The 71688-nt window shown below is 46.1% G+C and overlaps 3 protein-coding genes and 1 pseudogene across 6 annotated transcripts in view; all 4 read right to left on the reverse strand.

Annotated features, from left to right (window-relative positions):
* Positions 1-4738, reverse strand: part of LOC123165600 (phosphatidylinositol 4-phosphate 5-kinase 9) — a 5246-nt gene extending 508 nt beyond the window's left edge. The window contains exons 1-8 of one of the 3 annotated variants that reach the window (XM_044583274.1): positions 4406-4738; positions 2445-3794; positions 1800-1967; positions 1331-1496; positions 883-993; positions 552-739; positions 314-474; positions 33-207 (exon numbers count right to left, since the gene is read on the reverse strand). In XM_044583274.1, the coding sequence (XP_044439209.1) occupies positions 33-207; positions 314-474; positions 552-739; positions 883-993; positions 1331-1496; positions 1800-1967; positions 2445-3760 (2285 nt within the window). In that variant the 5' untranslated portion in view covers positions 3761-3794; positions 4406-4738. Of the gene's footprint in view, positions 1-32; positions 208-313; positions 475-551; positions 740-882; positions 994-1330; positions 1497-1799; positions 1968-2444; positions 3795-4397 lie in introns of all 3 variants that reach the window. The other 2 variants (XM_044583272.1, XM_044583273.1) reach the window with 2 other exon arrangements.
* Positions 4739-28120: 23382 nt separating this feature from the next.
* On the reverse strand, positions 28121-38461 carry LOC123171534 (protein BTR1-like; annotated as a pseudogene).
* Positions 38462-40799: 2338 nt separating this feature from the next.
* LOC123165603 (uncharacterized) lies at positions 40800-47012 on the reverse strand. Its single transcript, XM_044583281.1, has 19 exons — positions 45731-47012; positions 45283-45354; positions 44988-45192; positions 44818-44902; positions 44644-44720; positions 44406-44574; positions 44222-44303; positions 44070-44129; positions 43855-43907; positions 43599-43765; positions 43163-43373; positions 42784-42841; positions 42609-42665; positions 42286-42528; positions 42103-42167; positions 41966-42022; positions 41783-41876; positions 41480-41620; positions 40800-41356 (listed from the first exon to the last, which is right to left on the reverse strand). The coding sequence occupies exons 1-19, from the start codon at positions 46961-46963 to the stop codon at positions 41159-41161; spliced, it is 3327 nt and encodes a 1108-aa protein (XP_044439216.1). The 5' UTR covers positions 46964-47012; the 3' UTR covers positions 40800-41158.
* A 1044-nt stretch (positions 47013-48056) lies between these two features.
* Positions 48057-53374, reverse strand: LOC123165604 (serine/arginine-rich splicing factor SR45a). Of its 2 annotated transcripts, none has more exons than XM_044583282.1 (7): positions 53137-53374; positions 52790-52849; positions 52384-52641; positions 52063-52174; positions 51767-51916; positions 49712-49766; positions 48057-48523 (listed from the first exon to the last, which is right to left on the reverse strand). In XM_044583282.1, the coding sequence occupies exons 2-7, from the start codon at positions 52810-52812 to the stop codon at positions 48390-48392; spliced, it is 732 nt and encodes a 243-aa protein (XP_044439217.1). In that variant the 5' UTR covers positions 52813-52849; positions 53137-53374; the 3' UTR covers positions 48057-48389. The 2 variants fall into 2 exon arrangements, with proteins under 2 accessions (XP_044439217.1, XP_044439218.1); XM_044583283.1 differs by having other exon boundaries at positions 52790-52843; positions 53137-53348.
* Between the last annotated feature and the right edge of the window lie 18314 nt (positions 53375-71688).

Here is a 71688-nt window from a genome sequence, read left to right on the forward strand (position 1 = left end):
TGTGAACTGACCAACAGTAACAGAATATCAACCTTGCTGTGCCTGGAAGCAGGAGATCCACTTCCTCGTAACAAGCGGACGACGATCGCAGGCGGCTCCCTCTTATGTGAGGGCCGACAGCGACTTTACCTTCTTGGTTGCTGCCTCGCTGCACCAAAACCAGCCCTTCGCGGTAGTCGTTATAGGCAGAATCATCCTCCATGGCATCTGCAATACCCCGTCGTCACATGAGCAAGCAAAAAATTGGTATTCCAAATGGGTGAATCGGACAACTTATTCAGAGGAATGGAGATACAGTTTCATGCTTAATTACCTTGTTCCGAAAGAACGGCTAGTTTATTATCTTGCAAAATGGTTTCAGGCAACGACCCTCCTCTTACAAGGCTTTGACGAGCCCGGTAATGGAAGCCAAGAAGCAAGCTGTAGTCCATTATGCCCTGATTCTTCAGAAACTCGCTGTCGATCTCAATCTGCCTACACATAATAAGAAGAGAACATGGAAAACTGGTCATGAGGATAAGCTGCTTTTTTTTCAGAGAGAACGTGCTTACTTGAGCAAAGCATCCCGCCAAGAAGGCTCGAGATAGAATGAGTAGTTCAGATCCAAGTCTTTCAGCGTCGTGTTCTCGTCGATTTTAACCTTGTCGGTAGATCTGCCTAAGGATGAACCTTTCAAATCGAATCTTTGATGGATTCTAAGTTCTGTGCAGAACATGTTGCCCATCACTACAAATCTAAACTGCAGATACAAACAAACAATAAAACCAACAGTTAAATATCAACTAGTAAAATAGAATTATCAGATATGACAACTAAATCCTTTTTTATGGCAATATCTGTAACCTTTTTAATTGAGCAACAACAGTCGTTTACTGGCATTACCTTTTGCCCGCTGGAAGGTTTCACCCGGTGGAGGCCAAAAAATTTAGTCACGAGTGTGTTATCATAAGTATGGACATGGCGGTAATAGTCTCGAAGCATACGCAAAAGGACCTACAAGCAAATATCATGTCAGGAAAATCCAAGTTGCACAAATGATTCAGTATGAATCATAAGTGAACTAGGAAACTAGCTCAGAAATATATCTTCCTTATGACAACATTTTCTTTTTCGTGTTAGGCCAGATGAGCAATCACCAGATAATTGGAAACATCAGATTCTTATCAAGTGCTGGGATTTCCCGCGGTCATAAAACAAATAGACCTGGATCCAATCGTCTGGTCTATGTCAGTTTACCAGACTATACCACCAAGTTACCAACATATATTGTCAATTAGCATGAATAGTTGCACTGGTTATCATAAAATCATCGAGTAGAAACAGCAGAAACCTGCACTTCAGATTTCCGAAGAGTCTTGATCATGAAGCGGTCATCTTGCGATAAGAAAAACATACTTCCACTCTTTCCAGGAGAAGACAACTCCCTAAGTGCATCACTTCCAGAAATGGAAATCATGTAATCTGCTGTATCAAGCTTGAACATCTCCCTCAAATTTCTGTATAGTAATCAAACACAAACCAGAAATTAGTCCTGTTATTATGCTCTAAAATAGAAAACAGTATTGAGTATTTCTTCTCAGAAAAAACAAACAGTACCTGAAGCTGAAGTAGTAGACAGGAAACAGATTCAGAGTTTATAATTAAGCAATCAATAGTACTATCATAGAAGAAAAGATTCAGAGTTTATAAGCTGTTGAACTTTCCAAGTTACTCCTGGATATAAATATACTTGGATTCTTCCTTGTCATTCTACATGTATACTCCACTTAAAGTAAAACTGGGACAGAAGCACAACAAACCTGAAGACCACTGGACAGTAATCCTTCCACTTAAAATCGACAGCACGGTGTGCGGGAGTAAGCCGTGTTCCTTTTGTGGGGAAGTTCATCCAGAAGCTAGCCTTGGGGCCGAAATCGGAGGCTTGCACCTCACGCCTCTGAATCGGAGTAATCTTTCCGACCGTGTACCTGAGTGAGTAGGATAATCACATATATAACGACCTTTTACTGATCACGAGAAACTAAATCAGTAAGGTATTCAATGTTGGGTGTCGGTAAAAGGAAAAAAGGAACAATTTGCTGCCAGTTTCTATCTATAGCATAATGATGGTGCCTTTTAACTTGAGGGCACGAAAAGCAGCCATCTTTCCATGACTCGGAAAATTCAGAGCTACTTTGGTCAATGAAAGTAGATGAACAAGTTTGGTGCTCTTATATATGGGCATGGTATGTTGGCAACTTGCTATATGTATGTATGTCACAATCCTCTGTTCCGCATATATATGTGGGTTAAAGGCAGTGGACAATATATGCACTGATATCATAACATTCCATATATATAAGTACAATGGGACAACTAGTAGAACTAACAATGCAGAGAAGGAATTAAGCTGTTGAAAATTCAGATTAGGCAGATGCCTTTGAAATATATATGTGCATTATTACCTGATTCCAAGCTGTAGGCAGAGCATCAGGTCATAGCTCCTGTGTCCTTTGATTATCATCTCCCCGGGCCTTTTGACATCCTTTGCCGCCCTGCTCTGTCGACGGCTCAGTTTCTTGGATGAATCTTCCAGGCAGCTCTTGTTCAGCACGACCTCGCTGATGAGAACGCCCTGCGCATACTCCCTTTCGAGTATCGGCAGGCTAGAACAACCAGCCATGTTTTGGTCAGACCCTTGTTGTGTTTGTGGTTCAGAACCTGCACCACTTGGCTCATGAGCGCCGATGATCTTGTCGATGGCCACTCCGATGCTCCAGCGCCTCTGCAGAGACGGCTTCTTTACCGGAGGCCGCTCGAAGCTCAGGTTTCTCCAGGACTTCTTAAGATCTGCTGGTGCAGCAGCAGGCTCTTGATTCGTGTCAAAGGAAGAAGAGGAGGTGCGCTGCTGCTGAAGGACATTTGTTGAGATGTCATCGGGCAGCACGCCCCTGTTCCTCAGATCGTCGATGTAGAGCTGGTGAGCAGCAGGAACCCTGCAACTCTTAGGATAGAATGTGCCCTTTCCATCCTTGAATCCTCTGGTCCACGTCCCGAGGTAGCACCCGCCGTCCTCCCAGGTGTAGAGCCCGTAGCCGTGCATGGCGCCGTCGAGCCAGTTCCCCTGAAAAGAGTCCCCGGTGGCGCTCCATGTGAGCACCCCTTTGCCGAACATGGTGCCGTTCCTCATGGTGCCGACGTAGCTGTTGCCGTCGGCCCAGGTGTACCTGCCATGGCCCTCCATCTGGCCCTGCACCCAGGAGCCCTCGAATGTGTCCCCGTTGGGGTAGGTCTGGCGCCCGTGGCCGTGCTTGCGGTCCAGCTTCCACTGCCCCTTGTAGGATGATGATGATGAAGAGGAGGTGGTGCTGGTGCAGGGGCCGGCGACGTAGGTCCCCTCGCCGTCCATGAACCCGGCGGAGTAGTCGCCCTCGTAGACGGCGCCGGAGGGCCAGAGGGTTCTGCCGTGGCCGTGCCTCGCGCCTCTCTTCCAGCCGCCCTCGTACACGCAGCAGCTGCCGCCGGCCCAGACGTAGCGGCCCGTGCCCTCGGGCACCTGCCGCGAATGTGATGATGATGATGATAGCGTGCCGGAGTAGACGTCGCCATTGGGTAGCGTCATCTCTCCTCTGACGCTGAGGCCTGCTGCTGCTGCTGCTGCTGCTGCTGCTGTTGAGTTTGCTCTGAAGAAGCTGGGAGCAGGAGCAGCGTTGGGGTGGTAGTTTTGGTCTGCTGTTGCTGCCTGAAGAAGGTGGTTGCTGGAAGCAGCAGGGGCTGCCATGCTCTCATACGATACGTACTAGTGGTGCCCTTTGCTGTACATAAATGAAGATGAAAGACACATTCCATTCCATGAGAGTTATATACACGACATGAAACAGGAGGAGCGGCAGAGGATACATGACAAGACAAGAGAAGAAGGACAGAGCAGCCGAGCAGCCTGTCAGGGTGATGTGGATAAAAAATCAACAAGCAAGCAAGCAAGCTAGGTAGAGTGAGCATTTTTTATTTTATTTTTTGAGCTGAAGAGTTTTGATTATTAGTAGTAGCGTGTCTGTGGTAATTAAAAAAGAAAACCCAATAATAACACAGAGTGAGCAGAGCAGAGCAGAAGGAAGGTAGCACAAGATGAAGATGAAAGAAAGAAACAGTTCCAGAGCAGCAGCTGGTGGTTATGATTTGCAGCCATCCTAAATCAAGAGCTGAGAGGTAGAGTGTGATTAGTTGTCCTAATGTGCACAATTTGGATTAGATTATACAGTATTGGATTGGAGAAGGAAACACAGAAGAAATGCAAGGGATCTCTCTCTCTCTCTCTCAAGAGAGAAGGAGAAACGCCATCCCATCCATCCCATCCAACTAGAAGGGAAGGGAAGGGACATGAGGAACTGAAGAAGGGGAATGAAGAGGAAACGTACCTACCTACCATACATACAGCCAGCCACGGGAGGAAGAAGGAAGAGCGACAGACGGGGAATGTGACGGCAGCCGGCGTGGGAACGGCAGCCTTCTTCCTTCCTTCCTTGCTTGCTTGCTTCTGTGCTATGCTCTGCTCTTCTCTTCTCTTATATATGCTGTGAAGAAGAAGAAGAATAGAAGAAGAAGAAGAAGAAGAAGAAGAAGAAATAAAAGGACAAGCAGCTCAGCTCAGATGAGGTCGACGGCCAACGAGCGTGACAAGACTAATAATTCCCTACCTCCAACAAAATCTTTTCTTGTTATCAATTTAATTTACTTACTTATATATTATTACACTACCTTTGTTTGTTTCAACTACTAAAACACTTATTCTTTTCAAGGAAGGGAGGGAGGGAGGGAGGGAGCATTATTAAAGCAGCAACCGCTCGATGGATCCATCTGCACATGCACATGCCAAAAAACAAAAAATAATAAAGCAGGGCAGAGGGGCTCACTTCCACGTGGCGCCCATGTGACCACCTGCCAGGCCAGGGCCACCCTCTTGTCTTTCTTCAACCCCGTGTGGATGTGTGTCCTGGCTATACACCTCTGCACATTTCTTTTCTTTCACACGCTCACCAAGAGCGTCCACAGCCGCGGACAATTACAATCCATGCAAATAAAATTCTACATACATGCATCACGCTAGCCACTACGCTTTATTGTCGGAGATGTCCATGACCTTCATGCCGGGCGCTGGGTAGATGGGCGCGTAGGAGGGCTCCAACTCCTCCTTATCAATATACACGAGCATCCGTCAATAGCCGTGCTGTGCTCCGCCCCCGCCTCTTGCAGGTGATGGGGTTGGCCTCTGCCTCCGACCGGAGGGAATCGATGATTGCCTATATATTGCTCCACCTGTAGATCCACGTCCTCCCCGTCATGCTCCTCCTTCTCCGAATCCACTGTGTTCAGAGTCTCGCGGCGGTCCGGGCTTCACGCCCATGTATCCACCTTTTGCATTTGCATGCATCCAACCCACGCTCGAGTAGAATAGAATATATTCCGCCTGTCTCTCTGTCTATTCCTAACTAGTTGTATAACAGATCAGGGGAGAAAAAAGATCAAGGAAGCTTTGGACGACCGATCCATGACACTGCGTACGTATGACCTCAACTGCGACTAAAATATCTTATTAGGGCAGCAGTTTGAGAAAAATAGGTAGTAAGTCCCATGTGCCATCCACTAAAGGAAAAAGAAAACACCTAGCCGCTTTACCCGGCTAACGCAGCTGCTATCCTCGATCCAAAATCCTCTTCCCTTACCCATGTGTGTGATCTTGTTTAAATGTGTTGATCATTTGTTTTGTGAATCCATGATTTTGTCTCTGATTTTGTTTATCTTATTAGTAGGGGCTCCAGAAGTATCTTGAATAAAGAAAATTAAAAAAAAACATGTCCTCCTTTTGTCTTGTAATGGAAAAAAGAAGAAAGAATGGATGTGAATGTGCCTCTACAAAATTCACTTACAAGCTACTCATACCTGAATGTAATTGCACATTGTTTAGTGCCACCTAATTCATGCTTATTTCTATCCATTTCTGAAAATTAATATCATTCTTTTTATTCCATTGTACAATAAATTATGATATACTCCCTCCGTTTCTAAATATTTGTCTTTCTAGAGATTTCAACAAGTGACTACATATATACGGAGCAAAATGAGTGAATCTACACTCTAAAATATGTCTATATACATCCGTATGTGGTAGTCCATTTGAAATCTCTAAAAATACAAATATTTAGGAACGGAGGGAGTATATGTGTTGAAATGCTAAAATGTGGTATATATGTGCTGAAAAAAATGTTGAATTATACATGCTGAAATATTGTGTTTATGCGGAAATGCTGAAAAATACACGGTGACCGAGATGGGAGGTACTACCCGAACCCGGCCGGGTACGTGTATGAGAATAGTTTGAAACCCAAGGTGCGGGTACAGGTATAAGTTTGAGCGAAAAATATTGAGACATTACAGGTTTAGGCGAAAAATATTGAGACGGTACGGGTTTGGGCGACCATTAATTACCCACACCCGAACCTGGCGAGTGCCATGTATCTCCCCTTTCCTTTGGTCTGATGCAACTACTACGATACAACACATGCCCTACTTTACTTTTAGTTTCTTTCTTTACCGGCTGGGTGGCATGCCATGTCAACCAACTTTGTAACAGGAAAAGAAAAACAATCAATCATTCATACTGCATATTGGGAGTGTACACACACATATAATATCTAACTTATTTGGCTTTTGTGAACCCTTTTCTTCTTAATTATCCAAAGATTTAGGTAACATATAGATGGATCGATGGATAGTGGTCTATCTTTTTCACGCGCTTGGCCGAAAGATGCATCATGCAAGGATCCACTGAGTGTCTACTGCAACTAGTTTTGCCGGCTCCGACAAGGGAGGACAGATGATAGCGGCGCGCCTTCAGCCCGATTCAGTGCTTGTAGTTGTAGTCGTGCTAGATGGTCTACGGATCTGAATGCAATTTTTATTATTTTTAGTGTTCGTTGTAGTACCATGATTGAATATGAATAAATTAGAAGTTTTCCCAAAAAGCATCCATACACGTACTACACACCCACGCTAGCTAGCTTAATCCCTACAGTCTTGCTAAGTCTTGGTTGATTAAGACTTCGTTAAGTCTCAATCGATGCTATATCCGTGAGATCTTACATTGAGATTCGTGCAAAAAATTCTTTTCAGATTTATTTTCTCTCTTACATGTTATGTCATTTGACTTCTTGGTTAAATCTGAGTGCCACAAATCCCTAAGAGCATCTCTAGCTGCCTCATTTGTAAAAATAACACATCTACCACACACACCAAGATTTAAAACATGCATGCACATACGTTTGCTAAAAATACAATTTAATTATAATTCATTAATGGATCGATCGCAGCAAATCAAGCAAAGTTCACGCCGGACCGGCCAAGCTGCTCCTGGCTGCCACCTGTACATGGTAGTACGTAACTAGCAAATTCACATGTAGAGCTAGAATAGAATATATTCGCTGCCTACCTCCATTGCTGCGATCTGTAACAGTAGAAAGACACGAAGAACTTTTGCTTTGATCAACCCATATAATAGCTAGCTAGCTAGGTATATTTCTCCTTCCCTTTCCATGCAATTACACCCCACCATACACCTACGCTACTTTACTTTATTTATATACTGGTTGCCAACTACCTGAACATAACTAATCAACTAACCACTCAAATTTCCACAAAAAACGAACTACTCAATTTTAATTGCCTTGTCAGAAAACTAAACCAAACCAATCAACATGCGGACGTCATAATAATGGTACATATACAATCGGACTTTCTTTCTTTTAAGAAAAAATCTTATCAACAAGCTACATATATAGTCTGATATAGGTGTATCTTTTGCATGCAGGCGATTGAGCAAATCAATAAAGCTATATAAGCCAGAACAGTAACCTTCACAGCCAGGATGCATATGAAGAAGAGGTGCCGCCACCACCACCAACTCAACAAGAAGAAGAGACATCTCTGCTTTGCTCTAATATAATTCAGCCTGCTTGTGTTTTATATATGTCTTGCTGTTGATGGCTGTCAGCTCGGTGGTTTTTTTTTTAGAAAAGGAGGATGACCCCCGGCCTCTGCATCTGAGAGATGCATACGGTCACTTTATTGATTATTCTTGAGGACCTTACAAAGTATTACAACAATGTGTCCGAATCCACCATCTTGGCAACATATGCCGCTACTCCTATCTAAAATGATGAAGGGGTGCTAGCTGGGTCACTACCCAAACCACTCATCTAAGCCTAACATTAAAAGCCGGAAGCCGAAACACTCATTCGGAAGCCCCAGCCGAGCCACATACCGGGTCTGGGGCACAATCCGGTCAGACGCACTCGTGTGTCGTCGCCGCCATCTTCCACAGGTCCGTCTTCAGATCATATTGAGGCTTCTACCTTGTCTGGCCACTCTGCCATCAACGTCACCATGACGCCAGACAGCAACCTCCTCCTGCGCGAGTCCATCTCCGTGCATCGGACGCCGAGCCTCCACAACGCCATGCCGCCGATATCCGCCGCCATCATTGTGTGAGATGAAGCACCGCTCCACCATCCCCCCAGCCAGCACTTACTCCAAAACGATGCCCCCAGAAGGGAAAGCGATAAAACGCCATCATCGTCCGATCCGGAAGACCCAGATCTAGGGTTTCCCCCGGAGCATCTCGAGCCTGATGACGCAGACTGCAATGACGATGCCTCGACAAGGGAACGGCATCCAAGACGCTGGCATCGTCCGCCATGACCGTAGTCGGCGCGATTTTCATCGGCAGTTGCTCCACCAGACGTGCGCCGCCGACGTCGCTGGTCCCTGCAACCGGAGCAAACTCCAAAACAATGCCCTAAAGAGGGACTACGACGCAAAAGCGCCGCCATCGCTCGATCCCAAGGAGATCTAGGGTTTCCCCCGGAGTTGCCCGCGCTGTCAAGGGCCAGACAAGGGTAGAATCCCGCGGATCTGCCCAGCTGCCGACGAGTCGCACCCACCACCGTGCCGACGGCAGACCAGCGATCAAGGCCCACGCTCGGGCATAGATCCGGCCGCGCCACCGCGAACCGATCCGGTCACGCCGCTGCCGTCCCTGGCGGCCGTGACGCACCAGATCGCGAGGCCTCCTGCCACGGGGAAGCGACGTCGCCGAGGCACCGCCACCACCCGCCGTGGCGTCCGGCCCGCCCGCCACGCTCCGGCCCGGGGGCGCCGGCCCGCGCCAGCCCCACCCAAGCGAGAGGGCCCGAGTCCCCGCCGCCGCCGGCGACGGCAAGGCTTCGCCTGGCCGCGCCCTTGGGCGGCGGCGAGGGAGGAGGAGGAGGAGTGGGGGAGGTCCGGCCGACGGGATCTGGGGGCCTCCCGGTCGCCCACGCGGGGGGCACCCGGTCAGCTCGGTGGCTAGTGGTCGAACGTGACAAGGCAATTCGCTCCCTCGAACAAAATCTCTTTTGTTTATGTATTTACTTTTAATTTGTTTATCAAAGCAGCAACTGGTTGATCGATCCATATGCACATGACAAAAAGCAAAACAAAAATAATTTGGAGAGAAGAGAAGCCATGTGACTGCCAGGGCCTTTATGCATGCAGCAGGGCCAGGCGCAATCCAATCCATCCCATATACGTTTGGCGTAAATTAATTAATGGCAAATAAATTAAACGACGCCTGCAAGTCCCATTTATTTAGGTTTTTGCTAGCTCGAAAAGAACTTTATTGAACTGTGACCATAAGTGAGCGAGCTTAAACGGGATCCGGTTTATAGGCCTACTGGCCCTGGCCGTTTATTCCGACATGTGTAGTACGTTACCTATATATGTACGTATAGGTAGGAGCAACGTATCCAAGTGAGTGATGAGCTCCTGGCTCCAGCATACATCGATCAATACATGTTTCCTGCTACCCTGAATTGATCTTCTCCCACCCACGAATATCTATACATCAATACATGCGTCCAGACCTACATACACAACTCAATCAACTGATACAAGTACAAAAGTACTCCCTCCGTTCCAAAATAGATGACCCAACTTTGTACTCCCTCCGGTCCTTTTTACTCCGCGTATAAGAATTGTCTGAAGTCACGCTTCATAAAGTTTGACCATATTTATATGAAAAAAATATTAATATCTACAATACTAAATTTATACAATATGAAAACTAAAATCATGACGCATCTAATGTTGTTGATTTTCACATTCTGAATGTTGATATTTTTCTCTATAAATTTAGTCAAAGTTATGGGGTTTGACTTCAGACAAACCTTATATGCGAACTAAAAAGGCCCGGAGGAAGTACTAAAATTAGTACAAAGTTGAGCCATCTATTTTGGAACGGAGGGAGTAACTATGGTTGTAGACTTGTAGTAGTAACTGGGCCGGCCGGTAGCCACCTTTTGAACACACGGTCTGAGTAGCCGACCTGAGTAGAGTAGAACATGCATATTCCATCTGCATTTCTGTCTGTTCCTACTTCCTAGTTGTATAACAGATCAGGGAAAACAAAAGGATCAAGGAAGCTTAATTTGGACGACCGATCGGCCTGATCAACCTACTACGACGCAACACACATGCACTACTTTACTTTACTTTCTTTTTTTCCTTTGAGGATTTTGTTTACTTTACAGGCTGGGTGCCATCTGCCAACGAACTTAATTTGCAACATGAAAAATTAGAAAACCAATCAATCATTCATACTGCATATTGGGAGTGTACACATGTATGTATAATCTGACTTGCATGACTTTTGTGAACCCTTTTCTTCTTATGAAGAAGATTTGCGTAACATATGGATGGATCGATAGTGGTCTATCTTTTTCAGGCGCTCGGCCGAAAGATGCACCATGCATGGACGGATCCATACATGTACAGACGACCACTAGCTAAGCTTAATCCCCAATTGCAAAATGGAAAAGAGAAGAAGAAGAAAGGCTAAAGCTAAGATGCATGCTGCAGCAGATAAAATACATAGTGCCTAACTCTCTTTCCCTCGATGACCCTTCATATTTTTTCCCTTTCCTGCAGGCTACCTAGCTCACATATCACAAATACTATTACATAGCATTGTTATTTAGATCTTAAAGACAAACCTTTATCTCATGGTTACACCGTACCACCTTTCACAAGAGGAAGACATGGACACTTACAGCTTGCATCCATGGGAGGGTGGATCCAGAGCTGCCTAGGTAGTCCTCGACGTGCCTGGTGGGTTGTTTGACATAGGTTTATCTTGTGCATCGACCACGGTGAGGGCTCTTGGTTGGTCCTCCGTGCTGCTGAAGTCGGAGTCGCTTTCCTTGAGGAGAAGTGATGGAGTCCCTCTCTCTTTAATAGTCTTTGTGGGTAGCCAGTTCGACCGAGGTGCTATGTCTTGTGGGTGTGTTGTACCAATTTTCGTCCGGTTTTCCATTAATAAATCATGCAATTATCTTCTCAACTACCATTGTTAATTAATATATAATAGATTGAGGTTCCAATTTCAAATCGTAAGTACGACCACGACTCCACGAGGTACGTACAAGTACAGCGCTAGCTTGAGCATCAAAGATCACGTGCACGCATGCACGATCACGAGCACGCTACTTTATTGATTTGCTGTAGTACGTATCTAGCAAATTCACAGGTAGTAGAATATATCTCCAATCTCTACGTAAATAATTGAAAGAAAGAAACAAGGAACCTTCGCTTTGATCAACCCATATAGCATGCAACTACATCTCACCATATGCTGCTCTACTTTTACTTTTTTTATACTGGTTGCCAACTACGAGCACATAAGTAATTAACCAATACGTCTTTTAATCGCCTCACAAACAAAAATCAATCACCAATCACCGCGTATGTGCATAATAATTGTACATTTACAATTTGACTTTCTTTCTTTTAAAAAATGAACATAAATTTTATCAACAAAGCTAGATACTATATAGATAGTGTGAATTGTAGTGGTACATCTTTTGCATGCAGGCAATGGAGCAAATAAAGCTAAGCAAGAACATATACTAGCTAACCAAAGTATAGATACTATATGTCGATCGTATGATGACATGGATCGTTCGACTTTCTTCTTCTTTCCAGATCGACTAGCTAACGGCCTCACTAGATAGCCTTCATCCATCTAGTCTAGGTACATTTCTCCTTGTTCGCTTTCCTGCCTTTTGAGTTGCATACAACTACGACTTCACAGTGCACTTTATATACTTTGCTGCCAGCTACCATATAATAGCCCATCAATCTTTTGACCATGCACAATGCTTTTTGTTATCAATAAGACTGATTGGCATTTCACGAGCTAGTCCTCGGTAGGTTGAGCAGCTCATCGTCGGGAGCGGCACTTGGGCACCGATCCTTTCGAACCCACGATCGAGTCGACCTGAGTAGAACATATTCCATCTGCATTTCTGTCTGCTCCTAGTTGTATAACAAATCAGGGAAAAAGAAAAAGGATCAAGGAAGCTTTCGACAACCGATCAGCCGCTTCCCTTTCCTTCCGCCTGATGCAACCTACTCGTACAATGCAACACACCTGCACTTCTTTACTTTACTTTCCTTTTTCCTTTGAGAATTTTATTTACTTTACCGGCTGGGTGCCATGCCAACCAACTTTGCAACAGGAAAAAAATCAATCCAATAATTCACACTGCACATTGGGAGTGTCCGTATATATAATCTGACTTGCATGACTTTTGTCCATCATTTTCTTCTCATCAACAAGATTTAGGTAACATACATAAATACATATACATGGATCAATAGTGGTCATCTTTTTTAGTCCCTCGGCCGAAAGATGCATCACACTACCAGCTTAATCCCTAAGTGCGAAAAAAAAACTTAATCCCTAAGTGCGAAAAGCTAGGAAAGGAAAAGAAGAAGAAATCCTAAAGCTAAAATGCATGTTGCACTAGCTAAAGTACCACGTAGTAGCTATATACTCTCTCTGTAAACTAATACTCCATCCGTTTCAGAATATAACGTGTATTGATTTCCATGCAAGTTAATTATTTAAAAATTTGACCAAGATTATAGAATAAAATAACAACATCAGCATTACCTAATTGGTAAAATATGATACTACTTTTCATGATGGATCAAATGATATAAATCTCATACTGTGAATGTTGATAAATTTTTCTAAAAATTTGGTCAAACTTACACTCGTTTGACTTTTGAAAAAACAGTTACACCTTATATAAAGGAACAGAGGAAGTATAGTATAAGACCTTTTATGTCACTACTTTAGTTTGCAAGAGGTCGTATTCTATCTATCTTTCGATCGATAGTTCACATTTCTTTCCTTTCCTACATACTACTACCTAGCTCACATATCACATATATCTACGTGCGTACTCCCTTCGTTTCTATTTAGTCGCGTATTAACTTTGATCAAAGTCAAGCTTTGTAAACTTTGACAAAATTTATAAACAAAAATATTGACATATACAATAACAAATCAACACCATTAGATTTATCATTGCATATATTTTCACATCATATAGATTTTTACTGTAAATGTTTATATTGTTTTATACAAACTTGGTCAAACTTTATAAAGTTTGACTCTAGTCAACTCTAATATGCAGAGTAAATAAAAATGGAGGGATTACACCTCTCAGATGTTACCATATACTTATTATCCTTTAGATCTTAACAGCAAACCTTAATGTCAAAACTCAAAACTACAACATCTTTCACGAGAGAACGACTTGGTGCGGGCTCTCTTGGTTGGTCATCCTCGGTTAACTCGGAGTCACCTGTTCAAGGAGAAATGATGACGGTGCCAGTTGCTCTCGATGGTCGAGCTAATAAAGCTAACCAGAAGAATACTAGTGCTATAACTAGCTAACCAAAGTATCACTAGTAGAAAAAGGGCCATTTGTCCCGATTCGTAAGGCCCATCTGTCCCGGTTCTCGAACCGGGACTAGTTATAGCACTAATGCCCTAGGCCTTTAGTCCCGGTTCTTACACGAACCGGGACAGATGGGCCTCCACGTGGCCGCTGCGGCGAGCCCAGGCAGAAGGGCCTTTGGTCCCGGTTGGTGGCACCAACCGGGACTAATAGGCATCCACGCGTCAGCAGCTGGCAGGAGCTGAGATTTTTGTTTTTTCTGAAAGGGGGTGGTTTAGGGGGTAATTTAGGGTGTGTTAGCTAGCTAATAGAGAGAAGTATCCTCTCTTATCTCCGTGCTTGGTTTACCAACGCTACTGCTATGCCTAAACATGGCTTAGATTAAAGTGAAGGCAACATGTGGTGCATGTCGAAAGTAATACTAATCGTAACTTGATCAAGTTTGGATTAGTACTACTTTCGACATGCACCACATATGCATGTTGTTTTCACTTCAATCCAATCATGTTCATTTCACTCACTAATATATAATAACTCTTCATGCTCGCATCATGCATCATAATAATAATAAGTCGTACTAATCATCATCATACAACTTTCTACTCGTTATTAATAACAAGTCATACGATCATCATCCTCATAGTCATCGAACCAACCCTACTTAATTGTTCTTAGCACATGATCATCAGTATTAGGTAGGACCTAAATACCCTCTTTAAGGTAAAATAACATAAAACAATATAGACCCTGACTCTCCATTATGGAGAATGGAGATCATCCTGTCTACAATTCTTGCGCTTCGCTTCCTTTTGCTTCCAAGAACCTCCTTACGACTGTCCATACATTTTTTTCATTCTTTGATTTTCATGTCTCCACTTCTTTTAGAAATCTGGTATGGACAGTTGAGATTCGTAGGATGACCTGGCTGCATGTTCAAAACATCAAGGCTACCATTCTGATACATCAAATGAGGCACACAAGCCATCGGGATTCTCTGTTGAAAAACATAGTAATAACTTCATAGTTACCAATGATGTACTAGCTTTAGAAGTATGCAAAAGATGCACGGACGTCGTAATAGTAAACAATCTTACCAGGGCATCTCCATGGAAGTTACCGTAGTTCAACACGTGCACTAGTGGCACGTATTGACCATAATGTTGAGGAGTTTGATTGTAGATATTGTAATTCTCAAGATCAGTACAAAATGCGATCAGATGATTTTTCTCCTAATAAGTTAATTCGGAGCCTTTGGTGTAGTAGGTTATGTCTACCATCTTCCGCACACTTTTTGAAGAATGAAAATAAGCTGTCAATGCAAATAAGCTGTCAACTATTTTGAAATAAACAATATAAATTAGCTAATAACTATGTTTGAGAAATTCACGTAGCAGTAGAATTGGTGGCGTATCAACAAAAACCCAAATGTCCATATTGTCTTGCTCGATTTCAGGATCACCAAGATCCATGGTGACAAGCATACCCTCATCAAAACCATACATCTTGCAAAGTGCTTCCCATTTTTTGCAACCAAAATGGGTTACGCTCTCAAAATTGTACAGCTTTACTTCAAAATCCACACCATGTTGGGTCCTTAGGTAAATTTTCTTTGTTTCGTAACTTTCATGGTCTTCAAAACCCATCCTCTCCAAGACATAGCGTCTTGCATGGCATGGGATAAGCTAGTCGAATTGTAAAAGATGAAAAGTACACATTGAAATAGTTGAAGTCGTGCTTAATTACGAAAAAATAACACTTGTCGTCGTTGCGTACTGTTTCAACATCGAAGGTCTCCTCCAGCTTAATGCTGAAGCACTGATCTTCGTCCAGGTGAGGCCTGTCGCACAGACCTCGGTCGTCGTGGCACCAGTCGCACTCCCCCAGGAGACTTTCGTCGTCCGAGTACAACATTTTCTATGTTCATAATTCAAATATTAAACTTGTACAATTAAATATATGTACTAAAAAACCTAAATTAGATCATTATTATTCATCACGGGTTGACTATCAGTCTGTCGAGTCTTTTCTTGAAAACAATATGAGCTCACGTGGTGTACATATTCAACTGTCGGTGATGGTAGCTCCTCCTTTCATTCCCGAGTGCATTACACCAAGTTGTCTAGCACATGGGAATGAAGGAGAAGCTACCCCCACGATAACGGTCGGGATTCTTCGTCTGATGAGGTTATGTACCTAGGGTAGGGTCATAGGCCTGACCTAGACACCCTCCCCTAGGACATCACCCTAAAGTTAGAAGCATTCAAGGGAAACTATCATCCACTCGACCAGAAGCATTCCACTCGGAAGATTCAAGTTCACTCGACCGTAACAGGAATCACTCGACGGACAGAAGACCTAAAGTCACTCTGTACAGCAACGATCGGACGTTTACTCTGTAGACTTAATGATCATTTATGTCACTTTATTACTGGCGTTACCAGAAACGCCCCATCTTTATGTACCTTAAACCATGTGTAACTGAGGACGGGAGGGGCCTGGCGAACTCTACATAAGCCACACCCCTTCTCAGGGACAAGGGTTCGCACCCCCTGTCTCAACACACATATAATCCAGTCGACCGCCTCCGGGCACCGAGACGTAGGGCTATTACTTCCACCGTGAAGGGCCTGAACTCGTAAACCTTGTGTGTACAACTTCACCATAGCTGAGATCTTGCCTCCTCATACCTACCCCCCATTCTACTGTCAGTCTTAGTACCACGACAGTTGACGCCCATCGTGGGGCCGGTGTCTTAGCGATTTTTTGGTGAAGTTGCGATTTTTTTGATTCCCATCATCATGGTTTCCGGCGGTGGATTGGCTGAGGGCTGCGAGATCCGTCTCGGCGCGCTCGTCTTCGTCGCCGACGACTCCGCCTGGCTTCAGGAAGCTCCCCTTGACGTCGAGACGCTCCCTGTCCGCGGGGTGACGCACTTTCGCGCGTCCTTCTCCGGCAGCCGTCGACCCAGTATTGGTCGGCTCCCGTGGTGTCCTCGCTCCCCGCTGTACGCCGACACAAGCAATCCGGTCGATCGCGGCTTCAGCGGTGGGTGAAACACGCGGTGGCTCGTCAGTCGGCCACCCCACAAGTCGCGGCAATCGAGCCCGACGAAACTCTCTACGGCCTGTTCGACCTGTCGACTGGCTCCGTCGAGACCGCATCTGAGTGCGATAGCAGCGATCCTGCTGCTGAAGTCCTGATGGTCGACGGACCACGTAGTCCGCCTGGCTTCCGCCGCGACGACGGCGGTGATGGTGAGGGAGAATATATTCCCTCCATTGCTCCAAAATCTGTAAGCAAAAGAAAGAAATAAACAACGAATCTTCGCTTTGATCAACCCACATAGCTAAGTATATTTCTCCTTTTGCATGCAACTGCACCCCACCACACGCGGCACTACTTTTACTTTACTTTGTACTGGTTGCCAAGTAGCACATAACTAATTAACCAATCATTATTTTACTGAAAAGTTATCTGGTGACCAGTCGCTGGGAGAAAGGTGGCAAGCGAGCCCTTTTTGATGGCAATTTCAGCTCTGAAACGAGATCAAACGACGGCATTTAAAAAAAAATTACCTTCCTACAGAAACTGTCATGTCACTTCAAAGAAACTGCCATCCCTTCAAACTAAAAATGTCATCAAAATCGTTCGCAAATGCCACCTCTTTCTGGCGACCGTGAAAAATAAAAAAAGCAATCACCAATCACTGCGTACATGCATAATAATTGCACATATATAATTTGACTTTCTTTGTTTTGAAAAAGTGAACGGAAATCTTATCAACAAAGCTAGATACTATATATATATATGATAGATAGTGTGATGTGTATAGTGGTATATCTTTTGCTTGGAGGCGGTCGAGCTAATAAAGCTAACCAGAAGAATACTAGCGCTAACTATATAGCTAACCAAAGTATAGATACTATATGTCGATTGTATGTTGACATGGACCGTTCGTCTTTCTTCTTCTTTCCAGATGGACTAGCTAACGTTCGGCCTCACTAGATAGGTATATTTCTCCTCGATCGCTTTATTGCCTTTTGAGTTGCATGCAACTACGACTTAACAGTGCGCTTTATATACTTTGCTGCCAGCTAGCATATAATTAGCCCATCAATCTTTTGACCATGCACAATGCATACATTTTCTTCTTCGAAAAGGAGGTTGAGAGGGAGAGGGTTTAGGGCCCGCCTAGGGTGCTTCGTGGCTGCTGTAGGACAAATCTCCATCACGGCAAGAAGATCACGATCGTGGTTGAAGGACCTAATGATGGTGGGTAAAAGAAGCGGGTTATTTGCTAATGTGGGTTTAAGTGGATGGTTACAATCCCACCTCCAATCCGTGCTGTTTCTTCTCAATCTAATGGCCCATGATGGAATTTTCATATTTTCACTGGTTGCCCATTTTCACAGGATACTTGGACATGCATGTTTGCATTGAGCTCTCATTCCCCTCCCCCTCTCTCCTTCTCCCCGGCTCGTCTTTCCTCCTCCTCCAGCGGCGCTGCCGCAAAGCCTGGATCATGGATGGAAGGGGAGCTCAGGATGTTCTTGTACATAGTAGGCATGGTATAGTTAGTTTGGGCCTTAGTCTTGATTGTCAGCTTCGTGTTGGTCTTTGGCGTTATGGCGTTGTGTGGCGAGATGTCGTTGGGTGCTCAGCCATGGCTGCTAGCAAGCAACGTCTGGTGTGTAACTGCCGTCGCCATCCTCCATGGTGAAGGCAAGGGGACAGGGATGGATATGGTGGCAGCTCGTTCCTGAATAAGCTCTCAGTGTTGATGGTGGAGGGAGCATGGGGGGGATTCAGCAGCCGCATGCTTTACCGCTGCCTTGCATCGTTGGACCCTAGCTTCCGGCGAGGGTGGATTTGCTCCCTAATTCAAAAAAGGGGATCCTCATCTTCCGCTGCTGCAGTATACATATTAGGTTGGAGAAGAAGCCCGGACATGGAGATGTTGGGGGGGAGGGGGCTCCCGAGCTTCATCGGTGAGGTCTCTAGAAGGGCTACAACGCTAGTAGATTGTCGACCTTCTTCGACGAGTCGTCGTTCTTTCTGGTCGAAAGGCGACCAAGTTTATTCTTCCTGGCCATGTCAGTGCCAAAGGGGACACAATGTTGTTCTAGGATAGGAGTCTTGTTGTGGTAGAGGTCTCACCGGAACAAGCGGTCTTGCCCCTGGCACCGGCAAGATTTGTTAGCAGTTTGGACCCAATTGCTTTTCTTTTTTCTCAGTCAGGTCCTCTTTAGAATTTTTAAGAACTTGTGTGTTATTTCCTAGTTTTTTCTTAGGGTCTCTTTTGTAAGATGTGCTGCCACACACCGCTTTTTCTAATGCAGTTTTTAGTTTATTTTCCAATTTCCCACTCATGCTGAGGAAAAATATGCTTGCATCTCATATTCTCGCATGTTTTTAGTTAATTCAAAAATCCCACTGGAACCAGAAAATAGGAAATACTCTTGTTCAGGAAAGCAATGTCATACTCTTGTCCATGCATTTTGTTATTTCCTATTTAGACCTTTCTTCTTTCTTCTTTGCAAACCAGAAATTCAGGACAAAATAGACAGAAAACAGGACACGATACATACCATGAACATGTTACGAGTAAAATTCATGAATTTTCTGGTGTTGAACAACAACTAACAATGTTGCTAGTTGGACCCATGAAATTCTGGTGTGGGAAGGCAATTAATGCATGTGAATTCCGAAAGATGAAACTAAACCCACCACATTAAAAAAATCATCTGAACTAATTTGCAAATTCGATCGAACAAACAAAAAAGAAGCATCAAGGCAAGGTAACATTCAGGGGAGATAAGATTCCAGTGTAGTATCAAACACCTTTGGTTTGTTGAATCGCAGATCATTCATCTATCCTCCAGGCAAAACATGCAAGATCCCAATGTAATGTTAACAAGCAAATTGGTTGTCAAACAGCATTGACCAGCAGAACCATCATCATCCATTTACCTGACTAATCCATTGAACTAGTTAAGCTAGCGATTGATTTGATTTGATTAATCACCACTCTCTCTACCACTACCAGAGAGAGACGCAAAACACTAATGGTTCGATTTCCCAGCCTACTCTGTCCGATGATCTACTACTAGTGTGTCACACTCTCGTCACTCAGATTCAGCTGATGCATCCTCCTCCTCCTCGTCCAGCCTGGTAGTAAGCAGACCCTTGCCGCTTCTTCCCTCCACCCTCCACCCCGTGAAGTCGCCGCTGGCCACGGAGACGCGGTGCATCATTATCGCCTCGGCTGCGCGGATCGCATCTGATGTGCCACTGACAGTCACCTCCCTGCATCCCACACACAAAGTCAGGTTACATACGGATACGGTATGTCTTTTGGCCTTTTGTATGTATTCTAGTCTCTTGGCATCCTCTTGTAGCCTTTTAGCACTCTCATCTATTTGTATATATATGTTGGCATTGGCCTTCTAATAATATAAGTTGCTATTCTCAACATGATATTAGAGCTCTAGGTGTTTTTTTTCGGCACGCGCAACTCGTACCGCTCCCGATTCAATCTCCTACAGGAACTTCCCATCCAAGCTAGCTAGTTGATCCAGCCGCTGGCTAGTTGTTGCCCTCCCGTGGAATCCACTGTGAATCGATTTGGCCCTCGCGTGGAATCCGCTAGCTAATATTGGATCCGATCGGACTTGGTCTCAATCGATCCAGCTGCTGGCCGCTCGTCCTCCTCCAAGGTCGCTGCCGGCCGTGGGCCTCGTCCGCGCCGCTGCTTCTTTTTGCAGCTGCCGGCCGCCGGCCTCGTCCGCGCTGCTGCCTTCTGCAGCGCCACCGGCCGCCGTCCCCATCTGCGTCCGCACCGCTGCCGCCGGCCTCGTCCGCGCCATTGCTGCCTTCTGCGGCACCACCGGTCGCCGGCCCCGTCTGCGCCGCTGCTACCGGCTGCCGGCCCGGTCCTCCGCGACGCTGCTGTCTTCCGTGGCTGCCTGCGGGGCGAATCGCGTGGTTACGTGAGTGGCTGCTGCCGTTTCTTGTCCGGGTGTCTACTGCTCCAGATCGTGACTCTGTCTAATCGATTTGGTCCTGATTCAGCTGGCTTTTCGTCTAATTGATCTGCTGCTGGTTCTGACCGCTCTCACCGCCAGTTGAGTCTTTGTGACTGAAAAGGAGCACCATGTCTTTGGCGTCATCTGGCTATGTTGCCATCCCGCGCTGCCCGGTGATATTCGATGGGCTAACTATGCTGAGTTCGTTGCCTTTATGCGCATTCACATGCGTGGCAGCATTCGTCTGTGGGATGTTCTTTCCGGTGAGGTCCCCTGTCCTCCGCGCTCAGTGCCTCCTGTGGCTCCTACCCCACCGCCGACGCCACCGGCTCTTGACGCAGATGCTTCTGATGCTGATAGAGCTGCAGCCATAGTTGCTCCTGATGATGCAGCTGCCGCTTATGACCAGGAGGTCTTGGATTATTCAAATGCTCTTTCTGTTTATCGTGACGGTCTGGCTGCTTACACTCAGTGGTGTGATGATGATGCTCATGCTGCGACTGTTCTCACTTCCAGTGTTTTGCCTCAGTTTGCTTCTGAGTTTATAGGCATCGGTACTGTCTTTGAGATGTGGACTCATCTTCGTCAGCGCTATCAGCCCTCTGGTGATGCTCTCTACTTGTCTGTGGTCCGTCAGGAGCATGCTCTTCAGCAGGGAGACTCCACTATTGATGAGTTCTACACTCAGAGTATACTACCTTCCGATTCATAAACAGATGGTCTAATACAAAGTATGCAGTCGAAAATGTTGCTTTGACTATTACAATATTGAAGATGTTTGTACTGTAAGATAAATGTTGTTTTAGGTTTTATCTTATTCTGTTAATTACAAAACTATCGCTGAATAACTTTATTTAGTAGCTCAACAGAAGTGAGAATAACAACACATTACACAAAAGAGAAAACACAAGTGAGACTAACAACACACAAAAAGTGGCACTGAGAAGTAGATTAGTTTAGAGTAGAGGTGCAGGCATGCACAAAATACAAACAAAGGTGACAAGAGCTCTTGTCATGGCATGACAACAATTTCATCAAAGGGGACGACGCCTTCTTCGACTGGGGCAACAATATTCGGGCGTTGCTCTCTTTTCTGCTTCAACAACTCAATCGACATGGTTCGTTGAAGCCTCTCTGAGAATGTCTCCATGCCCATATGTGCTAGGAGTAGCCAAACAAAAGAGAGATACTCCACACCAGTGGCTAGACTCTTGGCATGCAAGTACCCTCGACATCTGCCAGCCGAAAAGCAGAGCATCTCCAACCACACACCCTGGATCACCTTCCATGTCTTACTCTCATCACCTATACCCATCAATCCTTCAGCAAGTAGCCAAGCATCGTGAATAAAAGTTTCCTTTAAGTCATCATTGGCCTTCACCTTGTCAATGGTGATCTGCACAAGCCTCCTCTCCTGACCTGATGTGCTCTCACCCTTAAGGATGCCACTGAGTTGTCGATAAACAGTTTTGAAAAGATTGCTTCGGCTGCCTGCCATTAGCATCTCAGGATTCATAAACAATAGATGCATCATATAATTGGATATTTCTCTAGACGGAGAGACACATTCATTGTCAGTGGATGTGTCCATCTGATGAAAGCAGAAATCTGTGGCCATGTGCCAGAGAAGGACGCTCTCATCAAACGGCTTCTCTAAGCTCCAGCCCAGGCTTTCATCACAGCTCTCACGCACGAGTGACCACTGTCCCCTTATGTCACTGAACTCCCTATAGCTCTCGGCGTCATTTATGTACTCCTTCCACCCATCTAGAACATGTCGATGGACTAACTTTGTGATGTCCACGGACGAGTAGCAAGGTTCCATAGACCAATTTTGGTCAAGCAAGTCCTTGCATTGAAAGAACCCCATGAATCTCCTCAACATGGTGTGCCTTCTGTTGCGGGCAAAGTATCCTATAACGCTATGCTGGGAAACCCTCCTAGGCCACGCGTCCTCTTCACTCGTACATTTTGGGGCAATGTGCTCCAGCAGAGCAGTGCCAAACAATAGTGCAGTTGTCACAGCAAAATCCACACGGTTTTTTACACGGCCGGAGATGAGCAAATAGGCAATAACTACCGGATATAAGCAAATATGTGTTGTGATCCAACCACAACAACCAAGACATGTATCATTATCTTTCATCTTCTTTCTGGTGTAGAGAACTTCAAAAATGTCGGATAGTCCGTCCTGGAGTGACCCATAAGCTCTATCAACGCCATCCACCAAAAAAGACTTCAGATTGGTAAGGCGATCACAATAGGGATAGGCAAAGTCGATGAATAGCTTCTCGGGTGCCAAACATAGTTGCGTTCGCCTGTTGGTCGCGTCGCTTAGAACAAAAGCCCTTGCTTCATCAACATATTTTTTAAGCTCTTCTTCCCTGCTTTCATTCCGCTGAACTGGACCGCAAGAATTAGCTAGGCTATGAAAGCTAGCGCTCTTAAGAGCCCATGGCTTCTGTAAGCATTTGAGAATCCCAGCAATGAAAAGCAATATCGCAGCAGCTTTAAACCTCTTAGTCTCTAGTGGCGACCCCCATGACTTGTAGAGCACCCATAGGACTACTGCAACCTGAGAGAGACAATGGTCGAGAATAAATAAATTTTGAAAGTAATACTGGCCGATTCAATATTTTGACGACCTCAACTATTATTACCATGCATATGTGAATGTGTGGCATCATTCTGAAGTCATACTAACCGATAATATTTAACAACTTTATAATAAATTTAATTTTTAAATAACTTTCACACAAGGGTCAAGTTTTACACTTCTTCCATAGTCCCAAAAGTATAGATACACTTATTAGTTTTTTTGTACATGAAAAACATACCTACACATTTTGCATCAGGGTATATAGCAAAGAAGGGATGGTTCATACATAACATTTAGGGTTTGTTTTGTTGGCGTCATGAGGTGGAATGTAATGTCCCAGTTCCACTCATGTCCCCCATTCATATATTTGGTTGGAGAAGATAACCAGGACACACTGATTCATTAAAGCAAAAATAGACCCCTCAGCTGTTGAACCGGGTGGTTCCTTCTAATCGGTGCAACTACATGGTTCTCACTCGATTAGCCAATAGAGAAAGAAAGGAAACACTCTATCTCTCCGCAGCCTCTCTCTCTCTCTATCTATCTATCTATCTCCCTTGCGTTGAAATCTGTGAAATAATTATTTTTGTTATATGATGTCGTATGTTGCAGTATGAGTCGATTTCGGTTTCAATATATGTTGTATCAAATCGATTTTGGTTTCAATATAATATGGTTACTATAAATGCAAAGAGGTACATTGTTGAATTCATCATCATATCGATGTGGGAGCTAATCTCACCATTCCTATGGAGCGGAAGATGTGAGCTGAATCAAGATTTTTTTTTTCATTACATCCCTCCAACCAAACACATGAACAGAATTGACCATTACACTTTTTGACTCCAACCCTTAGAACTTTTCTAATTATATTTTCTCAGATATAATTTTGATAAGAGTTCATCACACATGTTTCTGCTTTTAATAATAAGAATGGGCGGCTTTGGTTCCGAATTAATCTAATATTTTTTTGGAAAGTCATTAATAATAGATTTTATGGTCATATGGAGCTCTGGAAAAGAAATCCCATCAACCAACAGCATATAGCATACAATATTACAGTGGATTTTATTGGCAACTTATTAAAAAAAATGTAGAAACTTGACCACCCTGACTGACCTGAGATAGCGCGGTAACGATGTGCCGCCTCCATAGCTCGTTATCTTCGAGATTATAGGCTGTTATGACGACCTGCCCGCCAAGGTGCATCAGCAAGATAGGTGCCCAAAGCACCTGCAGAGCATGGCTTTCCTGGGCAGAGCTGCGTAGCTGCTGGCACCTTTGCCGGTTGAAGAGCGTGGCGAGGCCATATATCGCCACGGCGTCACTCCCCAGGAACGCGAGCCAGGTGAGAAATCTGAACCACGGCGGTGATTCATCCTTGCGGCAGCCGGCAAAAATAGCGAGGAAGTACTGGATGACAAGGCTGCCCAGAGCCAGGACGTGCAGCTGCCACTCACCCCACCATTGCACAGCACTCGAGAATGGTGCACCCATCCTCTTCTCTTCTCTTCTCTTCTCTTCTCTTCTCTTCTGCGTCTCACTTCACTTCTCTTACATTCTCCACCACGGAGTGTTTTTTCGAATGTATGTATGTTAACGTCCCTTATATACTACTCCCACATAGTATGTATGTATGACCGTCAACTTCGATCTTGCCCAGTCCTTACGCTACGGTATGCATGATAAGCTTATTTTAATTTTATCAGTGTATGTTTTACACCTAGAAATCATCGTATATGTTTGGGGGCAAGTGCATTAGCATCTTCCGGGAAAACACCAAGGAAACTCACCTTGTACGCGTGCTGCTCGCTGCCGTGTGTGTGGGAAGCTTCACCGGTCGTTTGGCGTCCAGTTTTTTTTAGCACCACACATAGTCCGTTGCGTTGAATCCTTCTCGGGCCCGTTACAAACTAAGGGCATGTACAGTGGTTGGTCGATAATAAGGCAGTCTTATTTTAAGCCTTGCATGTGCGTAATTTAGAGGTGACAATAAAAAACATGCCTACGATGAATTATCTCTTAATCTTATCTTTTATTCCTAAAAACATGGTGACATAGTATGCTAAGAGATCATCTCTTAAATAACAGAAGACAAGTCTTTTCTTTTTTTATGATTTCTCTCGTCTTCACCTCAACATTTATCCTATGTGGCACTTCTAAGATAGCACCATTGTCCATGCATGCCCTAAGTAGTGTTGATCAAGGTTAGGGCATCTCTAGTCAAGACCCCAAAATTTAGACCCTCAAATGTCCTCTCAAACATAAAATCGCCAAAAATATATATCTTTTTAACATATAGTATGGGCGTAGATACTCATACACTTTATCTACCTCAACTCCTATAATTATTTCTTTGCCAATTCTTTTAAATTGTTGTTTACATACTCCATCTGAACTACATATTTGCACACATGTTAAAATCCAAACATGATAATTAAGGTTCACACAATTCACAAAAATTGCAAATTCAAAATGAACAAGTTTAATTATTCAAATTCAAACAGATGAAAGAGTTCAAATGAAGTAATCCTTCATAAGCTTGGCATGGCCCTCTGCTCTATCCCAATTGATGTACAAGCAGCCCAACTATGATCCTAGTCTCGGTCGCCGAGTGTCCTCATGAACGATCACGCCAGTGGCCATTTCAAAATCATCGTCATCTTCTTCCTCCTCCGATGATGAAGAGTCTTCGAAGAACATCTTCCTCCTCCCCGACCTGTAGCCTCGTCTTCATCTACACTACTATGCAATATTCGATGTTGTATTTGATTACAAACAAAGTAAAATGCAATGAAAAAAATCACCTAGGCAATTTGTCGAACACTTTCGAGTTGAGGAGGTGAGAGTTTACGTCGGTGGCATCGATGGCGATGCCGAGGCTATGGGTGGACTATGGGGCAGCGAGACGGCATGCAACCTTCCAAGGAGGGAGCTTCTCATCAAGCCGTGCCCGTGCTCGCCGGTCACTGGCCAAACTCGCCGCGACTGAACTGTGGTGCTCAGAACTACACCAGTGTGGCCACGATTCCGGCGCCGCCTAGCTCCCTCGCGTGTGCTCTATGGCATCTTGGCGGGCTGCCTGCTCCATTTTGGACAAAACCAAGCTCGACGGTGGGTTTGTTCATCCAAGAGAATGAGATGGCAACGGTGGTGATATGGGTCCGGGGCCTTTAGATCACCGATGCTAAATTAATACAGCCTTACACACGTCCTCATTCATGGAAAATCGAGTGCTTTTCTAAGTCTTTTCTTTGGCTTTTTCAGAACTCGCTGATCCCATTCATGGAAAATCGAGTGCATGCGTGTTAGTCTTTCGAACACTCCTGAGACATTCCTGTACCAAATCTGAAAAACTAGCTTCTCTGAGCCATCTCGCTTCAAACCTCCTCTCCTCGGCCCTTGCTGATTCGATCGGTGTTGCACCAACATAATAATCAGTATGGTGTACACTAGTAAGGGACGATGGTCAGAATTAATGGTTATAATTCATATGTCGTTCCAAGCTTGCTTGCATTTGGAAATAAACTGACCCATTCATCATTTATCAAGCCTCTGTCCAATCTTTCCCTTATTCTCCCTCGACGCCAACGGCCAAGTAAACAAATCTCCATATCATATCGTGCAACTCACAATCATCTATTGCCTGCTGAAAGGCCATCATATATTGTTGTGGACGTGGGTTTCCTACCTCCTTCTCATGCAAAAAAAAAAATGAATTTCATCCAGGTCCCCTATCAACACAACAGCCAGGGTAAAAGTATTGTTCTGATGCAAAGTACGGTTACGTTCCCAGGTCAGGTATTTATTCGCCCACCGGAACTCGCCGTACATACCCGTTAGTCGCCAAATTGCACCTCCGTCGCAAGAAACCTGAACATCAATAAACATCGGATCCAGACTGAGCCGCCGCTGGACCATTTCTCCAAAGCAATAACAAACCTCCTCCTCTTCTCCCATCACTAGCTAGTACAAACCATCTTTTGATCCATCTTCAATCGACGTCTTAAACATTCAGCCGGATAGCTAGCTATCTATCAAGGTGAGTCTCTCTCCGACAAGAACATCACATCACATCAGGATGGGTACTTCCAGCAAAGCTCAAACTGCCGGCAGTTCCATGCTATCAGTTTCATTGTTCCCGGCGATCACCCCCGAGGGGCCTAGATCAATTTTAAGACTTGTGTTACTAATCACAGCATGACCATCCAGACCTCTTAACTAGTCTTTGTTTGCATTATTTAGGTTGATGATTACATCAATTGCTCTTAAAAAGCAGCAAAGGCCCCTTAATGAAGAGGACCTTGAAGCGATAACATGATATGGTACACTGACTCTTCTTCATGCAAAGTAAAGCAATTAAGATTGTACTATGAAAACCATATGATGATATGAGATGAAGTGAGATTGCGCAAAACTCTATTCCAAAAAAAAATTGACCTCACTAACCAAACTTCTCATGCATCAGCACTAGTGCAATCCTGGCTGGGCCATCCAACCGCACAACAAATTGTTTCAGTTCAAAAATCCTCTCATCTTTGGTTGTCTTGGGTTCATCAAACCCCTCCCAAGTACACTAGTCATTTTTGCTGCTAGTTAACTACTCCAGCAAAGCAACGCAACCCACCAAAAAATACTTGCAACGTCTCCTTCCTGCTCTACTACCACTACCATTTCTATCTTCTGCTTTGCTGCATTGCTCCTGCTGAGGCTACTCCACTGGCTTCACAAAAGACCTCCTCCCCTCGCCACCCAGCTTCCGCCCGCGGCGACCCATGGCGTACGAGATGTGCTCCGCGATCATCGCCTCTGCGGCATCCACCGCCTCCCGCGTCCCGTTGATCACCACCTCCCTGCATGCCACACACATCACACACACATTGCAAGTCAGATTACATACACACAGATAGGCAACAGGCGCAGCACTGACCGAAACCTGCTGTATGTTGTTCATACCCACCCACCTTTCCCTCATCCCAGGTAAGAGCTTCCCCTTGAACACCGTGATCAACGCGCCCGTAGCCTGCATTCCAAACCATCACCCACAGTTATTACTTATTAGGCAAAACACTACTCTGCAGTCAGTCAGTACTCAGTACCCAGGCGTCCACCGCCCTCTTCTTCTCAATGCAATCAAATTCGGTTTACTCGCTCCACTCGAGCACACCCTCACCATATGTATATATAGGACCAGAGTAATGGCAGTGACTCATGTACTCCGTAGGAGAGAAGCTGGTGGTTGCGTTTCGATGATGCAGGCAATATATATATATATATATATATATATATATATATATATATATATATATATATATATATATATATATATATATATATACTATCATACCTGTTGGATCTCCTTGATGACCCTCCCACCACGGCCAATGACGGCGCCCACGTACTCAGTCGCGACAGCGATGGTCAGAGCCCTTGTACGTCTCTGCCGTCGTCGACGTCAGGTGACCCCACGGGAGTGTCGGGCTGGAGGAATCCAAGGAGAAGAAGATGGTTCGGCCGGTTGGTTAACTGGGCATCAACAGTAAATGGGTTGCATCCAGTATTATATATGAAAAAGAAAATGTGGCAAGGTCCCTGAATGATGATGATGACGATGATGATATATGAAGCAAAAAGGGACAAGGGTTTGCTTAACTGGGTGCAGGCACACGATTTGCATATTCAAATCATGCTAACAGATTGGTTGGAGTCAAGCCAACGGTTTCATTTCAGCTTATTCTGTCAATAGATTATTTACTGGCGACAACCCTTTCATATTTCTTCTAGACAAACATAACAGACAGCACATGCTTTAAATTTTCTGACTGATGAAGCATCAAATACACCAGAGACAGTAGGGGTGGACCTACCATATTTTTACAACACTATAATTTTCTGCATGGAAATGTTGTCCATTTAACATTGATTACATTCTCGCAGAAAATCAAGATAACATTACTACAGAATTAGAGCAGCAATAGAGAGCAGAACCGGCTCCCTTTTTCTTTGCCTGCTCTCCTAAACTCCCCTCTCTTTCTATTTACATGTTTTAAATCACTTGTTAACAAGACATGTACCGAGAAGCTTCATTAAACAGAACAACTATGCAATGCATGAAGAGAAGGCAGTCTAGATTAAGGGGTGATGGGATCACAGCATGTAGATCGAGTAGCTGTATCTCAGTTCAACAGCCCTGCTGTGGTATCTTTCGACATGCTCATCTTGCCCATCGCCGTCACGCCCAACGCTTGAAACATGATAACGCGGAAAACCAACTCCTGAGTATTTCATTTCAGAAATGCGATTAGCCAATTACTAGTTACTGCAAAAGGCAATGTGATATGAACTACTCTAGTAGCTAGCAGCTCAATGCCAGCAAACTGTAATAATACTAATCGATCGATCATGTCGATACGAAAAGCATGGCGGAAACGATTAGGAAGCGACGTGTTTCTCAGGTTCGATCTTATCTTACTGCTGCAAGCCATTGATAAGTAGATAGATAGATAGATAGTAATCCAGTAAACCAAAAATGCCTCGAAGCAGACAAGATGCAATGAATTGAGTAGCAGGCAATGGAATGGATAAAAGAAGAGAAATGAAAGTTAATACTTTGGTAGGAGGATAAGTAGTGGACATCGTCAAGCAACTCGGAGAGTATAAGGAATATGGCCTGCAGCTGATCTTCCAAGTACCCAGTGATGTTAACCAGTCTGTCATTGAAACCGTAGCAGAGTCGGTGGTGTGAGACCGTGATTCCAGCATTTGACTCTTGAGCTAACCACCTAGTTATATGATGAAGAAAACAAAAAGGGGGAATAGAACAGATATCATCATCATCAAACTTAGAACAACTGAAAAGTAGTACTCCTGTTTATGCTCCCAGATAGTAAACACACACACGCTAATATTCCAAATAGTAAAGACACGCTAATATTCCAAATAGTAAACACACGCTAAAACCACCTATGCTATGCTCCCAAGAAGTGAAAAGGAAGAAGCAGAGCAGAGCATTGCCCTGTTTATGTGCACAAACACAAACGGCAGCCAGCACTGTTGGAGCATTCCATAGGTGTAGTTTTTCATGACAATTCCAAACAAGGCATCCAAAATACACAACTCCACATCGGACAGACAATCAGTCAGATGATACAACAGGTTGCAAATAATGTGGTGCAAAGCTGTCACAGTTATCCCTCTGAATCTGAATGAATGAATCTCATGATTCCCATTTTCAGCGGTAGTCCGGGCAGCGATTGCAAGCACGTCAAGCGGATATGTGGTGCCATGAGAAAAGGAAGGAAAGAGAGCAGAGCAGAGCATACTTGATGAGCGTCCCTCCTTTGCCGATGAGCGCGCCGCAGCAGGCGTAGGGCACCTCCAGCACCACCGTGTTGTCGCCCTGCAACCACCACAACCACAGCAGAGGGAGGATTGGAAGAGTCTCCGAATCGAACGTTTGCTTCAGCAAGCAAACCCAATGAATCATCCACAGCAGAGGAAAAAAACTAGTAACTCTGAAGAAAGAAATGTTGAGCCTTTTGTTTACAGCAGAGGAGCCTGAACATTTGACAGGTTACTTTAGAGAGGAGTACCTGGTAGGAGTAAATAGCAAAAAACTACCAGTTTACAGGTTAGGGTTCCAAAAAATTACCAACTTTTAATTTTTCTCAAAAACCTACCAGTCGCGTGGTTCGTTGTTTCAAAAAACCCAAAACGCCCGTGACTAGCGATTTAACCGTTTATCTGACCGTCTGGACCCACATGTCAGGCCACCTGGTCACGCTCGCTCATGGCGCGGCCGTTAGCCCGTGCGGTCCGGTCTGGTCGGAACCAGGGTAAATACCCCACCCTGCTCCCACTCGCTGCTCGCTCACTCCCCTGCTCGCTCTCTCCCCTGCTCCCACTCCCCTGCTCCAGTACGAGCTCGCCGCCGCTCGCCGTCTTTGAGGTCGGTCGCCATCGACCTCCTTGCCGCCATGCCTTCCTGGAACGACGAGGAAACGAGCTCGGAGGAGGAGTGCGAGGTCGTCAGCATGGACATGGGATTTATGGTAAGTTCTTTGCCACCTAGGGTTAGGGTTAGGTGCTAGTAGGCCGAGGCTACCGCCATGGATCTTGCTAAGTGTAGTGTTGCTGTTGTAGGATTCTTGTTCAAAAGTGAGGCTGGGGTTTGATTGTAGGATTGATGTAAGCTAAGGTTCATCTCTGTACAGTGTTAGGGTTCATGCTGAGTTGGGGATTTTTTTTAGTGTTCATGTTTAATGAACTGTGCAAGTTGATTCTGGTGTTGAGTGGAGATTGAAACTAGTGTTTGTTGGTTATTTTGGTTGCAGGAGGAACCAGACACCACTGTGGAGCCCCTTTTCTGTGGCCAACTTGAGCTTGCTCATCCCAAGTGCATTCTGCACCAAATGAGGCCTATTAAGCGTGTTGCTTTCGAAGGGCCTGTAACAGGAAGGCGTTTCTATGGCTGTCCAGTCCAGGTTAGATGCCAATAAACTTTTCTGCTATGTATGTTCATTGATGTTTGATATGATGCAGCACTTTGTTTGATATGACAGTCACATATGTATTTTTGTTACTTTGGAAACTTAATCATGGCATTGTAATAACTTATCATATCTCATTTATGTTATGCATTGTTAGAAAATATCAAGTCTATACAAGTTAATCATGGAATTGAAATAAGCTCCTAGTCCATTTGTAATAACTTATCACATTTATAAATGCAGGAAAATGGTGTGAATTGTGGTGTTGTAGAGTGGGTTGATGGGCCTTGGCCAACTGTTCTTCAGAGATGTTTGTGCAAGCTATGGGAGATGTTCCATGAGCAGAACTTTGGAAGGGTACAGGACAAGGAGAAGTTTGAGAAGGAGTTGGCCAGGCTTAAGAGTGAACATGAAAGGGAGTTGGCCAAGCTTAGGACTGAAAATGACAAGCTTTGCATTGAGTACACCAAGCTTGTTGATGATGTATCCAAGATGTTTGATTGGCAGGATTGTAGGGTGGACAAGCAGGTGTACCAGAAACAAGTGGAGGAGGAAGAACTTGAGAAGAAGAAGAAGGAGCTAGAGGAGAAAGCTATGTTGGAGGTGCAGATGGAAAAGCTCAAACTTGCAAAAGAGCAGAGGTGCATTTTGCAGAGCCAAGCTGATATCATCAAGAACACCAGGAAGGCTATGAAGGATGTTGAAGTTGACAGAGATGTTCTTAAGAAGGAGAAGGCAAAGCTTGAGCTTGTTGTTGCTGAGCTGCTGAAAGAAGGGTATGGCAGCAAGGAGAAGTTAGAGCAAATCAAGGCCATCCTTGAGTCTTGAACTTGCTGTGATATGTTGGTGAAGTAAGTACATCCAAAGGCCTTTATATAAGGATGTGGCCTGGCATGACTGCAAGTGATTATGGGTGTACATTTTGGGGGAATGTGAAGTTTAACCTAGTGTAAGAACCTTATTTCCTATGTTGTTAAGTTGTAATGGATCACCTATGCTATTAAGTGTTGTAATGGATCTCCTATGCTATTAAGTTGTGGAAATGGATCTCTTATGCTACTAAGTTGTGGAAATGGATCTTGTATGCTATTAAGTGTTCAACTTGATCTTATATCTTTTATATGTTATTTGTTAGCCTACATATATTATTTCTGTGGGTAATTGGGCTTAGTGGCCCACTAGTCTCTGACCAAATGCAACCCTAGGCCTACTAAACCCAACCCCATCCATCTGTCAATATAAACCCCTCCCCACCCCCACCCTTTCCCAGTGACTCCACCAGCCGCCACCCAAAAGAAACCCTACAGATGGATCCTGACATGGGAGATGTCACAGAGGAAGAGGGGGAGGCTGTGGAGGTTAGGACAACAGTAGCAGCACAGAGGAGGAGGAGGCGCAGGCAGAGGGCACTAGAGGTGGCCCAGGATGAGCAGCAAGAGGAGTTCAGCCGCCGACTCTCCGACAAGGTACTGGAGAAGTGCAATGATGAAGAACTAGAGCTGGTTTTCACTGGTGGCAGGGGAAGGTCATTCATGGAGATCATTAGGTGGGCAAGGATGAGGGCAGTCATGGCTCCTCATCCAGCAACTAGGGCCAAGTGGGTCCGTTTCTTCGAGCGCTATGACTGATATGTCAATCTCATCTCATCCATCTATATACCTATCTATCTATCTTTCTATGTTGGTGTTCTATGTAAGATCTGGTGTACTATGTAAGATCTACTCTATTCTATGTAATAACTGGTGTTTGATGCTACTCTGAACCAATGTATCTATGTATTTATGCTACTCTCAATGAAATTATGCAGTGGATATGAAATGTACTGACTGAATTAACTGACAGAAGATACACTGACTGAAATGTACTGACTGAATCAACACAGGAATGACTGTCTGAATGAACACACTGCATAGTAGTTATTACAAACCATGGTAGGTCAACTGACTGAATATCTCTGAAACAAAATAAAGTATAGTCATTACAGACCATAGTAGACCCAAATCCATCCATATTTGTTCACTGACACAAACAGAACCATACCAAATGAACTCAAGTTACCCAAATCCAAGAGCTAGTTACCACTTGCATAAAAATAGTCTTTCAGCCTCCCACTTGGCTTCCTGATCCTCTTTGACCCCTCCTGGACAACAGTTGAATTTGATTGCCTTGGTGCAATGAAAGTTCTTCTCTGGGCACTTGAAGATCTGGTGTTCTTAGCAGGAGAAGAAGTGTTAGCAGCAGAAGAAGTTTTAGGCCTGCTCCTCTTAGCTGGTGCTCCTTGTGCAATTGCTGCTGTAATAGTTGAAGCAGCCCTTTTTCCCCTAGAAGTAGCAACTGGAGCTGGTGAAGGTGCAGAAGTTGTAGCTCTTGCTGTAGCTGGTCTTGGTTCAGGTGTAGTAGCAGCAGGTACTCTTGGAGGCCTCTGAGCATTTGTAGCCATAGAAGAACCAGCTTGAGAGTAATTTGCTCTATTTTCCAACACAATTAAGAAACATTGTAAGAAATTTAACAATGAAATGAGACAATAATCTGAAATGAAACATGGCCTCAAATGACCTGGTGCTTGTTCATCCTCATCTGAAACTTAGGCTTCAAAGGGTCACCACAATTGTTGAACCTATGACCCTGCTTCTTGCAATTGCTACATGTGACAGTACCAATTCTTGAGGTGTCCTTTTTTGCTGGCACCTCAAATACACCTTTCCTTCTGGCAGTTTGCTTTTTGCCCTTCTTTTCTTTGAACGCTGGTGGAGATATGTCATCTCCAGGTGTATGAGGCCAGTGGTCAGGACCTGGAACTGGGAAAATTATATGCTTGTATGTTTCACAGTACATGGGCTTTTTGAAGAAAGCATTGACAAAGTCTGCAGGATGTAGCTTCACTTTCTGCATTGCAGCAATGGAATGACTGCAAGGCACAGCTGTCATGTCCCACCTCCTAGAGTCACAGGTATGGTTGTTCAAGTTAACACAATATGTGTTCTCAGAGCTACTAGTCACTTGCCAGATCCCTGGACCTACCATGTATGCATCACAATACTTAGCCCACTTCTTGGCTTCTTCTAAAATTTCTGAGTATGTTGGTGTGATCTCCCATCTGCATGACTCTGTTTTCTCTCTGATTTTCTGAAACTTGATCATCAACTTTGTTCTCATGCCCTCCAGCATAGTCCTGATTGGCTTGTTCCTAACATCCAATATCACCCTGTTGAAAACTTCACTAAGGTTGTTAACAACCAGGTCAGTTTTGCAAACAGTATGCATTTTATATCTAGCCCATGCATGGTCTGGTATTTGTGACAACCACTGCCAAGCTTCAAAACTTTCTTTCTTCAAATTTTCCATCCCTTTTTCATGACCATTCTTAGTGAAGGAATAGGCAGCTTGATCTAAGTGTTTCTTGAGTTCCTCCCCTCTAAAACCAGCAGATTGGAAGTTGGCATATATATGTCTAAGACAAAACCTTTGTGGGGAGTCAGGGAATACATCATTGATTGCATTCAACAATCCCTGTTAATTATGATGGCTAAGTATGATGGTAAGTTTAAAGTGTGGTGGTCAAGAGAAGTGGAGCACATACCTTTTGTCTGTCAGACATAATTGTGTACTTGCCAAACTTGTTCCCACTCCCAATAACAGTTCTAAGCTGTGTGAGAAACTATGTCCAGCTGTCTGTCTCTTCCTTGTTAACAACACCAAATGCAATGGGGAAGATGTTGTTGTTCCCATCCCTGCCAGTAGCTGCCAATATTTGTTGTCCAGTGCTGAGCTTGATGAAGCAACCATCTAAACCTGGAAATATGATCACATTAGTTGTAAATAACATGAATGCAACCATCTTAGATATATGTGTAAGGATCATGTACCTATGAATGGCCTGCATCCATTTAGAAAGCCCTCTTTGCATGCAAAAAGGCAGTAGTACATGTAGTGAAACCTGGGGGGTAGGAGCTGGATTCTAGGTCCTCTTTTGTTGTCACTATGCATCTACTGCCTGGATTAGTATCTAGCACACACTGGAGATAGTCCCTTAGTCTGTGATATTGGAGTTTGTGATCTCCTTGCACAACTTCAAGTGCTTGCTTCCTTGCCCTATATGCCAAGCTTTTAGGCACATGAACACCAAATGTTTTCTTTGTGTATGACAGAATTGTCTCAACACCAGCTCCAGGGTTTGATCTAATGGTATCCTCACAAACCTTGGCAACCCAATTGACTGTAACCTTGGTGCTCTCTCCACTTGCTCCACAAGTGTGATTCAAATTCATCTTCTTGATGCTGAAAGTTGACTCATTAGCTATTCTAGAGGCCACTATGTAAAACTGACAACCTTGCTTTCTATCAGAGCACCAAGCAATAACCCTAGTTGGTTCATTTCTGTGATACTCAAAATTCCTAAGTGTCCTGACATGGAAATTTCTTAGTGCTTCTCTGAACTCCACAACATTTAGGAAGCACAAATGCAATGCAAACTGCTCATGTGCATCAGGGACTGATGGATCATACCACCTCCTCTCCTTCCTCTTCTTCAACCTTCTCTTCCTACCAGAAGGCAACCTTGGAACTTCTTCTTCATCACTAAGGCCAAAATCACCTGGAAAGCAGTATTCATCAGGTTCAGGCACAAAATCTTCAAACTTGATGTTTTCAGGCTCACTGTGTGAGTTGATAGTTGGGCCTGGTTTCCTGACAGGCTTAAGCTTCTTTGCTCCTTTCTCTGGTACAACTGAGGGTTCTTCATGTTCAGAAAGGATTTGGTCTTCCTCCCAAAACTCTGATGGTTCTGAGTTTGCTCCACAATAGTGCTCTGCAGTATCTTCCTCTTCCCTAGGCTTATGACTTGTCCCTGTGCCAGCCTCATCTTCACCCCTACACCAAGCCTTGTATGATATTGTCTGCCCTTTGTAATCATCCCTAAAAAACTCAAAATCTGAAGAAGATTTGTCCATCTCATCTTCATCTTCCTCATGTTCTACTTCTACATCTTCTTCTTCTTCCACAACATTTTTTCCCTTGTTCAAATTACAACTATGTTGTGTGTTAAGATAGGGCTCCTCAGGGATTTCTGGTGCCAAAGTTGCATTCTGGAGTGGATACAGGACACCTTGTTGGGAAACACTATAAACAACTTCCTCACCAACATTACTAATGGGAATCTGTTCCTCAAGCAAGCTGTGATCCATATTAACATCTGCTGGGCTTGGATCAGTAGGCTTTCTGACAGTGATGTTCAGGATCTTCTTATCAACAAATAAGTCAAGCATTTGCTCTAATGCCTCCTCACTATCCAGGACCTCCACCCCCTCCAAGCCCTTTCCCTCTTCCTTTACATAAGTCAGAAAAGCCTCCATTCCATACCCCTCCAACTCAGCCAATGCTAATATGGTCAAATAACTAATATCTGAAGAAACTGAATACTTTCTCTCCATATTATCTGCTCCTTAGAAATGCAGCCTCATTTCCCAAATGTCTTCATCTAAGCTGTAGGAGATTTAATTGACAAACATTTATTTTTCAATTAACTGAAGCCTAAAACAATGATGAAATGTACTGAACATTACTAAAATGCATAAGCATGCCAACAAACAATTACACTGCTCATTCCCAATACTGCACTATCTTCTAAACCTAACTAAACCTAAAACTATCATCTTCTAACCCTAATTTTAAAATCTCAATTAACTGCTACTGAAATTTCTTACCTCACTCCACCAAACGTGGACGCCCACCTGTGGCCGCCATCTGGATCCGCGTGGATGGACTTGGCCACTGCCCTAGCAGCGCGGACTTCCGGATCTGAGCTCTCTCGATCCACCTGAGCCACGGGCGGTGATGGCCGCGGCGACCGCTGCGTTGGGAAGCTAGAGCTGCCTAGCCATGCCTGAACCGCTGAATGTCCACCGCCCTCCTCGCCGGTGACGCCTTGCCTCAAAAGCTCGCCGCCGACGCCATTTCGCTGCGGCGCCGCCATCGCCAACCTAGGTCAGTGCGGGGGGAGAGTGAGGGTGAGAGGGAGAGCGAGTGCGGCCGACCGGCGGCTTCGGTTCCGACCGGACCGCACGGGCTAACGGCCGTCAACGGCCGCGCCGTGAGCGCGCGTGGCCAGGTGGCCTGACATGTGGGTCCAGACGGTCAGAAAAACGGTTAAATCACTAGTCACGGGTGCTTTGGGTTTTTTGAAACAGCGAACCACGCGACTGGTAGGTTTTTGAGAAAAATTAAAAGTTGGTAGTTTTTTGGAACCCTAGCCTGTAAACTGGTAGTTTTTTGCTATTTACTCACCTGGTAGCGGGGGATCTTGTGGAGGAGGAGGTCGGCGGCGTCCATGACGGCGCGGAAGGGGCCGGAGTGGAAGACGACGCGGTGGTCCGTGCCGGCGAGGAGCTGGTCCCTGGCAGGGAGCGTGATGCGGGCGCCGGAGCTGGCCTCCTTCTCCATGGCGGCGATGGAGGACCCCGCGCTGCCGATGATGCGGCCGGCGTCGGCTTCGCGGACCAGGATCCTCGCGTCCGTCCGCCTCTCCCACATCGGGTCTGCGCCCCCATCCCATCCCATCCCATGGACCGACAGATTGGATTGGAGATTAATTTGATCTGAGCGTCACAAAACCCTCGTCGGAGCAGAGCGAAGCAGAGGGCTGGGAGCGGGGAATGCCTCTGCTCCGACGTCGGCGCCTCCTCTCCTCTCGTCGGTGGGAGGGGAGGGGAAGGGAGGGGAGGAGAGGAGGGCATCGTCGGAGCGGGAGGGGGCTCGGCTCGCCAGGCTTGTTCTTGTCGGAGAAGAAAGGGAGGGAGGAGGAGGAGGGGGAGGTACCTTGGTAACGGTCGTCGTCGGTGGCGGCGGCGGGGAGGAGCCCATGGCGACGGCGACAGCGACGATGAGGACGGACGGAATGGAACAGGGGAGAAGCAAAAGTGGCGTCTTTTCCTTGCTTCCTTCCTTCCTTGCCTCTTTGCTCTGCTGGCCGGTCTGCAAGGAGGCAAAAGAGAGGCACTGGTTGATGCGGACGGACGGACGGAATGCGGAGGAAGCAAAAGTGGCGTCTTTTCCTTCCTTCCTTCCTTCCTTCCTTGCCTCCGCTGGCCGGTCTGATCTGGTTTTGGTTTGATCAAACCGGCCAGCGGAGGAGCGGGCCCCGCAGGTCAGCGGCACATCAACTAGTGCTGGTCTTCTTCCTTTTTTTTTGCTTTTTTTATGCAAGTATAAAAATAAATAGATCACCGCCCTCCAATGTGGATGGAGTAAGTGCGCCGATGCCGAGCCGCATTTGCTCCATCCACAATTTATGATGACTATGCTAGAGTTTCATTTTGGCCCTCGGTTTATTTCAACGACCAGGGCCATAATATGTCGAATCAGCTAGAGTTGGTCTAACATTTGATTGGTTGATGTAGAAATCAAATGCTCTCACATACTATGATTTTATATTGATATAAACACGCACACATGCCCCCCCTAGTGATCTAAACTTTGCAGGCCAAAACATACGCGATCATCCATCCCGCAAAAAGCTTAGCAATATGATTCTGCCAGCCCAACTACCCTGCAACGCTGTTAAGAATCAAACGACGTGTCCCTACTGAACCGTCATAGCGAGCCGTCATTAGGATTAGCGTAAATACTACAGTTATTAGTGTTCAAACGCGATCGTTCGTACGGAGGCCTTCTCGATGACGGATTGAGGCACTAATCCTTGTATATAAAGGGCTTTGCCCAACTACCAATGACACAAGTATTCTCACGAATTCTTACACGTTATCAGCCTCTAACAACAGAGCACGAACAGCGAGAGAGAAGGTAAGATGGCAGGGATGAACCTGCACAACATTGCCTCTGCACTTGTTCGTTTCATCGGACGGAAAATCCGTCCATCTGCGAAACGACACAGATCACCCTTGGGGCCTAGGCAACGGCCGCCGTGGTGTCAGTATTACCCTGGCCCTGCCGCGCTAGATCAAGCAACACGCCCGCGGCCGTCCACCTAGCCTACCAGGCACCTGCGATGCCGGCCTTCGTCGCTCTGCCAATGGACTGGGCTCCCGCCGAGGCAGTAGCCCCATTCCTGGGTGAGGAGTTCTTCGACGCCGCCCAGGCCACACATCTGGATCAATGGCGGAGCTACGTTATAGCCCCCTAGTGATCTAAACGCTTTTATATTTCTTTACTTTACGGGGGGAGGGAGTAGCACGTATTAGTGGCCGGCCCCTGCAGTTCAGCGGCTTAATCAACATTGTTGTATAGTATGAGTCAAAGTGGTTTCTCTTTTGTTGCTTCGTTGTGTGATTTAATCTAGTTATTAGTAGGATTTTTTTTAAATCTGTTCTCAGTTCACTAGTGGTTAACTGAATTAGATTACAAATCTGTTGTCCCAGTAGTCTAGTCACTAAAGAAGTTGAGCATGACATTAAGTTAAAGACTTGGTTATTACTTTGGCGCTGGTGGCATGAGAGAAACTTTTGTGAGATTTGCTCTTCTTGTATTGACTAGTAGCACTGGCTTTTTGAATGTACAAGAAAAACTCAAATGGGCTGCTGGAATTCTCAATATGAACACTAGAATGATAGTACAGATGCAGCAGCTTTTTTGAAAAAGTAATGATAGTAATGATATTAGTGGTTGTTAGTATTAGAAATGATAAGTCAAGACAGTTGTTAGAGAAATGTTAGATGCTATAAATATTGCTAGCCAAATGAAATGGGTTAATGTGAAATTGTAATGTTAGACAAGGCAGATTGGGTTCAGTCAAGGAAGGAAGGAAGGAAGGCTCTTTTTGAAGAATATGATTTGTATTATGCATTCTAGATGTGTTTCATTCCTCAAATTAATACTAGATGTGCTTCTGATGGATGCATGCATGTAGGGTTCCTTAAATTCTGATGTATGCTTCTGACTGAATGCTCACAGTTTCATTCCTCCTCTTCCTCTTCCTCTGCCTAACTATCATCTAGGAAGGAAGGAAGGAAGGATCAACATAAATCCACCACACCACTACCATACCACCCTTCCTTGAACAAAACCCACACCATATCCATATCCATATCCTTCCTACTAGAACTAGACTGAGACTAGACTAGACTAGACTAGCTGCACACCACAGCGCAGCGCAGTACCAAACCAAACCAAAATCAAGGAAAATCCCTGTCTCTGTCTCTACATTACACCATTACAAATCCATCCTCCCCCCCCTCCCAAAATAACAGAGAAACAACTCCTCCTAGCTCCTCCTCACTCCGAGCCCACCGGCACCGGCTCTTCTTCCTCCTCCTCGGGCATCGGCTCTTCTTCCTCCTCCTCCTCGGGCACCCGCGCTTCTTCCTCCTCCTCAGGCACCCGCGCCTCCGCCTCAGCCACCGGGACAGGCTTGTGCAGGGTCGACGTGCCGTGGAACACCGTCGGTCGCCCGCCCCTGAGGTGCTCCAGCAGCTGCAACACACCACAAGATATTTTCACACACACACATCAGCGATCAACCTCCCTTCTATCTACCAACGCGTGCGTGACATGACAGAGGACGACTGCAAAAGGCAGGCGACAGACATGACACACCTTGTCCTGGGTTATCGTGCCGAACCCAAACCGCTGCGTCCAGATCGACACCGCCTCCTCCGCCGCCGGCAGCACAAAGTGCTTCACCTTCAGGGACGACAGCAGCCGCTCGATGCACACAAACAGCGCCTGGAAGTACCCCTGCATGCATGCTCACACAGTCATTAGTTGGTTCACAGCTTTATTACTTGCTTGGTTTACTGCTCTAGGTACGGTTCTTTTTTTTCCCCTTCTTTTGGCTACAAACAGCCAAACAGGTATCACTTGTTTACACGGATAATAATATAATAGGTATCGACTTACCAAGCCTTGGTTATCCCTGCTCGTCGCGACCAAGGGGAGCTCCGCGGCTACGTTGCCCATGACACGGAAGAGTCCAGCAGAAACCACCGTCTTGCTGCATCAACACAACCCGACAGTTGGTTCAGACTACCATTTTCCTTTTGCCAAATACAACACCCAGAGGAGAAAGAAAAAAAAGTTTACCCGACAGTTAACACCGCACAGTACATCCCTGTGTAATCTTGATCCCTTACGCTCCTCCTGAAACGAGAAACATCATACGACTTAGGTGTCTTGTGCCTGCAACTTACGCTCAAGTATGGTACGCGTAAATGGCATACCCATAGACCATGGCTGGAATCAGGTCTCGCCCGGTCCCAGCTTGGATGATAGGATCAAATGATTCCTGCAAAAGTGCATTAGAAAAATTAGCCCACACCACCCATAACTAGGCTAGGATGTATCATTGGTTTGGTTGCACACAATCAAAGGGACCGGCAACTCAAGAAGCCACGGGAACTTACATGGAAAATACCAACCGCCTTGGACAGCACCACTTTACTATCTTCAGAACTTTTGTCCCTCAAAACCCTCCATCTAACATCAAGGTCGCCATCGTCGTCCAAACCTTTCTCCGCACGCTTCTTCTTTATGAGATCGACATCCACGGCAGGAACAGGTTCTGCTCCACGACTGACCAGGTCTTTCAGTGCCTCGCAGATCTCCACACATACAGTGGAACAAAACCATGCTCCCTCGGGCAATGCCTGCAGCAGTCAACCCATTAATATACTTCTTCGTTTTTATTATACAAAAATTTCAGAATATATCGGGCTAGGGAAATCACCGTCAAGTCAGCCATGTTGTGTTCTTTCAGGCATCCAACATGATATTCCCTCCCACACTGAACAAATAGCAACACACAGTTGACAGTTTATCACAAAATGAGGTTGCCGCAGCTAAAAAACAGCACGACAACTCAATACAGGCATATCATGGATGGATGTGATTGATGAACTTACTTGATCACAGAGCAGCACAGTTCGTTCGCTAAATTTCTTTTTGCCAAAATCATGTTGCCTGCAAAAGCAAAAGACGAAAAGGCTTGTTGGAGCATCAGAGAGCCAAATGGACAGCATATAGTTTAAATAACAAGTGAGTATCCTGAATCCTAGATCAGATGCAGTGAGACTTAGAATCCAATGAAATCATTCTGTAACTTTCAAGTTGTTGATATTCAGATATTAGGAATCCATAACTCCAGCAGTCCATAATCCATAAAGGAAATTTGATATCAATTTTACCTACTTCCTTTGTTTGTGGAGGATAGTTTTATATGGTTGTATTGGAAAGATAATGAACAAGAACTTGAACATACAAGGGTGATGGATGGACGCTTACTTGCACAATGCGCATCCACCAAATGCACCCTGAGGTGCTGTGGCAATACGGATCGACCGCGTAAATATTTGTCCGATGGAATCAACTCCATCGACCCTCCCAGCGGCTATTGCATTGTTGTTGTATGCCAAATAACTTTCTCTCTGTTGCCTATTTTCACAATACCGGCAACACCAAGCTCCTTTCGGTACACAAGACAAGCCAACACATTCTGCAATAAATAATCCAAGACAACCAGTGGTGAGGGGCCTTTTGTGACACTCTAAATCGCGATGTGACTACATGGTAAAGGCAGCGATTCCGCCATCAAACAAATATCTGGATGGTCGCATGCCCGAATGAATACCCAAGAAGAATGGAAGCTGGCTTAACTGGGAAACATGCACCCCCTACTGGCTAGGCATATAATATATAGGTGCGTAATGTATGATGTTACCTCTGTGAAAAGCTCTCGGACAGGAGTCGCAAAGAAGAAGCTCCCCGCCATCTGAACAGATGCTGCATAAGTCATCGTTCTGCTTTTCTGAAGGTTTTCGGCCTTTTGAAAGAGAAACCGACAGCTCATGTAGTGAAACGCCATTGGAAATGTATATGTTGTGGTAACTGCATGCAATAGTGTTAGCAAAGGGAATTGAGAGTATGAACAACAGGGCCCAGCAGAATACATTGTTACAAGAATATAATAAACTCACGGTTTGCGCCGAGCAGCTCGGCCAGCATGGCCTTCAAACTGTGAAGGGCTAACCTGTTAATCCAGCACAACGGTATTTCTGGTCAGGTTCAGTAGTAGCATATGGCGCTAACATAAATAAAGGAACTAATTACAAGTCCAGGCTGACTCCTTGACTGAGTTGTTTCATGTATCTAAACTAAACTAATGGAAGGAAGGGATGGTAATTTATTTTACCACTGTGTTGCAGCAATAACAATAGATTCCATGTTCCTTTATGTGGCCATCCAGCAACCTCTAGAATGTTAGTCAATAACAGTATTAATAACAACAATACAATATTTATTTATCCGGAGTGGCTGAAGAAAGAAGTTGCATAAGAAGTAAACCTTTCCCTGGACATAATAGCCGACGTCTGTGCCCTCTGCCAAAACACCACTCATGAAAACCAACTTGTGCAAGCCATGGTCCCTGCAGCATGCAACAACATATAATATAGAGCAACAAAAAAAAAGAGATGATGAAGTCGAGGAGAAACAAAGCTAAAGTAGTTTGATAAGCAGCAGAGCCTACTTTCTTGTAATTCTTCCTGCACTTGTAGGCTTGGATCCTGGGGAGAAATTCTTAGGCACCCTACCAGATGAAGTTGGGCTTGCTGCACTTATTGTCTTGGCTACTGGGTAGAAATTCCTAGGCACCCTGCCATATGAAGTTGGGCTTCCTGCACGTGTAGTCTTCGCTCCTGGAGTGAAGAGAAATTCTTAGATACCCTGCCAGATGAAGTCGGACTTGGTGTTTTTAGGTGCCCTACCATATGATGAAGTTGGGCTTGCTGCACTTGTGGTTTTCGTTCCTGGGGAGAGATTCTTCGGTGGACGTCCTCTCGGCCTAAATACCAGCAGTAGAAACAATGGTCTATAAGCGGAGAAGAAGAAGAGAAACTGGAATAATCACATGGCCAACTATATAGTATCACAGACATTACCTTGCCGTACTCTGAGCTTCCTTAGACTCCAGACATGTATCACAGAAGGAAGCAAATTTTCCAGCGCGGAAAGTTTTGAATGAACCTAACAGGTAAAACATTGGCCAAAGTTGCAGCATCAAATGAAACAAAGCTTGATGTGGATGAGCGAGGTGGAGGGGGGGACTCACTTTTGCAGTCCTGGCATATCACTGTCCTCTTCTTAGGCACTGGGCCTATTGCTCCCAGTATTGCAGATTCCAGTGTGTCTACGGTAGCATCCGTGCACGCCCTCAATACATCATGCAGAGTATTTCCGCTTTCCAGGAAAATGTAATCGGAGGGGCGCTTTTTATGGCTCCCGGCATGCACCTCGAAATAAAAAGGTGAAACGACCTGCGAGCCATGCAGATTGGTTGGGTATTGGCATATGGTGTGGCATTGCAAACTGGTCGTGTTATGGCAGAAGAGAGAGGGAGGGCTTACATTTCGGCCTTTGCATGAAGTGCAGGAGCACAATATGCCGGTGTCTTTGATGACTCCACGGAGCACTGGTCGCTGAAACGAGAGGAGAAACAAATTCCTGATCAAAATTTACAGCAGGAGTGAAATGGAACCAGGCAGTACTAACATTATTAGGATGAGAAAAGGGAAGTGCTACTCGCATCTCCTACAAGTTTCAGTATGCCTAAGCTTGCAATGCTTGAATGGATACATAAACCAGGCCCAATGAAACCAGCCTGTGTAACAATTGAATCAAATGCTCGGTTTCATTTCATTATTGCCAGAATGTGTAACAATCGAATCATTGTCTGAGTTGTATCGAATTGTTAGAACCATGTCCTCCCAAACATCTTAACTTACTGGCTGAATCCTTTGATAACTGATTGAAATGCATACTGACTGAACTAGCAAGAAGGACGTGCACTTTTACCTTCCCCTTGTTCATGAAGTAGTTGACGGGCTGGCCCTCGAGCAAGCCGGTGGCAAAGAGCTCCCTGAGGTTCTTCGGGATTCCATCTGGCCCCTCGGACTTGGCCTTGAGGCTGGCGCCGCGCTTGGTGCTCTTGGGGGAGGGCGAGGGGGAGCTGCTGGCGGTGGTGGTGCCCGACTCATCGTTGTCGCCGTCGTCGGTGGGCGGCTGCTTGACCTGTTGCAAGAGCGACCTGGTGAAGCGGCGCGGTGAGGCCGGGCTTGCTACGCCTCCGGCGAGTCCCCCGGGGTAGGGCTGGAGGTGGTCGGTGGGCTCGTCCACAGGCTCCTGCTTGGGTTTGAGCATGGGTTTGGGTTTGAGCATGGGTTTGGGTTTGGGTTTGGGCTTGGGTCTGGCGGGCTGGGGGGGAGCGGTGGCGGGGGCGGGGGCGGGGGAGGCGGCGGGCTGGGAGAGCATGGAGCGGGTGACCCGCCTGGGCGGCGTCTCCGGCGGGATGAAGAAGGCCTCCTCCTGCTGCCCCTGCTGCGGAGGCGGTTGGGGCGCGCTTGCGGTGGGCGCGTTGGCGGCGAACAGGGCGAGCACCGGCTCATCCCCGGCGACGGCAACGGCGGGAGGCGGCTGGGGCCCGTTTGCGGTGGGCGTGGCGGCAGCGAGCGGCGCATCCCCGTCGGCGCCGGCGGGAGGCAGTTGGGGCCCGTTTGCGATGGCAGAGAACGGGGCGTCGGCGCCGTCGGGGGGAGGAGGAGGATCCCGCGGCGGATCCGCGGCGGCGGGGTCCGGATCCGGGGGCCGCGAGCGGGCGCGCTTGGCCGGCGCCGAGTCCGAGGGGCGGGAGCGCTTGGAGGAGCGGGAGGGCTTGGGATTGGCGGCGGGGGAGGGGGAGACGACGGCGGATGAGCGGGAGGAGCGGGTGCGGCCGAGGGAGGGGGCGAGGGCGGCCTGGGAGGCGATGGCGAAGGCGAACTCGCGCTTCAGCCCCACGCGCACGCCGGACCGGAGCACGAAGTCGTCCATGCCGGCGGCGGCGGCGGTAGGGCTAGGGCAGGCCGAATCCGCCGGCCCCAACGGGATGGGGGAGGCGGCGGTAGGGCTAGGGCAGACCGAATCCGGCGGCCCCAACGGGATTGGGGAGGCGGCGGCGGCGGCGGCGGCGGTGGGATCGGTGGCGCATTCAATTGAATACGAGGAGGGGAAAAGATGGATGGAAGACATGGATGGATGCAAAGGATTCATTTTTTGAACCAAAGATTCCTTTTTTTTTTGCCTTCCCTTTTCTTTTCTTTGAACTGGATGAACTGCAAAATGGAGGCACAAACTGGCTTTCTCGATCCGTGCCCTCCAATTTATCGCCTGTTTCTAGGGTTTCCGACGAAACAGCACGCCGTCCCTCCCTCCTCCCGGAAACGCACGCAGCCCCACTCGCCGCCCGCCACCGACAAGTAGGGCCGGTGACCGCGTGTCAGTGACGCGGTGCGGAGCGTGCCGTTTTCGCGTCCAGGTGCAAGGCGGAGAAGGCGTGTCGCTTTGTCAAAACATTTATTGTTCAAGGCGCGGCGGTGGCTCACTGCCAGGATAAGCAGCGCCGAGGGGAGAAAGTCAATGAAAGGAGTCGCCCTTGGGGGAGGAGGAGGGGTGTTCGAGAAGCTTCCTCCCGTTAAACGAACGTTGGCAACAGAGAGCCTAATATGGTAGCTAATGTGCTAGCTTGTCAAGGGCGTGCAAATGCTCCTTCTTCTATTTGTGGTTGGATGCGCCACCCGATTTCATCTATACATTTTAAAAAGATCTTTCTGTGAAAATAAAAAAGTTGAATCCCCAACCCTGAAACTAGTTCCATAGGTGGTTTTGCCCAGTGGATGTGATTCAAACATGGCTTCCAAAAGTTTTTTTGTTCTTTACCTACTTTAGTGATCAAAAAGATCTTTTATACTCCCTCCTAAAGTAAAGTGAAAATATAAGAGCGCTTAAATTACTAAAGTAATGGTCTAAACACTCTTATATTTCATAAAAAATTTACGAAGGGGGTACTTCTTTACACCGGGTGTATATAGTACTATACTCCCTCCATGCTAAAATACAAGAGTAGAGTATTTCTGGCACTAGACTAGACTAGTGTCAAAGTAGAAAACGTTTTTGTTTTTATATTATGAGACGCAAGGAGTATTTTAGAGGACTAAGATACTCTTTGATAACAAAACGGCTTAAGCAACCGTCGTATTGTACTCTCTCTGTCCGGAAATACTTGTTATCAAAATGGATTAAAGGAAATACTTATAATTAAAATGGATTAAAGGGGATGTATCTAGAACTACGATGATACCAGACAGACACAAATTCAAATTTTTGGGCGCCATTGCAGACATAATAATAATAATATTGTTAGCATCCAGCCAAGACAAGTCCCAAATAGACGCATACGACGTTTCAATAGCGAGAATCCGTAAAAACACGAAATACATCTCTACCAGACCTAAGAAAATGCTAGGGAAATCCTCTGATAAAACAGACAGACAAATCAGCTTGTTATCTCCAGCCACAGCCAGCCTCCAGGAGAAATACAGACCAAGGTGCATACATAGTCCTTCAGCAACAAGCAAACAATCCAAGACACATTCATACTCGACAACTCCCTTTAGGCGATATCATTTTGTTGTTTCATTCAGTCGCGCTTCCTGTCCCTGCTGTCTCTGTCCCTGTCCCTCCTTGTGGAGGGCGACCTCGAGCGGTCCCTCGACGACCTGCTGGACCGGCGAGGAGAACGGCTTCGCCGCGGTTCCACTCGGGAGCGCCCGCCTGCATGCATGCACACAAATCCGGATTAGACGCCATCTTAAATTGTTGGTACAAACCAAAAACTGCATCCCCTGCCAGTCGCACTAGTCCCAATCTTTTAGGTGTATACAAAGAACGGTAAGACAGCCGCAAAATAAACACTAGGCACCAGCGTTCATACTTACTAAAGATGATTAAAGCAAGTGTACCACACCAATCCTGTGAATGGATCTTGAATGATGCAAGTGGACACTATAAAATAAAAAATCATGCTGGCTAGTGGCCACAGGTAATTGCACAATAAGCTGGCTGATCCAGATGCTAGCAAGGAATCTGTCTGAGCAAAGCCAATGCAAGCACAAGAAGAATCCCATGCTACAAGACAGATCAGCAACCTACACAAAATATATCACCAACAGGACAGAAAGCATCTTATCAGACCACATGCAAGTGCAGAAAACAAAATTCAACCGCATTAGTTAACATATCATCTTATCTGATTGCTACCCCCATCCTTTCAGGAGAGAGACTAATTCTCCAGTGAAAAACAAGCAAAGACGGCCACAAATAATAACGCATTCTTCATACTAAAACCTGTGACGACTGCAAAAAGTGTTGTAGACCAAGAGCAACGATACAGTAAACTAATCTAAACATCACACCTCTGGAAAATTAAAAATACACAGCCCATCGTGTTGGCCAAAGTTGATCATAGAATAATAAGCTTCTCTAAATTATAATAGGAACCTGAGCAAAGCCAACTCGGCAAGTAAAAAAGAAAATCTTGCTACAAGACAGATCAGACAATCACAGTACAAGTCATCAAACCTGATTGCTACACGCCGCAATCTTGGTATCCATCCTTCCCAGGAGACTAACTAATCTCCAGCCCGTGTAAAACAAGACAGCCATACAATGTTCATACTAAAACCTCTGGTTACAGGAAAAAGTGTTTGTTCCAGTGAACCAAGAGGAACAACGATGCTGTGAATTAATCTAAGATGATACACAGCCCATCATGTTGGCTAAAGTCAACCGTGGGATAATAAGCTACTCCAAACGATAGGAATCTGATCAAAGCAAAGGTAAGTACAAGAAACTCATGCTATAATACAGACAAGACAGCCTACAGAAAAAATATCAATAACAGGAAGCAAAGCATCTATTTCAAATGCAACCGCGGGAAGCAAAACTCGTCTCCATGCATACCTCTCGGACCACAGTATTCTCCAGGGGTAGGGGTCCTCTCACGAGTTCTCTTTGCCTGCAATTCAGAAGGTCATTAGCGAATAGGAATTCAAATGCATGGATCATAATCATTCTGCATTAATAAATAATTTTACTCGAGGCAATGAATGAAATGTGCATCAAATTGGTCCTGACGGAAGGCGCGCTGAAGACATCCAACACCAGCTACACTTACCACAGTAGCTCCAAGAATGTAGTACCACGTACCACAGTAGCTACACGTAACACGGGGAGGTCTATGGTGGTGACGCATAGCTCTCACTCCAAGAACACCAGAATGACTTTTGGTGCTCGGTCTGTCGGAGGTGACGAGCAGCAGTGCAGCCTTGAGAGCCGCGCTCTCACTCCAGGATCACCAGAGTAGCTTGAGGTGCCCGGTCGGTCGGTGGTGACGCGTAGCAGTGCAGCCTTGAGAGCCGTGCTCTCACTCCAAGATCACCAGCATGACTTGAGGTGCTCGGTCAGTCGGTGGCGACGCGTAGCAGTGCAGCGTTTGAGAGCCGTGCTCTCACTCCAGGATCACCAGCATGACTTGGGTGCTCGGTCCGTCGGTGGTGACGCGTAGCAGTGCAGCGTTGAGAGCCACGCTCTCACTCCAAGATCGCCAGAATGACTTGAGGTGCTCGGTCGGTCGGTGGTGACGCGTAGCAGTGCAGCCTTGAGAGCCACGCTCTCACTCCAAGATCGCCAGAATGACTTGAGGTGCTCAGTCCGTCGGTGGTGACGCGTAGCAGTGCAGCCTTGAGAGCCGCACTCTCACTCCAAGATCGCCAGAATGAGGTGCTCGGTCGGTCGGTGGTGACGCGTAGCAGTGCACCGTTCCGAGCCGTGCTCTCACTCGAAGTCAGTGCAGACAGCGTAGTAGGCGATGATCACGAGCGCGATGGCGATGATCACGAGCGTGATGGCGATGTTCGTGAGGGTGATGGAGATTCGAGAGGCAACAGATTGTAAGGTCGAAGAAGAGGTTGTACAAACCAACAGGTGGGTGCAGCCAGCATTTAGTTCAATAATTCTACACAGAACACTGACTAGAATTAATGCTAGCCCAGCAGTGTGGAAGCTGTATGGTCGTGGAAATCAGCACAAAAAAAAAAAGCAAAGGAGCACAGAAACAAGATGTACTTTTTCATTTCCTGCACTGAAAATGTTAACGACACCCCAATATATATGCATAGCCAATGCACCACAGCAATGATGAGCCCAGATAAATGAGTGTTTATAAGAATTACTCCTACTCTGGCTGATTTTCAGGGACACTTAAAAGTTGAAACAAGAAGTTAGATACAAAACTGGTCAAGGTTTTGATATGTGTACTGCACAAAACAAGATGTTAGAGTAGATACACCAAGATATACTGCGTTGTAGACTAGATAGCGACATAAGAAAGGTCTGTAATGGCCTAATGATGGTACTGAAATCAATAGTTCGTAACTTGTAAACTGTGCCCTAGGATGTGTGGCTTATTCCCAGATAAAGTTGACCCAAAAAGTTGGCAGTAGAAAAGCTAAAATGTAAGTCAAGATCGTCCTGGGACACATGCATTACTACTACCTGGTAACAAGAAGTACCTTACTGCTCAAAAGGATATGGGTGTTTCTAAGAATCAATTTACTCTGGCAGATTTTTCAGGGACACTTGACCGAGTACATAACCACATCGGTCAAGGTTTTGATATGTATAAAAGCTGTTAAGAGATCAAGATATATTTAGTTGAGGACTAGAAAGCAACATAAGGAAGGTCAGTAATGGCCTCATTCTGGTATGGAACTATTGAGCTCTTAACTTGTGAACTGCGTCCTAGGATGTGTGGCTTATTCCCAGATAAAGTTGGCCCAGAAATTTGGGGGTAGGAGAGCTAAAATGTAAGCCATGGTCGTCATGTGAGCTTACATATATGCTATGAGTGCCTGGTAACAAGAACTAGCTTAAACGGATATGCAAATGCAAAGAAGAAGATGGTTGTGTAACACAAGTTAGCATCAAGGTTGTTGCACGCAGAGAAGTTTGTTATACCTTTGCCACACTGATGAGGCGGCCTTCAAGGACAGTACGGTGCAGATACTTGATGCAGCGCCTTGCATCCTCAACATTCTCCATGGTCACGAACGCAAAGCCACGTGACTCTTTGGTACGAGGATCTATAACAACACGGCAGTCTTTAACCTGCAGTTTTGTCACATCGTGCATCAGGTTTAGTGATATAATCATGCAATGAACAAGCAGTCCCATCCCGGATGAAAGGAGAAGCATCTTCGCAGACATCATCAGGCATGAAAGAAGAAAGCAGAGCGCAGAGAAAGCAAGGGTACCTTGCCCTCTTTACTGAAGAACTTCTCCAGGTCAGTTTCCTGCGTCCGTGTGGACAGTCCAGTGACATAGAGGTTGTTGCCAGGATTCCTCACATCGTCTTTATCTCTGCTCCTGAAAGATACATACATACATACATATTATTAGGAGAAGAGAAGCGATGTCAATATCGGTATCTTTGTGATGATGTACATCATTAAGTAACTATTGTTTTTGACCAGCTATGTACATACTGTATGTAATACATCATGAGAAGCAGCAGCAGCATTATCCATCATGACTAGCAAAATGAAGAAATAAACATCAAAGCGATGATGACTTGCCTGGAGCGGCTCCTGTTCCTGGACCTGGACCTGGACCTTGACCTGGACCTCCCACGCCTCTTTGGCGGAGGGGACCTCGAGACGCTGCGTCTTGTACTACTAGGTGGTGGCGACCTGGAGATGGTGCGCACCCCCTTGGGAGGAAAAGGGGGAGGAGGGGGCAGGGGTGGCGACTTGGAAGCGGCGCGCCTCCTGGGAGGGGGCGACTTGGAGCCGCTGTCCCTGTCGGCCGGGGGAGTGATGGAGCGCGCGGTGTACCTGAAAACAACAATTATTTTTGTTACACTTGTGGATGACGAAACTGATAAGAGATAAATTGGAGGAGCCATGGCTCTGTTAGGGGCTCTCTCTGTTAGTGTTAGTGTTAGTGTTAGGGGAGGAATGAAATGAAGTGAAGTGGACCGACCTTACTTGGTTGGAGTGCGACATGGCTCTGTCTGTCTCCTGGCTGAACCTGAACCTGAACCTGACATGAATGAATCAATCATCTTGTAGCACGATAACACAAGATGGCAGCAAATCTTAGGATGAATGAAATCTATCTTAGGTTGTATACATTAAATCAATCAATCAATCATACACTAGTTACTTATATGAATGAAATTAAATAAAATTACGTACTAGCTAGTTTCAGATCTAGCAAGTGTGGTCGAAATACTAAATAAATCTTATCTAATAACAAGAATAACGCGGACCGACCGAGCGAGCGATTGCAAGTGGATCCATCTCCATGGATCCATCTCCATGGCTTACCAGCGGAGGCAGAGACGGGTTCCGGCGGCGTCGATCTTCCTAATCCTCTGCCTGCAGGCGTCGCTCGGTCGGATCTCGCTGGCTGGATCTCGTTGGCCGGCGGCGGCGGCGGCGGCGGGGAACCCTAGCTAGCTAGCTAGGATTAGGATTAGGAAGGAAGGAAGGAAGGAGGGGAAAGGGGAGCCGGAGATAGATAGAATGAATGAATGAATCCAGGTCTCCGTTTCCCAAATATAAGCCGGCCCGTCCACCACATCAGACCTGGCCCATACTGACCCAACTCCACATATCGTTGCTATTAAGTTTATCACGTCATCAACTTGTTGCATTACTCCGTTTTCCATCATCTTAATACACTAGATGCATGCTGGATAGCGGTCGATGTATGGACTAATAATAGTAGATGCAGGCAGGAATCGGTCTACTAATTTGGACGTGATGCCTATATACATAATCATTGCGTTGGATAGTCATGATTATTCGCTTTTCTATCAATTGCCCAATAGTAATTTGTTTACCCACCGTATGCTATTTTCTCTAGTGAAAACTATGGCCCCGTATCTATTTCCTATCATATATTAAATCCAAAACATCTTGCTGCAATTTTTCTTTATTTATTTTATTTTGTATTTTTGTTAGATATATTTATCAAAACCTATACAATTTAATCTATCTCAATACCGTTGAGGGATTGACAACCCCTCTTACGCGTTGGGTTTCAAGTTTTTGCTGTTTTTGCGCAGGTGTTGTTTACATAGTGTTGCTTGGTTCTTCTACTGGATTGATAACCTTGGATTCATAACTGAGGGAAATACTTACCTCAGTTGTGCTGCATTATCCTCTCATCTTCGGAGAAATACCAACGCAGATTACAAGCATCATCTAGCCATACCTTGTAATTGTGTATCACATTTGGCTTCTATTGTAAGACATATTATCAATGAATCAATCTTCATGATGTATTCTTCAATGATTTCTTCGCGTGATCCGATTTCCATGTGTGAGTAGTTCGGTAAGGTCATGGGTTAAGGCACATCCCTGTAATCCAATGTATTTGTTGGAGGGGTCTGTGGAAGTACTTTGACTCAACGTCTAATATGTGTAACATAAAATTTCTTCGTAGTTGTCTCTTGTCTTGTTCATGTTCTTCGCCCCTGTAGGTACTCAGGATCATGGAGAACGAGCCACGGAGAGACTAAGGGTAGGGAGACCGTGATGTGTTATTCTGAACACAAGTGACAGAAAAGTTTAGTACGGTAAAACGGATTCAATCTCTGGGGATACACCCCGCGGTATGACCCGGCCGGAAGTATGACCCGGCCGGGCTTGGCGCTTCACTGATGACCCGCCGGAGGACTGACGACTCACGAGCCTGACGATTCATGGATGGCCCCGATGGCGGGTCAGATAGAAGACAAGGCCCAAGGCCCAGAAGGTCGGTTCACGTTTATGATGGGCCGGCTTAAGGAGGAAGGGATGACGAATATTTCCTTTACAAGGAAGCAAGACCCGGACTTGTATTCAACTTGTAAGAAAAGATAGACTAGTCCTAGTCCTACTAGGACTCCGCATTAAACCCGCCCCTCTAACTTATATAAGGAGGGGTAGGGCGCCCCAAAGAGGGACAAGAAACAAGAAACAATCTCTAGGGCTAGACACAAAGAGCCGGCTTATCGGCGACTCTCTCATGATCATAATGAGACCTAGCCACAAACAGCATGTAGGGCTATTACCGGATGATTTTTCCCGGGGCCCGAAGCTGTCTAAATCCTTGTCTTGTGTTGCGTCTCTCGATTCCGCCCAACCCCTCTCAAGCTACTACATAGATGCGTTGGCCTCACGACTAAGTCCTCACATTAGGACATCTGCCGTGGCAATTCCACAACAGTTGGCGCCCACTGTGGGGCTCGCGTACGGTGATGATGAGTTCTTGAAGGGATCTTTTCTCAAGGATCGAGAAGTTCATGATTTTCCGGATGAAGAAAGTCAGTTTCAGAAGGATATACGTTGTCAACCAGCAGTCGGAACAACGCATACGAAATTAAGATTCGGAAGATTTTAGGGTTGCGGGCTAAGCGGCCGCTACGAGCGCCATGAAGATCCGCCGAGTCCAAGACAAAATTTTTGGTTGTGGTAGCTTTTGGCGATCCGTCAAATTGTAAGCTGATGGAAAAAGAAGTCTCGACGATGATGATTGCTTCCATATGTGAAGGGCAGTCAACGAAAAGTCAAACCACCGCTCCCATCAGGCGATCCGAAGACAATCGATCAAATCACGGAGACCGACAGGAATACGGCGGGCTGCGTGCCTCGCAGACCATCAGATCATAACTCGCTGAGCCGCATATATATTATGAGGGTACAGCTGTTGTTCCAAGTTTCCCATGGCAGCACGTCCGCGGCTCCTAGACTTCGTGTCCCGAGGCAACAAGATACTGCTGCTGCTATCTTTTTCCCTGATGTGGAGTTCAGTTAAATCCAAGAAACAAAGTGCTACGCACAGTAGTACAGACGAAGGCAGAAGTGCACTCACATCCAGCAAAACCGCAAGCCGTCTATTCAAGTTAAAGTGTTTTGTTTGCACAAACCTCCAGATCCCGGTTGAGAGTATACTATCAGCGAAATCTCCAAGAAAGCTCTTACGTGGTCACAAGGGACAAGCCGTTACATCAAAAATCAAATGACAGTACACAGGAAAAAACGTACACCGAGACCGCTCAAAATCAGGATAATCATCTATTATAAAAACGGCTTTATATCACAGATATGGAGCGTACCGTGTCATCATTTTGCACTGGTATTTGTCCATACTGCCGTGATCAATGTAAGCGCCCGAAGTCGCCGTTCCTACGGTCCGGTCTACATCAACTCATCGGGACCGCGCCTGCAGTCGGTTCATTCGACCGTACCCGCGCCGACTCAACTGTCCGCATCCACGACCGACTCGTCCGTCCGCACCGGTTTACAACACCGATGCCGACTCTCCCCGTCACACCGGCTTACAATACCACGGTCGACGCATCTGTTGTCCGGGCGAATCAAGTGTTATCCCTCCAATGTATTTTATCAGTACATGTTAATTCATCCGACAACAGTTACTCTGGCCTGTAATATATTTATGCAGGACGGCTATTAAAAAAAGGGTGGTATTATACCGCGGAGGCACGTTCGGCTGTGCCGCGCAGCTTCACGGACACGCGTATCGCGGTCCGGTTTACAACAAACGCGCCGGCCGATTTGCTCGTCCGCACCGCCTTACAACACCACGGGCGAATCGCCCGTCCGCCCTCGCGGTCGGTTCACGCGTCCACGCCGGTTTACAACACGGAGAACAATTTGCTCGTCCGCACTGGCTTACAACGCTACGGCCGACTCATCCGTTTGCTCCTTCGGATGACTCATCCGTGGTTGATTTTAGCTTCACCGTGGTGACCATCAACTCCATGGCGGATATTTTCTGGCCTAACATATCAGGTGACATCTATCTAAGTCTATTTTTGACATATTGTTTTTTGTCAAAAGAACAATTACTTTGGACCGTATATTTTGATATGCAGGACAATTATTCATTATAAACGTGGTTACGGAGCACGCGCTGGCAACGTCCTACCCGGTGTTCGTCCGTGTCACATTACACGGTGAATGAACGTGAGCAAGCCGCCCGTCTGTGCCGGTTTACATCAGCTTGCGGGGGCCACGCCTGTGATTAACTCGCCCGTCTGTGCCAGTTTACAACACCGGTGCCGATTTTCCCCGTCCGGAATGGTTTACAATGCCGCATCCGATTCATCTAAGCTGCCCCTGATGCTGCGATCATCTTTGTCGTTCCGTCTCTCGTGGCCTGGTCTATATCAACATACCAGGCCACACCTGTCTGCGTAAGCTGATTATTGAATATGAGCAAGTCACTGCTCGGGAAGCCCGGTTTTTTCTTCCAACAAAATTGGAGGCAAATTATCATGTATTATCAGCCGCCGTCGGCGCTGGATGGTTCAAATGGGCAGGCGCAAAAGTCGCCGCCACTACAGTTTGGTTAACTTCAAACAGCCAGTTGGAAGGGGCCATCGGCCGAGTTGCTGACACGGCTCATACAGGATCATTTATAACCCGCCGCAGTCACCTCAACCTTCTGTGGATTCACATCGCGCTATCAACACCAATGATATACACTTTATGCTATGGTCAATATGGAGAATCTCAAAGCCATCTCCTCGAGTCGTCTTGAGACTCGGGGGCTACAATGATATGACTCGGCAGCATTGGTCAGTTTCAATGCATTCAAGAACTCCGGGTCATTGGAGGGAAAAATAACCCGGTCCCGGAGGCTACCGCCATATTGGTGAAAAGTTTAAAGGCCGTCAGAAAATTTCCGGCTTAAAAAGAAGGATTCTGGTTTAGATCCGGCTCAAGAGACTTGACATCTCCCACAAAATTTTGAAGCTCTCAAATCCGGTTCAAAATCCGGTTCAAGAAATTCGAGTTCTCAGGAAAAATTAAAGGGACCAAAAAGAGTCTGTTATAAAGCACAACCCAAACATAGGTACCCTGCTTTAATGACCATTGGGAGCTGATCGTATTCGAATTTAGCTTAACCCTTTTTGGTGTGACCCTGATCGTATTCGAATCAGAGTCGTTAAATATTCTCATGATCACTAGGGGGCTTCCTGTTCAAACATAGGTCGTATTCGAACCAAAGAGAACATAGTTGTCGGTACCATCTTGATCGGCACACTGCCGAGCTCACTAGGGGGCTTCTTGATCGTATTCGAATCATAGCTCAACCCCTTTTGGGAACCGACGTGGATCGTATTCGAATCAGCGTCATTAAACAACTCTCAAGGTCATTTGGGGGCTTCCTGTTCAAACATAGGTTGTATTCGAACCAAAGAGAACATAGCTGTCGGTACCCTCTTGATCGGCAACGCCAAAGCCACTGGGGGCTATATGATCGTATTCAAATCTTAGCTTAACCCCTTTGGGACGGTTTTCTGATCGTATTCGAATCAGAAGCCTCAAAAAAATTTGAAGTTTCTTTTTGCAAACAATTTTTGGATTTTATTTGAAGCTCTTTTGATCATATCTAAAGTGTATATGAGTGGTTGCTATTTAACCCGGTTTGACTTTGGATGATAAGTCGCCATCATATGACAATCATAAACATTTGGAAGTCTTGATTTCTAAAGATGGGGTTATCACCCTTACTGCACAGGTCACATAAACCGGCAGTGAAAATTCAATATCACAGGTATAATATTATTATTATAGTTATGTTTCAAAGTTATGATTCATAACAGGCTTATCTGTGACTCCTTGTTACACATAAATGGTTATATGTGAGATATTATGACCCGCCGTGTGGTAAACCGCCAAGGGATCTTGTGATCTAACTATGTGCAGGATAAGACTACATTTGGGTGGTTACCCGCCCTGGTTTTTGACGTTAAGTCGCCAGAGTATATGTTGTTTAAACTATGCAGGATTTACAGAGCTATGACTTACATAAATGATTAAATTCAAGCCCATCATCAAAGATTGAAATTGGTGTCTCAAAAGGGTTATCAATTCTTGATTTTCTCAAAGGCTATAAGCCGTCGGGTTGTACAAATTCCGGCCTACAATGGAGGCGTATTAAATTGCCATCAGCCAAGAGGCGCCGGGTATTTAAACTCCGGATTGACTTATCAACAGATGAGGTATTTAAAGTCGCTTTGGCACAATGTCTATTATTTCATCAATGGATATGATTTATTCTACAATGGAAAGAATAGTCCCGAGTCGCAGCAGGCTTACGAACCGGCACTTGGGGGCTACATTATTTAAATTAAGATCACATCAAATATGCAAGTCCCATGTCACTGCCAGCATGCACCATGGCACTTGGAGGCTAATGTAAAGACATTTTTTGCTCAACTTATTGAAGACCCGACTTATCACATTGTAATGAGCCGGCCCTTGGGGGCTACCAATTGCTCCTGTCGAAAATTCAAGGTACACAAGCCTTAATCCATTATATTGAAAGATCCACTACTCAGTTGGTAGAGTACAAAGCTCTTAACCTTGTGGACGTGGGTTCAAGCCCCATGGTGGAGATTACATCATATGTTGTTATTATCAATTAATCATATACAAAGTCCCAGCTCGGTAATATCTTACTGACCCGGCCCTTGGGGGTTACATGTTGCTAGTCAAGTTTACATGATCATATTTACAAAGTCCCCGCTCATTATTATATAATGACCCGGCCCTTGGGGGCTACACTGGTTGAAGTTTTTATGAGCATAAGGCAATTACAAGTCCCAGGTTGCTGCAAGCATGACAACCCGACACTTGGGGGCTACATATGTGGAATATTCAGTTTATGACTAATGATTGAGATGAATAACCCGGTTTTCTTCTAGGTTGCAACACTTATATTGAAGCAAGTCTTAAATTATCACTATGTTCTCCTCTTAAGACTTGGGGGCTACAGGTGATATGCATATAAGGGAGAAAAAAATCTTCAAATTCTCACTTTGGAGCGGACCAGATTGACCCGGTGTTTGTAACAATCATGACCCGGTGTCACCAATAATAATGACCCAGCGTCGGCAACAGTTATGACCCGGTGTTATCAATATTTACAAGCCGGTAATTTTGGCAATTATAACTAGCCAGCCTCTACATCTTTAAACTGGCGGATCACCAGATGAATCTTGAGTCTAAGATGTTTATTAAGCCGGAGTTTTGGAAACCGACTCAAATGAATTATTTCTTATAATATTTCTTTACAAGAGCCAATGTCAGCAAATGGATTATGAAGCTGGCCTTGACCCAAATTTTCCAGGAGAAAATGTCAAGGACTTAAGGATGATCAGGTGCTGCTTACAAGAATATTTAACCCGGAGCACAACCTGTCAAATTTATTCTTGTGTTTGTTTTATAGGATCAGTTTAACATGGATAAATCCAAAATTAAACTGGGGGATCATATCGGGGATATACCCCGCGGTATGACCCGGCCGGAAGTATGACCCAACCGGGCTTGGCGCTTCACCGATGACCCGCCGGAGGACTGACGACTCACGAGTCTGACGATTCATGGATGGCCCCGATGGCAGGTCAGATAGAAGACAAGGCCCAAGGCCCAGAAGGCCGGTTCACGTTTATGATGGGCCGGCTTAAGGAGGAAGGGATGACGAATATTTCCTTTACGAGGAAGCAAGACCCGGACTTGTATTCAACTTGTATGAAAAGATAGACTAGTCCTAGTCCTACTAGGACTCCGCATTAAACCCGCCCCTCTAACTTATATAAGGAGGGGTAGGGCACCCCAAAGAGGGACAAGAAACAAGAAACAATCTCTAGGGCTAGACACAAAGAGCCGGCTTACCGGCGACTCTCTCATGATCATAATGAGACCTAGCCACAAACAGCATGTAGGGCTATTACCGGATGATTTTTCCCGGGGCCCGAAGCTGTCTAAATCCTTGTCTTGTGTTGCGTCTCTCGATTCCGCCCAACCCCTCTCAAGCTACTACATAGATGCGTTGGCCTCATGACTAAGTCCTCACGCTAGGACATCTGCCGTGGCAATTCCACGACAGGAGGTGTAGTCATTCAACTCCCAATGCTTTTGTCTGATTTTTATCTTAATTACCTAAGCAACCCTGCGTGACGGGTAGGGCCTTCGGTTGGACAACTAACTCTTGATGCATGACGCGTGTCGGTCAAGATGTAATTTGGACACATACCCCACTTCGATACATAGCAAGCACAGCTCTATGGATGACTTCCAGGACACAAATTAAGATCATAATGGTCCCGACGCAAACATATGGTTGTAAGCATAAGTCCTCATACACATGCCTACTTTTATTATAAGTGTTTCTAGTGTCAAATTGATTCCAATCCGGTCAAAAGCTGGAATTTAATTCTCTTGCAAAAGCTTGTTAGAAACCCCTGACTTAAAGGGCACCGCCCTCTCATGGGTTCGATACCTCGGGGTAACCTCTGGGAAAAGGGCGAGAATTCTTTTTGCTCCTTTCTTGGATCACTAAACGGACTAATCAAACCTTTTTCTAGCGCCGTTGTTGTGGAGGATTTGTGTGCTTAGTCTTTGTGTTAGAGTTTGTATTTTAGTAATTAGTTTACTGTTTTGTTGCAAGTGTTGTCAGTAAAATACCCTAAAAATATTACCATGGCTTGTAATCTTGGCAGCTTTGCTACTCCTAGCAATAGTTTCATGCGTGAACCAATTTCACAACCTGATGCTGCTGCCACTGAGTATGAGATAAAACCAAAACTAGTCTATATGGTTCGATAGGACCAATTTGGAGGCTCTGCTTCTGAGGATGTCAGTATTCATTTGTGTTAGAGTCCTATCCTACGACGGCTAGAGCTCACATTGGCGTGCACGTCCAGCTACCACCGAATTGATAGTTTCCATATTAGTCTCGATGTATTTGTAAACAAACTCTGTAATCTCCTGTGATATGTATATATACGAGGGGCTGAACCGTGGCTGGCATTGAGCCGCTCGGTACTTTCATTATTACATGGTATCAGGCAGTCGATCCTCTCCCTCTAAACAATAGCAGCCGCCGCCTTCTACCCTAGTCGCTGCCGCCGTCTGCCTCTATTCCTCGCCCCAGCAGCCGCTTCTGCCCTAGTCGCTGCAGTCTTCCTCTGTTCCTAACCGCTGTAGCTGCGACTTCGCTCCTCAGTCCTCCCCACCACCATGGCCTCTGCTGACGAACTCAAGAAGCTTGAGGAGGAACTCAAAAATCGCGAGTCCATCCTTCGGACACGCGAGGAAGAACTTCAGCGCCAAGCTGAAGAACGGGGGAAGGCCGTCGTCCCTCCTGCAGCCTCCACGTACGCCGCCTCCATCAAGACGTTCGTCCCCATCACGCTTGATCTTCAGGACTCCAACTATGCCAAGTGGCGTGAGCTGTTCCTCGTCGCTCTCGGCCGCTACGGCCTCTCGGCTCATGTTCTCTCCGAGACTACCCCATCGGATACCTCCCCCGCCTCGGATTGGGGCCGCGATGACTTCACCGTCCTCTCATGGATATATGGCTCGATTTCTCTTGAGCTTTTCGGCATCATCATGGCACCAGGCTCCACCGCCAAGCAAGTTTGGGATGCCATCGCCAATCTGTTCCGAGACAACAAGAAGAGTCGTGCTCTGGCTCTCGACGCCGAATTCCGCAACACTGCTCAAGGGGACATGACGATCTCCGAATATTGTGCCAAGCTCAAGGCCCTCTCTGACGCCCTCACCGATGTCGGTCAGTCGGTCACCGACGAGACTCTCGTGCTCACCTTGCTTCGCGGGCTGAATGAACAGTACTGCCATCTACGTTCGTTCTTGCCGTTCCAAGTGCCTTTTCCATCCTTTCTCCAGACTCGCTCCACGCTCGTTCTCGAGGAAGCCCAGAAGAAGACGGATGCCAAGAATTCCTCTTCCACCGCTCTATGGGCCAGCGGCAACAGTGTGCTTCCCGGTGCAGGCGGCGAGCGTGCTCCACCACTTAACGATGGCCGCAACTTCTCTCATGATCGCCACAGCCCTGGACCTCTACCTTTTGGTGGTCGTGGGGGCAGCAATAGTAGTCGCGGACGCGGTCGTGGTGGGCGTGGTCGGCGTGACTCTCCCTGGATGTACAACCCATGGACCGGGCAGCCGACGCGTCTTCATCTCCAACAACAAACGTCGTCACCGCATCATCAACCACAAGCGCCGCCGCCTTCTTGGCCGCCTCGCTCCTGGCGTGCTCTTGCTCCTACTCATGGGGTGCTCGGTCCTCGCCCTACATCACCTTCTCCACAAGCCTATACAACATACGGTCATGCGGCTCCTTCTGGCTACAACATGACACTACAAAAAAAATACACTTCCGTGATGATATGTGTTTGTCACAGTAGGTCGTGTTTTTTGTCATGCATGTACATCCATGACGATTTTATGACAGAATCAAGATAGTCATACTTGTGCTGTCGTAGAAGTGTTCCATGACATTACCAAAATTATCATCACGGAAGTGTCCACTTCCATGACGATAAATCGCGCGTCACAGAAGTGCTTTCGTCAAGGGTGACTGACACGTGGCATCCACCGTAACGGAACGCCGTTAAGCTATCGGGTCGGGTTTTGGATCCGATAACCCGTTAACAGCCCCGACCAATGGGAAATTTCCACGTATAAAATTCTTATTGGTCGGACGAAACACGTGTCAGCTCATCAGTGGGTCAGATAGGCGCCTATGATATGTCGACACGTGCCACGACCCACCACTGGCCCATTTAGCTTACAAAGCCGGCCCGTTTGACTTGGTCAAAAGTTAACGGGCTGGCCCATGAAAAGCTTGTTAACGGTCTCTTCGCAAATAGCCATTTTACGGCCCGTTAACTTACGGCCCGTTAGGCCCTAAAGGAAATCGGCCCAACAACGTCATGTGGGCCGTCGAATATAACACCAGCCCATTTCACTTTCGGCCCATGTATGGCCCACGACGTCTTTCGGCCCATATGAGGCCTTCGTATCTTTCGGCCCTTTACAGGCCCACGGTGACTCTAGCCCATAATGAATAGTAATTTTCTTTATACCCGTTAACGCCCCGTGATTTACATGGGCCGTTTCCAGCCCGTGTTAGCTTTCGGCCTATTGATGGCCCATACGTTCTTGGGCTCTTTTTCGGCCCTCGATTACTTCCGGCCCGTTACTCGCCTGTTCCCCTAATGGGCCAAATTCGGCCCATGGCAAGAGTCGGCCCATTACTGGCCTGTTCCCCTAATGGGCCAAATTCGGCCCATGGCAAGAGTCGGCCCGTTACTGGCCTGTTACCCTAATGGGCCAAATTCGGCCCATGGCAAGAGTCGACCCGTTTCTAGCCTGTTAACCCGTTGCGCCGTTTCCAGCCCGTCCTATATTCTAGCCCATTAACGACCCGTTATGCCTGTGACAGAATTAAGCCTTTACTGTCCTACGGCCTGTTAACGGCCTTTTACCGTGCTGGGCCGATACCAATTACGCCCGATTACGGCCCATGTAGACCCATTTATCCGACGGCCCGAGGCCCACCGATTACAGGCCCATTTATCGACGGCCCGTAGGAGACCCATGGATCCTACGGCCCGTATATGGCCCACGGTAGTTGCGGCCACTAGCAAACCAGGGAAAAAGAAGACTAGGAAATAAATAAGGCCGAAACTAACGCTAGGCTATTAAGGCGATTGCACAGATTACATCCACTCGGCATCAAAGGTCGCCACCGCAAAAATAGGGAACACCCTACACTATACAAAAATGGCTTGTTGTTTTCTTCAGCCGGTGGCTGCACTTTAAGAATAAATTTTGTATCGCACCAAAACAAATTACAACTATATAACAAAAGGAAGGTTGGCATAAAACTTAACAGTCTAGCAGATAAATGCACCACCAGAAGTTCATTTGACCTGACTGTTACGTTTTCATGCTGTTCATCCAGAGGCAGCGTCGATCGGCTTCAGTTAGCAGCAGTAGCGAAGGAATCGCTCGATCGGGTTCAGTTAACAGCCATCGATCGATCGCTCGGGTTCAGTAATGCGTAGCCTGCAGTGCAATCACTCGGGTTCAGTTAGAGCCCAACGCCTCGCACCCACGCGCGTGCGTGTATGAGAGAAACACGCATCGCTCGGCCCCGACCACCCACCGTAACCGGGAACACCCCGATATTTTCCTTGCCCTCGCTTCTACCACGGTTTTTTCCATCATGGACGGCCGAAAGAATGTCATGCAGCTGCGTCTCCGGCCCGCCTAGGACGAAAAGCCCATTTTCTGTCATGATTTTTTGTCATAGAAGTAGGACCCCACCACATCTATGATGATACCGGGTTTTGTCACAATTATCGTCATAGAAGTGTCATAAGTATGACAGAAAAAAATTCCGTTCGGCCCAAAATGTCACGGATGTGTCTTTTTTTTGTAGTGTGAGCAACCCTGCAACAAATTACAACAGCTTCCATCAGCATGTCGACCCAGCTCTCATCACCGCGCTCAACAATATGCAGCTCCCTGGCAACCAGGAGTGGTACATGGACTCCGGTGCATCCTCCCATATGGCATCTGACCCTGGTATACTCTCTACTTTCATCCCTTCTAATGCTCACACAGTCATTGTTGGTAACAGTGCATCTCTCCCTATATCTCACATCGGTTCTCACACTCTACCCACCCTGTCTAACCCTCTCTACTTAAATCATGTCCTTGTTGTTCCGCACATCATCAAAAATCTTCTATCTGTTCGTAAACTTACAACTGACAATTATGTTTCCATCGAATTTGATCCATGGTTTTTTTTTTGTGAAGGCACTTCCTACTCGGACCGAGATTCTTCGATGCAATAGCTCAGGACCCCTCTACTCCGTCTGTCCACCTCCACCAGCCGAAGCCCACATCATCACCGTCTCCCCCGACCTCTGGCATCGTCGTTTGGGTCATCCCAGCAGTCACACCATGAATATTTTGTCACCACCAGGATATTTTGTCTCCTAAAGTTATCCTGTCTCTTTGTCATGCCTGTCAACTTGGACTACACGTTAGATTACCTTTCTATCCATCCAAATCTTATAGTGTCAAACCTTTTGAATTGCTACATTGTGATCTTTGGACTTCTCCTGTACCCAGCACATCTGGTTTTTTATATTATCTTGTCGTAGTGGATGATTACACTCATTATTTTTGGACGTTTCCTCTTCGTAAAAAAATCTGATGTCTATGCCACGTTTCTCACTTCACCCTTGCCGTATTATTTATGAGTTTAGATAGAATAGAAGGATTGTCCAAAGCACTAAAGCTCGGGAGAGAACCCCCAACTCTTTTTGGTTCCGACATAGCGAAGGAAGGCGAGCGAAGAGAGGCAAACGAAAAAGAGAGGGCGAATAAAACGGCAAGGGTGAAGTGGGGGAGAGGAAAATGAGAGGCAAATGGCAAATAATGTAAATGCGGGAGATAAGGGTTTGTGATGGGTACTTGGTATGTTGACTTTTGCGTAGCTCCCCGGCAACGGCGCTAGAAATCCTAGCCGGTGCACTTCAATATGCCACTCTAACTCGACCTGATATTGCTTATGCCGTCCAACAAGTTTGTCTCCATATGCATGACCCTCGTGAACCTCACTTCTCTCTCATCAAACGTATCCTTCGCTATCTAAATGGCACTCTTGACCATGGTCTCACGTTACACAGTGTTGGAAATATGCCCTAGAGGCAATAATAAATGGTTATTATTATATTTCTTTGTTCATGATAATTGTCTATTGTTCATGCTATAATTGTGTTATCCGGAAATCGTAATACATGTGTGAATATATAGACCACAACATGTCCCTAGTAAGCCTCTAGTTGACTAGCTCGTTGATCAACAGATAGTCATGGTTTCCTGACTATGGACATTGGATGTCATTGATAACGGGATCACATCATTAGGAGAATGATGTGATGGACAAGACCCAATCCTAAGCATAGCATAAAAGATCGTGTAGTTCGTTTGCTAGAGCTTTTCCAATGTCAAGTATCTTTTCCTTAGACCATGAGATCGTGTAACTCCCGGATGCCGTAGGAGTGCTTTGGGTGTACCCAACGTCACAACGTAACTGGGTGACTATAAAGGTACACTACGGGTATCTCTGAAAGTGTCTGTTGGGTTGACACGGATCGAGACTGGGATTTGTCACTCCGTATGACGGAGAGGTATCTCTGGGCCCACTCGGTAATGCATCATCATAATGAGCTCAATGTGACTAAGGAGTTAGCCACGGGATCATGCATTACGGTACGAGTAAAGTGACTTGCCGGTAACGAGATTGAACAAGGTATTGGGATACCGACGATCGAATCTCGGGCAAGTAACGTACCGATTGACAAAGGGAATTGTATACGGGATTGATTGAATCCTCGACATCGTGGTTCATCCGGTGAGATCATCGTGGAACATGTGGGAGCCAACATGGGTATCCAGATCCCGCTGTTGGTTATTGACCGGAGAGGCGTCTCGGTCATGTCTGCATGTCTCCCGAACCCGTAGGGTCTACACACTTAAGGTTCGGTGACGCTAGGGTTGTAGAGATATTAGTATGCGGAAACCCGAAAGTTGTTCGGAGTCCCGGACGTCACGAGGAGTTCAGGAATGGTCCGTAGGTGAAGAATTATATATAGGAAGTCCAGTTTCGGCCACCGGGAAAGTTTCGGGGGTTATCGGTATTGTACCGGGACCACCGGAAGGGTCCCGGGGGTCCACCGGGTGGGGCCACCTATCCCGGAGGGCCCCATGGGCTGAAGTGGGAAGGGAACCAGCCCTTAGTGGGCTGGGGCGCCCCCCATGGGCCTCCCCTGCGCCTAGGGTTGGAAACCCTGGGGTGGGGGGCGCCCCACTTGACTTGGGGGGAAGTTTCCCCCCTTTCCGCCGCCCCCCCTTGTAGATGGGTTCCAGGGCCGGTGCCCCCCTCCAGGGGGCCTATATATAGTGGGGGGGAGGGAGGGCAGCAACACCACAGCCCCTGGCGCCTCCCTCTCCCCCTGCAACACCTCTCCCTCCCGCTTGCGCTTGGCGAAGCCCTGCCGGGATCCCGCTACTTCCACCACCACGCCGTCATGCTGCTGGATCTCCATCAACCTCTCCTTCCCCCTTGCTGGATCAAGAAGGAGGAGACGTCTCTACTCCGTACGTGTGTTGAACGCGGAGGTGCCGTCCGTTCGGCACTCGGTCATCGGTGATTTGGATCACGACGAGTACGACTCCATCAACCCCGTTCATTAGAACGCTTCCGCTTGCGATCTACAAGGGTATGTAGATGCACTCCCTTCCCCTCGTTGCTAGTATACTCCATAGATGGATCTTGGTGATGCGTAGGAAATTTTAAAAATTCTGCTACGATCCCCAACAGTGGCATCATGAGCCAGGCCCATGCGTAGTTACTATGCACGAGTAGAACACAAAGCAGTTGTGGGTGTAGATGTTGCCAATTCTTCTTGCCGCTACTAGTCTTATCTTGTTTCGGCGGTATTGTGGGATGAAGCGGCCCGGACCGACCTTACACGTACGCTTACGTGAGACAGGTTCCACCGACTGACATGCACTAGTTGCATAAGGTGGCTAGCGGGTGTCTGTCTCTCCCACTTTAGTCGGAACGGATTCGATGAAAAGGGTCCTTATGAATGGTAAATAGAAATTGGCATATCACGTTGTGGTTTTACGTAGGTAAGAAACATTCTTGCTAGAAACCTATACAAGCCACGTAAAAACTTGCAACAACAATTAGAGGACGTCTAACTTGTTTTTGCAGCATGTGCCTTGTGATGTGATATGGCCAGAAGATGTGATGAATGATATATGTGATGTATGAGATTGATCATATTCTTGTAATAGGAATCACGACTTGCATGTCGATGAGTATGACAACCGGCAGGAGCCATAGGAGTTGTCTTTATTTTTTGTATGACCTGCGTGTCATTGAATAACGCCATGTAAATTACTTTACTTTATTGCTAAACGCGTTAGCCATAGAAGTAGAAGTAATCGTTGGCGTGACAACTTCATGAAGACACAATGATGGAGATCATGGTGTCATGCCGGTGACGAAGATGATCATGGTGCCCCGAAGATGGAGATCAAAGGAGCAAAATGATATTGGCCATATCATGTCACTATTTGATTGCATGTGATGTTTATCATGTTTTGCATCTTATTTGCTTAGAACGACGGTAGTAAGTAAGATGATCCCTTATAATAATTTCAAGAAAGTGTTCCCCCTAACTGTGCACCGTTGCGAAGGTTCGTTGTTTCGAAGCACCACGTGATGATCGGGTGTGATAGATTCTAACGTTCGCATACAACGGGTGTTGACGAGCCTAGCATGTACAGACATGGCCTCGGAACACACGCAATACACTTAGGTTGACTTGACGAGCCTAGCATGTACAGACATGGCCTCGGAACACGGAAGACCGAAAGGTCGAGCATGAGTCGTATAGAAGATACGATCAACATGGAGATGTTCACCGATCTTGACTAGTCCGTCTCACGTGATGATCGGACACGGCCTAGTTAACTCGGATCATGTTTCACTTAGATGACTAGAGGGATGTCTATCTGAGTGGGAGTTCATTGAATAATTTGATTAGATGAACTTAATTATCATGAACTTAGTCTAAAATCTTTACAATATGTCTTGTAGATCAAATGGCCCACGTTGTCCTCAACTTCAACGCGTTCCTAGAGAAAACCAAGCTGAAAGATGATGGCAGCAACTATACGGACTGGGTCCGGAACCTGAGGATCATCCTCATAGCTGCCAAGAAAGATTATGTCCTAGAAGCACCGCTAGGTGAAGCACCAATCCCAGAGAACCAAGACGTTATGAACGCTTGGCAATCACGTGCTGATGATTACTCCCTCGTTCAGTGCGGCATGCTTTACAGCTTAGAACCGGGTCTCCAAAAGCGTTTTGAGAAACATGGAGCATATGAGATGTTCGAAGAGCTGAAAATGGTTTTCCAAGCTCATGCCCGGGTCGAGAGATATGAAGTCTCTGACAAGTTCTTCAGCTGTAAAATGGAGGAAAATAGTTCTGTTAGTGAGCACATACTCAGAATGTCTGGGTTACACAACCGCTTGTCTCAGCTGGGAGTTAATCTCCCGGATGACGCGGTCATTGACAGAATCCTTCAGTCGCTTCCACCGAGCTACAAGAGCTTTGTGATGAACTTCAATATGCAGGGGATGGAAAAGACCATTCCTGAGGTATATTCGATGCTGAAATCAGCGGAGGTGGAGATCAGAAAGGAACATCAAGTGTTGATGGTGAATAAAACCACTAAGTTCAAGAAAGGCAAGGGTAAGAAGAACTTCAAGAAGGACGGCAAGGGAGTTGCCGCGCCCGGTAAGCCAGTTGCCGGGAAGAAGTCGAAGGAATGGACCCAAGCCTGAGACTGAGTGCTTTTATTGCAAGGGAAGTGGTCACTGGAAGCGGAACTGCCCCAAATACTTAGCGGACAAGAAGGCCGGCAACACCAAAGGTATATGTGATATACATGTAATTGATGTGTACCTTACCAGTACTCGTAGTAGCTCCTGGGTATTTGATACCGGTGCGGTTGCTCATATTTGTAACTCAAAACAGGAACTGCGGAATAAGCGGAGACTGGCAAAGGACGAGGTGACGATGCGCGTCGGGAATGGTTCCAAGGTCGATGTGATCGCCGTCGGCACGCTGCCTCTACATTTACCTACGGGATTAGTTTTAAACCTCAATAATTGTTATTTAGTGCCAGCTTTGAGCATGAACATTGTATCTGGATCTCGTTTAATTCGAGATGGCTACTCATTTAAATCCGAGAATAATGGTTGTTCTATTTATATGAGAGATATGTTTTATGGTCATGCCCCGCTGGTCAATGGTTTATTCTTGATGAATCTCGAACGTGATGTTACACATATTCATAGTGTGAATACCAAAAGATGTAAAGTTGATAACGATAGTCCCACATACTTGTGGCACTGCCGCCTTGGTCACATTGGTGTCAAGCGCATGAAGAAGCTCCATGCAGATGGACTTTTGGAGTCTCTTGATTACGAATCATTTGACACGTGCGAACCATGCCTCATGGGTAAGATGACCAAGACTCCGTTCTCCGGAACAATGGAGCGAGCAACCAACTTATTGGAAATCATACATACCGATGTGTGCGGTCCAATGAGTGTTGAGGCTCGCGGAGGATATCGTTATGTTCTCACTCTCACTGATGACTTAAGTAGATATGGGTATGTCTACCTAATGAAACACAAGTCTGAAACCTTTGAAAAGTTCAAGGAATTTCAGAGTGAGGTTGAGAATCAACGTGACAGGAAAATAAAGTTCTTACGATCAGATCGTGGTGGAGAATATTTAAGTCACGAATTTGGTACGCACTTAAGGAAATGTGGAATCGTTTCACAACTCACGCCGCCTGGAACACCTCAGCGAAATGGTGTGTCCGAACGTCGTAATCGCACTCTATTGGATATGGTGCGATCTATGATGTCTCTTACCGATCTACCGCTCTCATTTTGGGGCTATGCTTTAGAGACTGCCGCATTCACTTTAAATAGGGCTCCGTCGAAATCCGTTGAGACGACACCGTATGAATTATGGTTTGGGAAGAAACCTAAGCTGTCGTTTCTAAAAGTTTGGGGATGCGATGCTTATGTCAAGAAACTTCAACCTGAAAAGCTCGAACCCAAGTCGGAAAAATGCGTCTTCATAGGATACCCTAAGGAAACCATTGGGTATACCTTCTACCTCAGATCCGAAGGCAAGATCTTTGTTGCCAAGAACGGGTCCTTTCTGGAGAAAGAGTTTCTCTCGAAAGAATTGAGTGGGAGGAAAGTGGAACTTGATGAGGTGATAGTCACCCCTTCCGAACCGGAAAGTAGCGCAGCGCGGGAAGATGTTCCTGTGGTGCCTACACCGACTGGGGAGGAAGTTAATGATGATGATCATGAAGCTTCGGATCAAGTTACTGCTGAACTTCGTAGGTCCACAAGGACACGTTCCGC

Source organism: Triticum aestivum, chromosome 7D (assembly GCF_018294505.1).
Source record: "Triticum aestivum cultivar Chinese Spring chromosome 7D, IWGSC CS RefSeq v2.1, whole genome shotgun sequence".
NCBI classification, from domain to species: Eukaryota; Viridiplantae; Streptophyta; class Magnoliopsida; order Poales; family Poaceae; genus Triticum; species Triticum aestivum.

Coding starts and splice junctions, on each gene's coding strand:
- LOC123165603 (XM_044583281.1), bottom strand. CDS start 46,963: ATGAATCCTTTGCATCCATCCATGTCTTCCATCCATCTTTTCCCCTCC. Junction 43,908..44,069: donor GTTATTGCTGCAACACAGTG/GTAAAATAAATT, acceptor CTGGATTAACAG/GTTAGCCCTTCACAGTTTGA. Junction 42,168..42,285: donor AGGCGGTTGGTATTTTCCAT/GTAAGTTCCCGT, acceptor GCACTTTTGCAG/GAATCATTTGATCCTATCAT.
- LOC123165604 (XM_044583282.1), bottom strand. CDS start 52,812: ATGTCGCACTCCAACCAAGTAAG. Junction 52,175..52,383: donor AGGAACAGGAGCCGCTCCAG/GCAAGTCATCAT, acceptor TGTATCTTTCAG/GAGCAGAGATAAAGACGATG. Junction 49,767..51,766: donor GCCTCATCAGTGTGGCAAAG/GTATAACAAACT, acceptor TCTGAATTGCAG/GCAAAGAGAACTCGTGAGAG.